Source organism: Salvia hispanica, chromosome 1, assembly GCF_029641045.1.
Source record: "Salvia hispanica isolate PSC_SH4W2 chromosome 1, Shi_PSC_v1, whole genome shotgun sequence".
In the NCBI taxonomy this organism is placed as follows: domain Eukaryota; kingdom Viridiplantae; phylum Streptophyta; class Magnoliopsida; order Lamiales; family Lamiaceae; genus Salvia; species Salvia hispanica.
The window spans coordinates 67,207,600-67,279,389 of NC_142692.1; the positions used below are offsets into that span (position 1 = coordinate 67,207,600).

General features: G+C 35.2%; 6 protein-coding genes and 1 pseudogene across 9 annotated transcripts in view; 3 read left to right on the plus strand and 4 right to left on the minus strand.

Moving 5' to 3' along the window:
- Positions 1 to 1,915: 1,915 nt before the first annotated feature.
- LOC125218890 (elongation factor 2) lies at positions 1,916 to 5,651 on the minus strand. The gene is made up of 4 exons (XM_048120684.2): positions 5,550 to 5,651; positions 4,853 to 4,896; positions 4,677 to 4,764; positions 1,916 to 4,556 (listed from the first exon to the last, which is right to left on the minus strand). The coding sequence occupies exons 2-4, from the start codon at positions 4,853 to 4,855 to the stop codon at positions 2,116 to 2,118; spliced, it is 2,532 nt and encodes an 843-aa protein (XP_047976641.1). The 5' UTR covers positions 4,856 to 4,896; positions 5,550 to 5,651; the 3' UTR covers positions 1,916 to 2,115.
- A 9,220-nt stretch (positions 5,652 to 14,871) lies between these two features.
- LOC125218888 (elongation factor 2-like) lies at positions 14,872 to 18,378 on the plus strand. Its single transcript, XM_048120680.2, has 4 exons — positions 14,872 to 14,893; positions 15,452 to 15,495; positions 15,584 to 15,671; positions 15,793 to 18,378. Exons 2-4 carry the CDS (start codon positions 15,493 to 15,495, stop codon positions 18,231 to 18,233), a joined length of 2,532 nt encoding a protein of 843 aa, XP_047976637.1. The 5' UTR covers positions 14,872 to 14,893; positions 15,452 to 15,492; the 3' UTR covers positions 18,234 to 18,378.
- Positions 18,379 to 29,177: 10,799 nt separating this feature from the next.
- Positions 29,178 to 33,412, plus strand: LOC125217596 (RNA-binding KH domain-containing protein). Its single transcript, XM_048119116.2, has 12 exons — positions 29,178 to 29,436; positions 29,744 to 29,820; positions 30,009 to 30,119; positions 30,798 to 30,866; positions 31,126 to 31,182; positions 31,416 to 31,454; positions 31,549 to 31,653; positions 31,764 to 31,846; positions 31,952 to 32,033; positions 32,437 to 32,580; positions 32,658 to 32,729; positions 33,122 to 33,412. The coding sequence occupies exons 1-12, from the start codon at positions 29,226 to 29,228 to the stop codon at positions 33,230 to 33,232; spliced, it is 1,161 nt and encodes a 386-aa protein (XP_047975073.2). The 5' UTR covers positions 29,178 to 29,225; the 3' UTR covers positions 33,233 to 33,412.
- A 2,455-nt stretch (positions 33,413 to 35,867) lies between these two features.
- On the minus strand, positions 35,868 to 39,646 carry LOC125224109 (elongation factor 2-like). The gene is made up of 4 exons (XM_048127454.2): positions 39,539 to 39,646; positions 38,797 to 38,833; positions 38,621 to 38,708; positions 35,868 to 38,498 (listed from the first exon to the last, which is right to left on the minus strand). The coding sequence occupies exons 2-4, from the start codon at positions 38,797 to 38,799 to the stop codon at positions 36,058 to 36,060; spliced, it is 2,532 nt and encodes an 843-aa protein (XP_047983411.1). The 5' UTR covers positions 38,800 to 38,833; positions 39,539 to 39,646; the 3' UTR covers positions 35,868 to 36,057.
- Positions 39,647 to 41,629: 1,983 nt separating this feature from the next.
- LOC125217580 (uncharacterized) lies at positions 41,630 to 43,691 on the plus strand (annotated as a pseudogene).
- A 9,653-nt stretch (positions 43,692 to 53,344) lies between these two features.
- On the minus strand, positions 53,345 to 55,168 carry LOC125223844 (transcription factor JUNGBRUNNEN 1-like). The gene is made up of 3 exons (XM_048127140.2): positions 54,841 to 55,168; positions 54,470 to 54,750; positions 53,345 to 53,969 (listed from the first exon to the last, which is right to left on the minus strand). The coding sequence occupies exons 1-3, from the start codon at positions 55,040 to 55,042 to the stop codon at positions 53,583 to 53,585; spliced, it is 870 nt and encodes a 289-aa protein (XP_047983097.1). The 5' UTR covers positions 55,043 to 55,168; the 3' UTR covers positions 53,345 to 53,582.
- Positions 55,169 to 67,686: 12,518 nt separating this feature from the next.
- The window catches only part of ABA3 (molybdenum cofactor sulfurase (LOS5) (ABA3)), a 6,881-nt gene continuing 2,777 nt past the window's right edge, over positions 67,687 to 71,790 (minus strand). For 3 of the 4 annotated variants that reach the window (XM_048126006.2, XM_048126008.2, XM_048126009.2), the window contains 12 exons: positions 71,519 to 71,621; positions 71,251 to 71,367; positions 70,834 to 70,911; positions 70,651 to 70,752; positions 70,178 to 70,262; positions 70,001 to 70,102; positions 69,706 to 69,770; positions 69,159 to 69,310; positions 68,620 to 68,855; positions 68,384 to 68,520; positions 68,118 to 68,228; positions 67,687 to 68,032 (listed from right to left, as the gene is read on the minus strand). In XM_048126006.2, coding sequence (XP_047981963.1) covers positions 67,934 to 68,032; positions 68,118 to 68,228; positions 68,384 to 68,520; positions 68,620 to 68,855; positions 69,159 to 69,310; positions 69,706 to 69,770; positions 70,001 to 70,102; positions 70,178 to 70,262; positions 70,651 to 70,752; positions 70,834 to 70,911; positions 71,251 to 71,367; positions 71,519 to 71,621 — 1,387 coding nt within the window. In that variant the 3' untranslated portion in view covers positions 67,687 to 67,933. Of the gene's footprint in view, positions 68,033 to 68,117; positions 68,243 to 68,383; positions 68,521 to 68,619; positions 68,856 to 69,158; positions 69,311 to 69,705; positions 69,771 to 70,000; positions 70,103 to 70,177; positions 70,263 to 70,650; positions 70,753 to 70,833; positions 70,912 to 71,250; positions 71,368 to 71,518; positions 71,622 to 71,790 lie in introns of all 4 variants that reach the window. The other variant, XR_007176658.2, reaches the window with a different exon arrangement.

The window sequence follows — 71,790 nt, forward strand, 5'->3', positions numbered from 1 at the left end:
TCCTTCGAAGCCCTACTCCCCAAGATTGCCAGAATTTGATGCAGATGCACGAGGAGCAGCATGGGTTCCCCGGGATGTTAGGCAGCATAGATTGTATGCATTGGGAGTGGAAGAACTGTCCGACTGCCTGAAAGGGGGCCTACACGACCGGCTACAAGTCAAAGAATCCCACGATGATCCTCGAGGCCGTAGCTGATTACCGGCTGTGGATCTTGCATGCGTATTTTGGGGTAGCCGGGTCGAACAACGACCTCAACGTCCTGAACTCGTCGTCCCTCTTCAACGAGAAGTGTCAGGGCATCGGTCCAGCCGTCTTATTTGTGGCCAACGGCAACCGGCATGATATGGGCTACTACTTGGCAGATGAGATATACCCTAGGTGGCCTGTCTTTGTGAAGACGATCAGGCACGCAAGTGATGAAAGGAAGGCCTACTTTGCAGAACGACAGGAGTCGGCGCGCAAGGACGTGGAGCGCGCATTTGGTGTGCTCCAGTCTCGATGGGCGGCAATTAAGGGTCCAACGCGTTTGTGGGATGTCCAATGCGTTTCCCAAATAATGTACGCCTGCATTATCATGCACAACATGATCGTCGAAGACGAAGGCGTACAACTGACTAGTTGGGCCAATGACGATGAAGCCGGTCCAAGTCACGGAACGGCCACCCCTAGCGTACGACGTGGGGTACCTCTCGATGAAGTCGGCCGCCTCAAGGAATATGCCGACATGCGCCAAGTGGATGCTCATATTCAACTCCAAAAGGATATAATTGAAGAGTTGTGGGCACGGAGGACTGCACGACGATAGTTTTTTTTCTTTATTATGTAATTTTTTTTTTATCTATGTACCTTTTTTAATGCAATTAATGAATTTTTCCGTATATATCTCGTAAATTTAATTCTGTAATTTAATCGTAATTTTAATTCCCTAAATGCAGTATTTTTTGAATTATTTTTATTGTGGCTGGCCTATGGCTGGCCTAAATCTGATGTGGCAGGTGAATTTTTAGTGCTGCTGATGTGGCTTGAAGAGAGAGTGGCTGGCCTATGGCTGACCTATTTGCATTGTGGATGCTCTAACATGAAAATGTAGAAAGTATCCACACTTTCCTGTCCTACCCAACCAAGGCAAACAAACGAATCCCAAGAATTGGACTTAGAATGATTTATTGCCCTACCCTTCCACCTCATTTTCTTCTCTCTCCTTTTTGGGAGTGGAGGGGTAAATTTGTCCTTCCATAATTGTATTAGGTCAAAAGTCTTTATTTTAGGTATTTATTTGGGCCAATTCTAGGATACTAAACAATGGGAAAATGAATTATTTATGTGGCTAATTATGACTCAATTCTTTAAAAAATTTAATTCTTCCAAATGTTAGATATGGAAATGTTCTATAGTGAACACGCCCTTAGTGTAAATAGTGAACTATAATAGTCAGAAATATTAAATCTTTTGTATAATTATTTATATATTATAAAAATTATAAAAAATTTAGTGACCAGTAAAGTATAATTAAAATCTAAGGGATAATAATTACTCACTTACATTTTATTATAAAATTAATATATATAAAAATAAGACCCAGCTTCCACTAAACTTTGCAACCAACTTTCTGCCACATTCTTAAAACTCGTTATGGCTCAAAACTCCCCTTGTGTTGGTGGATGGAGGAAGTATAAAGAATACAAAATTAAAACGAACTATTAGTTTATGTATATATATAAAGAAGTTTCATGTTTAATGATGTTTAATCGAATTTGAGAATATGTAGTTTGGTACAAAACGTTCACATTTTCAGCACATCGAGCGCCTATTATTCCAGAACGATGGGCTCGATTGAGTTCACCTCGGCACATATCCGAAATCGATCGAGCTCACCCGACTCCACAGTGAGTAGCACCTTAAGAACACATGCAGTTTTTAATTAAAATGGGCAACTCAAAATTATATTATCACAGACTTTACAGTATTGTAAAGCCGTAATGATAAATAAGTATGTTGAAAGTGATACAATGTACCCTAATAGACAGGAAAAATAGAGAGAATAATCAAAACCGAGTAGCCACAATTAAGGTCCAACAAAAGACGATTAATACAAACTTGATAACAGTCGCCGCTCATAGCCGGTCCTCGAACTCGGACAGAGGAGTCATGTTCTCCTTCAAACCCTTCCTCTTGCGAATATCGGTGACGAGGGTAGACGCCTGGGTACCTGGTTCAAGAGGATCCGAAGCCATCATCTCCCAGTGATCAAACACGCACTGTGGGAACGCCTGCCCAGAGGTTGCAGCTCTCAGAGTACTTGAGAAACCAAAGGACTCAATGACCGGAAGGTACGCCTTGATGTTGTAGAGAGGAGTGCCTGGCCTCTGCATTTCCTCAAACACATGGCCACGCTTCTGATTCAGCACACTGTAGATTCCACCAAGAGCTTGCTCAGGTGCCTGGATCTCAACAAGGTAGACGGGCTCCAAAAGACGAGGCTTGGCTGTAAGCTGGGAGGCATAGATGACCCTCCTTGCAGTGGGAATAACCTGCCCACCACCTCTGTGAATAGCATCAGCATGAAGAACCACATCACAAACCTCGTAGCAAATGCCACGCATGTTTTCTTCAGCCAGTGCACCTTCCTTAGACGCCCATTGGAAACCAGCAACAACAGAGTCCTTGATTTCATTCAGGTACTGCACTCCCTTACACATATCCACGACCATGTTGGGTCCAGTTGTTTCAGGACCGAAGCACCAAATTTTCTTAGCAAGCTCCTTGTCCCACCCAAATTCTTCTGCCAGGATCTTTGACCGAATCTTGGGATCATCCCTTGGGCCAATGCGCCCATCATCGATGGCCTCAGCCAAACCCTCTTCCATTGGTCTTGCTTCCATGTACAGCCTGTTGTGCTTGTTAGGTGATTTGCTCATAACTGTACGGCACGACCTCTCCAGGACCGTCTCACGGAAGGAAACAACGGGATCAGATTTTATAATCTCAGCACCGCCCATGAAATCATCCTGCAAGTCCTTCAAACAGATCTCAAGATGCAACTCTCCAGCCCCAGCAACAATATGCTCACCGGATTCCTCCATGGTACAGACAACCATAGGGTCAGATTTGGCCAAACGCTTCAGACCTTCAACAAGCTTTGGTAGGTCAGACGCAACCTTGCACTGCACAGCAACACGAACCACAGGTGAGACAGAGAACTTCATGGCTTTGATTGGATGAGCATCAACTTCTTTCTCGTTTGTCAAGGTAGCATTCTTGGTGATGAACTGATCAAGACCAACCAAAGCCACTGTGTTACCACAAGGCACATCTTCCACTGTTTCCTGCTTCTTACCCATCCAGATAACAGTTCTCTGAACACTCTTGGTGTACAAGTCCTTTTTCTCACCAGGAATGTAGTTCGGGCCCATGATTCTGACCTTCAAACCAGTTGAGACTTTCCCAGCAAACACACGGCCAAAAGCAAAAAACCTGCCTTTGTCAGAGGCTGGAATCATCTTAGATACGTAGAGCATGAGAGGACCATCAGGATCACAGTTCCTGATAGCAGTTGCATACTGATCATCAAGAGGTCCCTCGTACAGGTTCTCGACACGATACTTTTGAGCTGTGGCGGGTGAGGGAAGATGGAATATCATCATCTCCAACAGAGCAGAGCTGGCAGGAAGCCATGTTTGCATAACACGCTTCATCAAAGCTTTCCCCATCAAATCCTTCTCGTCAGACTTCATCGTTATGCCAAGCTTCTGCAACATAGGCCACAACTTGTCTTTCTGGTCATTCATGCACGTATTGATGATCTGCTTGATGGGTTCATAGCAGAACTGAACAAAACCACGTTTGCAGGTGGCAGATCCAGTAGGCTTGGTGGTCCACTTCTTCGTGGCTGGGTCAAAGAAATTCTCTCCCCAGAGCCTTTCCATCATCTTGGACTCATCAACACCAAACTTGGCTGCGTACATCTTAGCAAAGTTTGTCAAAGTAAAAGCCCAGCCGTGCAGACCAGCAGAAAAGGCAACAGTCCCTTTCTCTGGGTAAACCTGAACATCACCAAGTAACGGATCCTCATATGTGGCCATGATTACATTGGCATTTTCAATAACCCTCTGGAATGTCTGGTATGCTTCCTCTCCGTCCACTTGGAGTTCAAGGAAACATCTGTCCATCTTGTTAACAGTCAAGACGGGCCTAATTCTCTCACCAAGTGCCTGGCGAAGGACAGTCTCGGTCTGGACGCACACACCTTCAACACAGTCCACCACCACAAGAGCACCATCAGTGATACGGAGTGCAGCAGTCACTTCAGAAGAGAAATCAACGTGCCCGGGCGAATCAATAAGATTGATGAGGTAATCGTTCTTGTGGCGCTCTCCCTTATAACTCTTCAAGGACTCATCACTCATTTGATAGTACAATGAGATGCCGGTCGACTTGATGGTGATACCACGTTCAGCTTCATCAGCTCTAGTGTCTGTCATTCTAACATCCCCAGCAACCTCTTGGGCAATAATTCCAGCAGCAGCAACAAGAGAATCTGTTAGTGTGGACTTTCCTGCAACAACAGCACAAGTAAATGTTACTTCAACTTTCATTGTAGAAAATCACACCAGGCAATTCATTCATAATGGAGTTGATTGTAAAAAAAATTGTATGAATAATGCAGCCAGCTTACCATGATCAACATGGGCAATAACAGACATATTACGGATGTTATGCTTGAGGTCCATAATGGCACGAAGCTCATCTGCTGTGAACTTCACCTGCAAAATTGAATTGTGTACTCAGCGTTAGATAATATCACATAATCTGATAAATAGGTTTCAACCACAAGTGATTCCTTCCAAGTACCATTTTGACTGATTCTGGTAGTCTTCACAAATATGACAAATTACCTGCAAGCAGCAACATAAAAATAAATGAGAATCTAAAAGCATGTGACTATGAGATCCTGCTAGCAATGCTCAAACTATCACAAATCACATAAGAATTCTTATATATATGAAACAGTACACAGTCAAAACATAAAAACGAAAAACATTATAAATTTTCAGTCATACACAACTTAGCTGCAGAACACATATGATCATCCTATGAATCAAACGAAGAAACATAATATCAGCCAACAAGCTGCCTAACTGTTAGCCGGTCAAGCATACTAGATCTTGTAACAAAAGAGTAAGTGTGTTTATTTAAGTAAACAGATATACAAAAGTGATTAGTTCATAAGAGAAAGCTAGATGCAGAATCGAAAAAAAATTCTCGATCAACACAAAAATTAAATTCCGGAAGCAGCCGACACTTGATCAAATCAATAGATATCTAGAATATACCGATGAACAGATAAAAAACACATGAGAATTTTTTTCAAAAATCAGAAAAGAACTTGCATCAAATTAAAATATCTGATCTAATAAACTTTAAGCAATAATCCGTTTGCTCAGATTCAAATTAAACCGTAGCCGATAAAATCGAAGCATGAATCAGAACACACACATAAATTTTCTTGTTAATTTAATGAAGAAAAGTAATGATTGAGAAAGCTCACTTGAAATCGGAGGCTGAGGCTGCTGCGAAAAGAGTGTGGGAAGAAGCTGACCAGTGGAGATATAAAGTGCGTGGCCTTGGAGATCCTCAAACCCTAATAAAATGATAAATTGCAGCTAAGGCCCCCGATTATATTTTACTTCCAAACTGAACCCTACACGACTAACTTTCTTGGCTGGCAAGGCAACGGCGATGGACCCAAGTGGGCGATGGACCCGAGTGGCCAATGGCGGATCCAGGAACTAAATATCGTGAATCGAAATCGAATTCGAATCAAACAATAAAAATAATCTTAAAATCGAAACATAATTTAATTAGTGTCAATGAGTACTTTTTTTATGTGAGAACTAACATATAGTTTTTTTTTACCAAAAATTAGAAAATACAAAAATAATGTTTGAAATGTTAAATTATAGAACTAAAATATTTCAAAAAAATTAAAAAATGTTAATTATATTATCATCATTAAATTCAAGTAATGTGCTTAGTTTAAATAAGATAGTTTATTGAAATATAATAGTATACAAATTATTCACCTTCTTATTTGGCTAAAATAGATATCAAAATAATAACTACTACTACTTAGCTTATTTGAAATAAACAAATTAAAAAATAAATTCTCAAGTGATTCAACTAAGCTATTTAAATTTTTAACTAGGTAAATACATGGGAAAAAATGGAATGACTTCTGATTATTGCATCTCAGTCTCTCTCCTTGCCCGCGATAAGCATAAATTAAAAAAAGCTTCTCCTCCCCTCTCTGCATTCACGCTGGCTACCTCCATTGTTCCACCTATGTATTGTCGTTGCATCACCGCTCATCTTTTGGTCAGTCTCGTTGTCATCTCTCTCTGCATGAAATAGGGGCGGATTCATGAATGTCGTAGGGTTGGAGGTAGCTTTCCAGCGGCACTCTGGGGACGGTGGTGGGGGTGGCCGACCCCATCCAACCCCACCTAGATCCACCGCTGCATGTGGGATCGGATGGGGTCGACCAATCCAGTATTGGACAAAAGGGTACAATTGTATCCCAAATAAATAAGTCTTTACATTACTCCCTTCGTTCGTGAAATATTGTCTACTTTTGCATTTCGTTACGTCCACAAAATGTTGTCCACTTTGCTTTCTATCCATTTTTAGTAAATGGAACTCACATTCCGCTAACTCATCACACTCACATTCTATTATAAAATTAATATATAAATGCGAAATTCACATTCCACTAACTGTTTCCATTCACTTTTCTTAAAATCTATGATGAGTCAAATGTGGACAACATTTCACGAGGGAGTAGAATTGAAATCCATTTTACAAGTTGTGTTAGTGGTCTAGCGGTAGTTGAGTGTTTTCCTCAGCATTATAGCATCCCCAGCGCGTCAGGCCGGACCGCACCTAGGGTCCGGCACTGACCTGGATGCATTGCGGAGGGCTGTGGCCTGGTCTGACGTTGCGAGCTCCTAGGCCGCGCCCTGTTGCAGCCCGGCCTTCGGGTCGGACACAGACCCCTTTTTTAGTTAAAAAATATTTTTTTATGATTACCTATTTAAACTCCACAACATTTTCATTCCTTCTACATTATTTCTATGAATTTTTTGAAATATAATTATTTAAAGTTTTCAATTTTTAGGAATTGTAATTTTTGCATGTTTAAGACTTGTACTTTTTAATTTATAAGGTTTGTAATTTATAATTTCCGAATAAACAATAAATTTTCTGAAATATAATTGTTCAAACATTATAATTGTTCAAACATTTCAATTTTAAGAGTAAAATAGTTTGAAGTTCTGAACACTGCAAATTAATGTTTGTGGCTGGAATGAGCCTGAATGGGACATATAAGGTTGTAGGAGTTGTGGCATGGCATGGAAAATGAGGGAAATAATGACATGGATAGGACTTGAGGCCTGGATCTAGGTCAGGGTTAGAGATGCTCTTAGACCTGAGTTCAAAACCCACACACTTAAGTTCTCTTATCAGAAATTTGTTATTCTAGTTTTCATTAATTTTTTAAAGTTTTTCTTTAAATATTTAGTTAGCATAAACACAAATTAGTCAAATTCACTAATTCAACGTACTTCTGTCCACAAAAAAATAGTCATAATTTGCCATTTTTTGGTGTTCTCATTTCTGAAAATAGAAAGCTTATATAGAAAGCTTATATCTCTTACTTCACCTGCGTTTATCCTCTCTCCCATACTCTTTCTTCTTACTTTAACTATTTTTTCACCTTTTCTATTTTACTAATTTTCTCATTAAAACCCGTACTGTATACAAATAAGAGTATCTTTTATGATCGAAGTAAGTAATATATATGTATATCTAGACATAAATAAAAGGTGAGTTTTGGTCTTATTTTGAAATATTTAAAAGTGTTGTCCTCATTTTGGAGTATTTATAAGTTATGAGATCAATTTAAATATGTATGGAATAACTTATTCCTTCCAATGGCCATTACATGCATAAACTTATAGTTATCACCATATTATATTTATGTTACATTGTCACCACACCAAAGAGCAAAGAGAAAAATTTGGATGTTACTTTCCAAAAGCATCTAAAATTCATCGCATTTAAAGAGCTTCATTGAAAGTTCTGGAGCTAAGAATGATGATTCGTTGTAAATATAATTTTAAAACCATATATTGCAGTTCCATCTTAAATGTAGCATTTTTTATAATTAAAAATGATTAATTGTTCCTTATTAGGAGTAATTTGTAACTGATACATTTATGACTTTATAGTACTTTATATTTATTAATATGTATCATTTGCAAGTTTCTATTTCACTTCTTCATTGTCTCCCCTCTTCATCACAAATTTTCGGTAAAAATAAAAATTTGTTCACATGAGAGAATTCACATTCCTTAACGATCTACAATCTTATAATACTTCATCAGTAGTGATTCGAGTGCGGTGCTTGCATGTTTATGAATTCATTAAATATGGACAAACCAATGTAATCTCCTTGAAATATGTGTTCCGCAATCAGATGGTATGCATGTCATTGCTTAGATTATTAGTACTATTTTTTCGAAATTTATCTAAAACTAAAATCACTCATTGTTTATTTTTCTATGCAGGGAACAATGATTCAAGGCATGGTTCCAAGAAATTTTTAGAATACTTTCATCTTTCCTCACTGTCTTGTCCCATTGTATCACGAATTATCTGCAAAAAGAAGAATTTTTCAAGGTATGGTTATTGCTCTTTATCTATAGTAGTACATATGTATGAGATTATTTTGTTTCAGTGATGTTAGTTCATATTTATGTTTTTTCTTAATGTTAGTTTGTTTTATTTTTTGTTAGTTTTGTTTTAAGTTTTTCGTCCAGGCTTTAATAATCCTTTTTTTTTTACAAATATAGAAATCACATAAGCTTTTGACTATCTATAATATTTTGAAGATACAACTTTAAACATTTGTCGTCAATTTCGTCACTCCATAGTTTTCATGCAAAGAAAACACCTAAGCAACAAAAGAAGCAAAAAAGACGAATATCATAAACTATCACATTTGTTTTCGCGCATACGCATAAATCATTTATTTGGGAATTAAGGGGCAAAATAAGGCTAAGAAGAGTTAACGGGATATTGGAGTTTGTGTTTTATTATTTATTTATTTTTATTTTGCTATTCTTATTATTGTACAATGAAGGTTGTTCACATATAAGTTTATTCATGTTTTACAAACTATTGTTTTATTGTTCTAATGTTTATATGTGTGTGTTTTTTTATTTATTTTGTACATTATTTTATCTTTTTATGATGATATCATTGTCTTTTTAGTTGTATATTAAATATTTTATATCAATTTAATATTGATAGTATTTTAGTACTGAAGTATGTATTTGTAACGATGATAATTTTTCTTTGCTGTAGTGACCTAAAGGTGTCATAATTAACAAATATTTTCATGTTGGTTTAATTTAAAATTTATTTAATTTTATATTTATAATTATTTAACATATTGTCACCGTATAGTCCTCCTACTATATTTTTTTAAATTTTTAATCATGTAATGATTGATTTTTTATTTTATTTAGTTTATTTAAAATATCTAATTAATAGAACAAAAATATTATGTGTCGCGCATAGCGCGTGGGCTAACACTAGTACATAAAAGAAAACAAGACTAATAGAATATTTATAAAAAAACTTTAATAAATGATGAAAACTAGAATAACATATTTCTGATTAGAGAACTAAAGTGTGTGTGTTTTGAAATCGTGTCTAAGAGCATATCCAACCCCGTCTCAGATCCAGGCCCCAAGTCCCATCCACGTGATGTCACTATTTCCCTCATTTTCCATGCCAGACCACAACTCTCACAATCTTATGGGTCCCATTCAACCCATTCGGGCCACAAACATTAATTTGCACCATTCAGAACTTCAAAGTATTTTACATTTAAAATTGACTCGTTGAACGATTATATTTCAAAAAATTTAGTGTTCATTCGGAAATTATAAATTACAAACCCTAGAAATAAAAAAATTACAAACCCTATATATTAAAAATAACAAGTCTTAAAAATTCAAAATTTACAATTCCTAAAATTTGAAAACTTTGAACAATTATATTTCAAAAAATTCATAGAAACAACGTAGAATGAATGAAAATGTTGTGGAGTTTAAATATGTAATCATAAAAAAATTGTGTTTTTAACTGAAAAAAGGGGTCTGGGTCTGGCCCGTGCGCCCGCAACGCCGGCCGGGCCACAACGGGGCGCGACCTAGGAGCTCGCAATGCAAGGCCGGGCCACAAACCCTCGCAATGCATCCAGGCTTGAGCCGGACCCCAGGTGCGGCCCGGCCCGACGCTTTGGGGATGCTCTAATGCTGAGGAAAACACTCAGCCACCGCTAGGCCACTAACACAACTTGTAAAATGGATTTCAATTCTACTCCATCCGTTCGCAAAATGCTGTCCATATTTGACTCGTCACGAGTTTCAAGAGATGTGAAGAAAAGTTAGTAGAAAAAGTAATGGAATGTGAATTCCACATTTATATATTATTTTATAATAGAATGTGAGTGTAATGAGTTAGTGGAAAGTGAGCTCCATTTACCAAAAATGGAAAGAAAGCAAAGTGTACAACATTTTGCGGAGGTATCGAAATGACAAAAGTAGACAATATTTCACGGATAAAGGGAGTAATGTAAAGGCTTATTTATTTGGGATACAGTTGTACCCTTTTGTCCAATGCTGGGTCGGGTTGGGTGGGGTCGTCCGCCCCCCCACCATCCCCAGAGTGCCGCTGGAAAGCTGCCTCTAACCCTACAACATCCATGAATCTGCCCCTATTTTACGCAGAGAGAGATGACGACGAGACTGAGCAAAAGATGAGAGGTGATGCAGCGACTACATCTGGAATACGGAGGTGGAACAATGGAGGTAGCCACCGTGAATGCAAAGAGGGGAGAAGAAGCTCTTTTCAATTTATGCTTATCGTGGGCGAGGAGAGAGACTGAGATGCAATTATCAGAAGTCATCCCATTTTTTTCACATGTATTTACCTAGTTAAAAATTTAAATAGCTTAGCTGAATAAAATTTATTAATATTCTTTATTTGTTTGTTTCAATAAGCCAAGTAGTAGTACTTATTTTGATATCTATTTTAGCCAAATAAGATGGCGAATAATTTGTATATTATTATATTTCAATAAATTATCTTATTTAATTTAATGATGATAATACAAGTCAAATTTTTAAATTTTTTTTGAAATATTTAGTTTTTTAATTTAATATTTCAAACATTATTTTTGTATTTTCTAATTTTTGGTAGAAAAAACTACATGTTTTTCTCACATAAAAAAGTACTCATTAACACTAATTAAATTATGTTTTTATTAAAAATTTATCTTAAGATTATTTTTATTGTTTGGTTCGAATTCGAGTTCGATCCACGATATTTAGTTTCTGGATCCGCCATTGCCCACATGGGTCCGTTGCCGTTGCCTTGCCAGCCAAGAATGTCTACTCATGAAATCCAAATATTCCGTAGAATATTAACCATTCATCTACTTTTAATTTTATACTTTGCTATGTTTGAATATGAAAGTAACACCAAAATTTATAAGAGTCAACTACAAAAATGGTCCTTGGACTATAAGTTTATCTCGCCTATAGTCCATGGACTTTAAAAATATCACCAGACATCTCTGGACTAAAGGTTTATTTCGAAATTGGTCATTTTGGCTATTTTCCACCCTAAAATGCCCTTTTGGGCTGTTGGGCGATTTTGTCTTTTCACATTTTTAACTTTTTCAATTTGATATTATTTCAATGATGTTCTAAATTTGATATATTTGAAAATTATCTTTTTCTTCTATTTTTTCATCCTTCACTTTGTTTATTTATTTCAATATTTGATTTAATTAAATTAAATTTAAAATTTAAAATTTTAAATACTAATAAATTATTTTTAATTAAAATTAATAATTTATGTATTCTATTATAAAAGAATTTTGTGTGAGCTGGCTGCATAGTTTTATTTCTATAGTCTTATAAGAATTTTTAAAATAAAACATAAAATTATAGAGTTTTAATTTGTCATAAGTGTCTCATATGTGTAAAAAACGTCTTTCGGTGATGTTCAAATCGACGTTGCATAATTATATAATAAGTATCTTGATAAGGCTAATTTCATGCATCGGTAATGTGCGAAAAAATGTTATAATTTGCTGGGTCTAACACTTTTCCTAAGTCAGGTGTGTGAAGAAAATCGCTAGATCAAGGAAGTACTAAAGGAGATGGTCTAGCAAAGGAAATGAGCAAAGTGAGCAGGACTTACAAGGAAATTGGCGTGACAGAGGAGTCAATAGCTGAGGGCATCAAAGTCTTATCTATACCTCGCTGGGCCCCACTCAAACGCCTATATATAGAAGAGCATGCAACGCAAGAGAAAAGAACTTTTTCACTCTTCTTAGCTCACACACTTTACACACACTTGGGAATGGATCTGGGGTAGTCGGGAACGGAAGGTCACTTTCTTAGAAATCTCGTGGTTGGCAACACCGTCCGAGTGAGGGCGAAGATACAATTACCTTTAATTTCAGTTGTTTGCTTGTTTTTACCGTCGAACTTCACTTTTGGGAGTCGACCTTGATGTTGATGATGCTTATTTGTTTTACCGTTTGTTGATCCGCGTTTAGCAGTTAAATTTCAAGTCAATTTGCATAGATCTCTCTGTTGTTAGTTTATTTCTTTAAATGTCAAGTCGATCTCTGTTTATTTTGATGTTGAGGTGTTTGATATGGAATTTGGTGACAGATCTGTGGTTGTTTGAGTATTCGGAGTTCCTGGCTTAAATCTGACGTGATGGAGGGTTTCTGTTGTTTGGAGTTCATGTCAGACGCTTGGATCCGGAGTGGATTTAGCGTCTGAGGTTGGATTCGACGTGTGGAAAGATAGTTGTTCGATAGATTCTGGTTTTTCTTCTTGATTTCTATTTTACTTCGTCTAGAGTATGCAGATCTGTTTAGTTCTTCGTTTGTTATGCATTAATTTGATTTCAAGTCAGTTGCTCTATTTTAATTTTGCTTATGTTGCTTTTCTTGAGAAGTTTTATGCTATTTGGTTGTAGAAGACGATGTCACTGTCAGTTAGTACGAGAGTTAGTTATTCTGCCAATTTTTCATTCGTACCTTGCTTTTTCAGACATGGTCCCCACAGTAGTTTTATTTCCAAGGTCTAGTAGTGTAGAGGTTTTCTTAGATCAAGTGTCGGACAGTTAAATTTCCTTTACTACGCTCTTTCATGATTTTGCCTGGGTCTAGCTGTTAACTTAAGAATTTTTAAAAGTTCCCTAGTCAAGTTAATTTTATTTTTTTCTCAACCCAAGAAAATGCGTGGCAGCAGCCAACACCAAAAACACACCCAAATCCTTGAACATGAGTATTACGCCTCCTTCTCTGTGGGATCGATCCCTACTTCCCTATACTAGGTTTAGTAAAGTGGTTGAGGGTTTTGAAAGCAGTACTTTGTGTGTCTGACGACCGGGATTCCCTCACGTTCAACGAGTTCCTAGACCACGTGATCTAGTGGATTTGCTGGATCTAGGGGACCTGTTATTCTCTATTTTTGAATATATACACACAACAAGGATGTCTGGCCTCTTTCATATCTTTTTCCTTTTGTTTTCCTTTCTTTTATTTTAATAAAAACATCACTAATTAAAGATGTTAGTTTTGTATAGATAATTGAAAATATTTGATATTTTAAAATTTATTATTTTATCTTAAATTTTATGAAACGAATTAAAATTTGATTAAATATTGTGATTTAAGTAGCTGTTAATATTTTTAGCACTAAAGGTAACAATTGACATCAATACCGTAAAATATTTGTTAATTTATGATTTGGTTTTTTTCTAAACATAAACAAATATGATTAGTAGTTAAGAAATACAAATAAGTTAAACAACAATTAACTCTCTTCACTAAGCTGTCTAAAATATTCTAAGGGCTAGAAAAAATATACTCCCTTCATTAAAAATAGGGCAATTGGCATGTGACATGAGTTTTAATGTAAAATTGGTAAAGTAAGAGAAGGAAAGAAAGTAAGAGAGAAGGAGAAAAAGTAAGTGAGAAGTAGTGTTAGTGGATCAGTATATGGTTATTATTTATTGAAAACTTTCGATAAATGAATGAGCTCTATTTTTTGTGGACGGCAAAAAATGGTAAATGTGCCAAATTTTTGTTGGACGGAGGGAGTAGAAAAAATCAAATGGTACTTTTTGCAAGTACTATCAATAATTGAAAGGTTGAAAATCAAAGCTATACATTCAATTGTAAGAAAGGTTGAAATCAAAGTTATAAATTATTAATTTTAATTAAAATAATTTATTAATATTTTAAATTTAATTTTATAAAATTAAATATGATATTTAAAAATGAAACAAAATGAAGGATGAAAAAATGGGAAGAAGAAGATAATTTTAAAATAATATCCTATTTATAACATCATTGAAATAATATTATATTAAAAAAGTTAATAAATGTAAAAAAACAAAATTGTCCAGCAGCCCAAATGAGCATGTTCGGATAGAAAATAGTCAAAAGAACCAATTTTAAAATAAACTCTTAATCTAGGGATGTCTAACAATATTTTTAAAGTTCAGGGATCATGAACGAGATAAATCCATAATTCAAGGACCTTTTATGTAGTTCACTCAATTTTATAAAGTTGTCGTGGGTTCAGTTTGAAAGTAAAATATACTTGGGGGCCTTAGTTGCAATTTATCATTTTATTAGGGTTTGGGGATTTCCAACGCCACGCACTTTATATCTCCACTGGTCAGCTTCTTCCCACACTCTCTTTGCAGCCTCAGCGCCTCCGTTTTCAAGTGAGCTTTCTAAATCATTACTTTTCTTCATTGAATTAACAAGAAATTAATATGTGTGTTCTGATTTATGCTTCGATTTTATCGGCTATGGCTTAATTTGAATTGAGCAAACGGATTATTGCTTAAAGTTTATTAGATCAGATATATTAATTTGATCCAGTTCTTTTCTGATTTAAAAAAAAAATCTTATATTTTTTCTGAATCTGGTCGTCAGTATATTTTAGATATCTACTGATTTGTGTGGATCGAGAATTTTTTCAATTGTGCATCTAGCTTTCTCTTGTAAACGGAGTATATCTGTTTTGCTCAAATAAACACACTGATTCTTTTGTGCTCTGCAGCTATATTGTATCTTGTTCAAATCGTTTATAAATTATTTTTTTTCAGGATATGTATGACTAAAAAATTTATTATGTTTTTCATTTTTATGTTTTGAATGTATAGTGTTTCATATATATGAGAATTCTTCTGTGATTTGTGATAGTTTTGGCATTACTAGCAGGAGCTCATAGTCACATGCTTTTAGATTCTCATTTATTTTTATGTTGCTGCTTGCAGGTAATTATTCATATTTGCGAAGACAACCAGAATCAGTCAAAATGGTACTTGGAAGGAATTACTTATGGTTGAAACCTATTTATCAAATTATGTGATATGATCTAACGCTGAGTACACAATTCAATTTTGCAGGTGAAGTTCACAGCAGATGAGCTTCGTGCCATTATGGACCTCAAGCATAACATCCGTAATATGTCTGTTATTGCCCATGTTGATCATGGTAAGCTGGCTGCATTATTCATATATTTTTTTTTTACAATCAACTCCATTATGAATGAATTGCCTGGTGTGATTTTCTACAATGAAAGTTGAAGTAACATTTACTTGTACTGTTGTTGCAGGAAAGTCCACCCTAACAGATTCTCTTGTTGCTGCTGCTGGTATTATTGCCCAAGAGGTTGCTGGGGATGTTAGAATGACAGACACTAGAGCTGATGAAGCTGAACGCGGCATCACAATCAAGTCGACTGGTATCTCATTGTACTATCAAATGAGTGATGAGTCCTTGAAGAGCTATAAGGGGGAACGCCACAAGAACGATTACCTCATCAATCTTATTGATTCGCCTGGGCACGTTGATTTCTCTTCAGAAGTGACTGCTGCACTCCGTATCACTGATGGTGCTCTTGTTGTGGTGGACTGTGTTGAAGGTGTGTGCGTCCAGACTGAGACTGTCCTTCGCCAGGCACTTGGTGAGAGAATTAGGCCCGTCTTGACTGTTAACAAGATGGACAGGTGCTTCCTTGAACTGCAAGTGGACGGAGAGGAAGCATATCAGACATTCCAGAGGGTTATTGAAAATGCCAATGTCATCATGGCCACATATGAGGATCCGTTGCTTGGTGATGTTCAGGTCTACCCAGAGAAGGGGACTGTTGCCTTTTCTGCTGGTCTGCACGGTTGGGCTTTTACTTTGACAAACTTTGCTAAGATGTACGCAGCCAAGTTTGGTGTTGATGAGTCCAAGATGATGGAAAGGCTTTGGGGAGAGAATTTCTTTGACCCAGCCACGAAGAAGTGGACCACCAAGCCTACTGGATCTGCCACCTGCAAACGTGGTTTTGTTCAGTTCTGCTACGAACCTATAAAGATGATCATCAACACCTGCATGAATGACCAGAAAGACAAGCTGTGGCCTATGTTGCAGAAGCTTGGCATAACGATGAAGTCTGACGAGAAGGATTTGATGGGGAAAGCTTTGATGAAGCGTGTTATGCAAACGTGGCTTCCTGCCAGCTCTGCTCTATTGGAGATGATGATATTCCATCTTCCCTCACCCGCCACAGCTCAAAAGTACCGTGTTGAGAACCTGTACGAGGGACCTCTTGATGATCAGTATGCAACTGCCATCAGGAACTGTGATCCTGATGGTCCTCTCATGCTATACGTATCTAAGATGATTCCAGCCTCTGACAAAGGCAGGTTCTTTGCTTTTGGCCGTGTGTTTGCTGGGAAAGTCTCAACTGGTTTGAAGGTCAGAATCATGGGCCCGAACTATGTTCCTGGTGAGAAAAAGGACTTGTACACCAAGAGTGTTCAGAGAACTGTTATCTGGATGGGTAAGAAGCAGGAAACAGTGGAAGATGTGCCTTGTGGTAACACAGTGGCTTTGGTTGGTCTTGATCAGTTTATTACCAAGAATGCTACCCTGACAAATGAGAAAGAAGTAGATGCTCATCCAATCAAAGCCATGAAGTTCTCTGTGTCACCTGTGGTTCGTGTTGCTGTGCAGTGCAAGGTTGCATCTGACCTACCAAAGCTTGTTGAAGGTCTGAAGCGTTTGGCCAAATCTGACCCCATGGTTGTCTGTACCATGGAGGAATCCGGTGAGCATATTGTTGCTGGGGCTGGAGAGTTGCATCTTGAGATCTGTTTGAAGGACTTGCAGGATGATTTCATGGGCGGTGCTGAGATTATAAAATCTGATCCCGTTGTTTCCTTCCGTGAGACGGTCCTGGAGAGGTCGTGCCGTACAGTTATGAGCAAATCACCTAACAAGCACAACAGGCTCTACATGGAGGCAAGGCCAATGGAAGAGGGATTAGCTGAGGCCATCGATGATGGGCGCATTGGTCCAAGGGATGATCCCAAGATTCGGTCAAAGATCTTGGCAGAGGAATTTGGGTGGGACAAGGAGCTTGCTAAGAAAATTTGGTGCTTCGGTCCTGAAACGACTGGTCCCAACATGGTCGTGGATATGTGTAAGGGAGTGCAGTACCTGAATGAAATCAAGGACTCTGTTGTCGCTGGTTTCCAATGGGCGTCTAAGGAAGGTGCACTGGCTGAAGAAAACATGCGTGGCATTTGCTACGAGGTTTGTGATGTTGTTCTTCACGCTGATGCTATTCACAGAGGTGGTGGGCAGGTTATTCCCACTGCGAGGAGGGTCATCTATGCCTCCCAGCTTACAGCAAAGCCTCGGCTTTTGGAACCTGTGTACCTCGTCGAGATCCAGGCACCAGAGCAAGCCCTTGGTGGAATTTATAGTGTGCTGAATCAGAAGCGTGGTCATGTGTTCGAGGAAATGCAGAGGCCAGGCACTCCTCTCTACAACATCAAGGCATACCTTCCAGTTATCGAATCCTTTGGTTTCTCAAGTACCCTGAGAGCTGCAACCTCTGGGCAGGCGTTCCCGCAATGTGTGTTTGATCACTGGGAGATGATGGCTTCGGATCCTCTTGAACCAGGTACCCAGGCTTCAACCCTCGTCACTGATATTCGCAAGAGGAAGGGTTTGAAGGAGAATATGACTCCTCTTTCCGAGTTCGAGGACAGGCTGTGAGCAGCTAATGTTATCAAGTTTGTATTGTTTTTATTAGACATCTCTGGTTCTCGAGTATTTTTATTGCTCGTCGGTTTTGTTTTTAGTTTTTCTATTTATTCCGTGACATTTTGGAATCATCTACTAAGGTTAAAACGTTGGGGTATGCTGATTCTTAGTGACTGTTTTATTTCCAATATGCTTATTATCATTACCGACTTAACAATACTTCTATTACTAGTAATTGTGGTGTTTGGTCATTTTTGGATTAGTAATTCTTGTGTTTGCTCGGTTTTTTTTTTGACTAAAATTGATGGTTTCATGCTTATTATCATTAACGTATTTTTTTGATTCTATAATAAGCTTGTGCAAAGTTTGTTAACTGACTGGCTAGGGCCTAGGGGGATGAGAGTTGCTATGTGGTGAGTTAATCCATGTCAAATGTCATCGTTTCACAACAAAAAAGATTAGGATTTCGGACGGTATTTTCTTAGTATGGGTAAAACATTAGGATAAAACATATATTGCTTTAGGTAGCGTTCGGTTGCCATGGCTAATAATCATGAGACTATCCATTTAGGATTAAATTGTGGGATTATTTTAGTTGGAGGGGAGAGGCTATGACTAATTATCATGAGACTATCCATCTAGGATTATGTTATAAGATTCAATCTTATGAATCAAACATGATACATATTTAATTATGAGATTTAATCTTGGCAACCGAACACCCCCTATATTATTGATTCTAGAATTTGTAGTATGGAATCATCAATTTTGGTCAAAAGTTGAGTTTGCTTGCAAAGTAAGACTGTGGAATCTAAAAACATGAACTTTATCCTTTAGGTTACGTGAATTTTTCACGGTACAAGTCTTACCAGCTATGGTTGAAGTTGAGGTGACACATTGACGCCTATTTGACATTAGGGGCATAACATGGACTCAAAGATGGCATATGAATCAATTTCTCAAGTTTCCTCCTAATGAAGGAGTGGCTGTAAAATTTCTACTTTCATAAATCACTCTTTCTAAGTTTTTTCTTCACATTTAGACATATAAGTACTTGAAAGAATGAGGGGTTGGATGTGTGTCATGTGCACGTGTTCCTTTCTTGAACAATATTTATATGTTCTCATTTTTATAAAAAATATGGTACGTTAGGTATTGAACCCACGAGGAACGGTAGTATCCATTATATTATATCACTACACTTAGACTAATAATACGTGAGTTAAGTGAGTTAGTGAAATATATGACCTATTTATCATTTATAGTAAAAATAATGAGATTCGTTGATACACTATTTATTAGCACTAAAAATACTTGCAAGTTTACATGGTAGCACTAAAAATTGTAACAAGAAATAAAGAGTTTGACAATAATACAAATCAAATCAACCAAAGCTTATTAGTGCACTTTCATTACTAGCAAGTTGATCACCTTGAAATACATGCATCACGAGTGCTTATACGTGTGTTTATCACTCACTCTCAAAGTGTACTTTGGAAAAAGTGTATGCTCTCAGATCATGCAACATACAAAGTTCACCATAGGCTTGCTCGAAGTCTAATCTCTCCTCTACTTTATGTGAATAAAATAAAAAATCTGAAAGGTCTTTATTTTATGTTATAATGTAGGCTCTTTGGGAAGGTGAGGAAATATGGCTAAAAAGTGACTAAAACCCAAACATAGCAAAAGTGATCAATTTCTACTACATCAAACTTAGCATCCCACCAACAATTCGAATCTCAGTAAATTCTAGACTTTGTCTAAATTTCTTCTCACTTCCCAAATTCCTTTGATTTTTTCTTTATCGTTTCATTTTTTTTTCTTTTGTACATCCCTTTTTTTTTTCACAACCAAATATCTCATTCAAACCACTGATGTCTATGCACTTTTCACAAGTAAGCACACTACTTTTCTTTCTACCTTACCTCTCAAACTCTTTTCACAAAATATCAACTAAAATTCACCAAGAGTGTATAGATATTCTCCTTTATTTAGCTTCCAAAGAAAAGGCTTTAAAGGCTCAAAGTGACTAGCTAGGGAAAAATATTTTGAATAAGGTCATAAATTTGGATATATAAAGTAGCTAAGAAGGATGACCTAACGTCCTTTTTTTATCATTTAACATTATGTAGACTTAGACAGATTAGGAGCAAGTTCTAGAAACAACTACATGAATGCTGATAAATTACATAAGAAAGAAATTTATGGCTCAAATCTCACAGGATATAAGCACGATTCAAAGCAAACAAGCAATTCATTAATTATGCACATTTTCACAAAACTTTCAAACCAATGTATCAAGTCAACTCTACCAAACGAACTTTTTATCATAGGCAACTCAGTCTGATGTCCCTAAACATGGGTATTTCTAAGTTTTCTATGTTATGCTCATGACAAGATTCACCTCAGATTTATTAAAAAAAAAAAACTAACAAAAACAACTAAACTCACGGTCCACCACTTCATCCCCCAAACTTATTCAAAACTACGTCAAGAATAAGTTTGAAAAGTCGGTAGGGACGTGAGTAAACAAAGAAAACAAATTAAACTAAAACAAAATTAAATATGCAAAAAAAAATGATACCAATGTTGGGTTGCCTCCCAACAAGCGCTTGGTTAACGTCTTTAGCTTGACGTTCTTTGAAGCTCAAGTTATCGCCCATTCTCGAGACTTCCTTTGGGATGCCTTTTGTACCTACAATTTCGCAATGTGAGCATATAATGAAAAAAATTGTAGTAGAGTACAATGCATAATATGTGACAATCTCCCAAACTCTAATCATATCAAGGCATAAAATATGCAAATCAAATTATCTATCTTTAACATGATCAATTTTCCATACCCCATTGTCTTCTCTATCCCCCAATTAATTGCAAGAATTTTCAACAGTAGACCAAGATCAAGCAAAACAATTAAGCTCTAAATATACACAATTTAAATCCTATGAACATGAACTATGTGTATCAATAATCAAATCAAAATGATATTCCATTTTCACCCACAGAGGTCAAATATACTTAATCACACCCAACAATAATTAATTCCAAAAATCCAAAACATAGCGAAAGAATTCAAGTTCAAAGCTCATAAATTAGAAGAAAAACATACCTTGTGTTGGTTGACAGTTAAGCACAACATTAATTAGTAGAATTCAAAGAATTTGATTAAGTAATGTGAATTTGAAGTGTGAGTGTTGAATTATGTGGAAAATAACAAAATAAAAAGAGAGGGGAGAAGGTTCAAGTTTTTTTTTTAATGAAAATTAAAAAAAGTTTCAAAAATACTTTTTTTTAAGAATAAAAAAAAACAAAAATCAGAAGAAAAAAAGAAAAATAAAGGAAAGAGTTTAAACGAAAAAAAAAAAATTAAAAGAATTTTTTTTAAACTTCAACTCTACGGAGGAGAAAACTAAAGATGAAAATTAATAACAACAAGAGAGCAATCAAATGTTTACATCTCACCCGCGCTCTACGGAGCATATCAAGTGTTGTAGTAGTAATCCATTGTTGTGCTTCGTGCTCCTTGCGAAACGGATAAAAAAATAAATAAAATAGAACTATATAAACATTACACTACAAGTTAGTATTATCATCCGTTCTACAATATCAATTTAAAGTAATAATATTCCCCGGAAACGACACTAAAAACTTGATGCACTATTATTAGCACTAAAAATACCTGCAATTTTACAGGGTAGATCTAGTATAACTAAAGGTCAGTTCCGGGATATCGAACACAAGGAATAAGATTGCTACTGACAATCATATACTAAGCGTCATATACTATCTAGAGGACGGAGTATTTTTGGTTTTGGTTTTATAAACTAGACATAAATATAAACAAATAAAAGAAAGTATAAAAACCAATAAATACAAGGCAGGCGGCGAATAAATGTAGAATTTTAGGATCCAACTACTATAGCCTAGAGATGAGTAATCTCACAGAACCTATGTGTTGTACTCGTTTCTTTTACCACATAAAACTAGCTATCTCTCAATTAATCTAGTTAAACAGACATAGTTCTAAACAAAAGAACAATAAAAGCGCAAGAACAAGCAAAACAATCACAAGAGTTAGGAAAAAGTTCAATTCAATATATCCTAACATGTTCATAATTGTCTTCACCAAAAAATCTACAAAGTATGTTTGACTATTCATAGACAAGTACTAAAAACAATAATAAAAGCACGAGACATGAAAGAAATTGATAAAACCCAAGGTTGGATCTTCAATCTTCAGTCGTCTCTTGCCTGGATCTGCAGAGCTCCGCTCCACTGGAAGATGGATGAATTATGTGAATTATGGAATGGAAGAAGGGAATGATTGGAGGCTCTGAGATCGAGAAAGATGAATTAGGTTAAGAGATATTTATAGGTGGGAAAAAAGTTTATTTTTTATAATTTTCATGCTCTAAAATAAATTGGAGAGATTTGGGCAACAATTTATTTTCTTCCTTGAATTTCCTCCTAAATTTTCGTTAGCTTTGACTGCACTGCGCAATGTTCGTAGAATGGTCATCACTTTTTCTACAGAACTCCGATTGAGATGTTCAACGTATACACGTGAAACTCTTTCAAAGACGAAGAGAATGGTATGTAGTAAGCACTGATTGGACTTCAAACTTGCTGACAGAATGAGCTCGAACAGAGGTTGTTGCACCTTGGCCTTTTTGCACCTTTTTTCTATCTTTTATCAACAAATATATCAAAAATACCAAATGTATAACATATGCAATTTAAGAACATAATTTGCATGAATGACATTTAAAATGAGTCAAATCTAGCCCTTAAAAATATGCAAAATCCGTGTTTGTCACTTGTAATGTGAGATGGATTGAAATGACAAAATATGATTCTTATAATGGACAGAGGTAGTATGAGTTTGAGTATAATATAATGGTTGGAGATGTTCTAAAGTTACTATTTGATGTCAGTGGCAGCTCCAAAATTTCCGATCTAGAGTGCTATAAATAGTTTTAACTATCTAGAGCAACTGAACCAATAATTTGCATAAACACAAATTAGTAATTCACTAATACAATGTACTTCTTCGTTAAAAAAAATAGTCATAATTTGCTATTTTGGGGTGTTCTCATTTTTTTAAAAATAGAAAACTTATATCTCTTACCTTACCTACTTTTATCATCTCTCCCATGCTCTTTCATCTTACTTTAAGTATTTTTTTTTTCTCCTTTTCTACTTTACTAATTTTCTCATTAAAACTCGTACCGTTTACAAATAAAACCATTTTTTATGAACAAAGTAAGTAATATATATGTATATAAAAGAAAACAAGAAATTATTGGTTCACTTGCTCTAGATAGTTATAACTATTTATCGCAAGATCGGAAATTTTGGAGCTGCCACTGACATCAAACAGTAACTTTAGAACATCTCCAACCATTATACTATACTCAAACTCATACTACCTCTGTTCCACAATAAGAATCATATTTTGCCATTTCAATCTATCCCACAATAAGAGTCTGACAAGGAAGAGGTTTTTATGGGGCGACGACTCTGTGTGTGCGTGTCAACTGGCCAGGAGGGTACCTAGACCTAGCTGTGTCGTTGGGTCTGTGCCTAAAACCTCTTGTCAACAAAAATACCTCAACCCACTTCTACTGGCTAGTATAGTGGAGTAAGGGTCGATCCCACAGAGATGGATGTAGGCAAAGTGCAATTGCAAAGACATTTTGGAAGGGTTGGTTTGCTACCACGCTTTATGGGGTTGGGATTAAAACTAGGTGTGAAATGAAATGAAACCTCTATCTAAAGTTGGAAACTTGAACTTGCAAATGAAAACAGAACTCATGCCTAAACTGACCAGTAGGTGAAAATGAGACCTATACCCCTCCTAACCAGTAGGTCAGGGTGGGCTCTAAATGTAACATCCCGAATTTCCGAACCCTAATTTTAGAGCCCTTTTAAATTATTAGTGATGACGTGGAGTCGTGAATGCATTTATTGCATGTGATGCTATGGCCGAGTTGAGTCTAGGGTTTGCGTTGAAAGTTTGAAAAGTCAAACTTATTGATTTTATGATGTGGCATGTGATTTATTAAATTATGAGATTTATGTGATTAATTAATTTATAAGGTGAATTATTTGTTTAAGGGTGAGTGAGAATATTAGAGGAAATTCCGATAAATACTTGTCACCTAAATTTTTGGTTTTTGTAATTTTCGAACCCTAGCCTTTTGGAGGAGGAATTCTATTTTTCCGGATTTAATTTAATTTTTGGGATTTTTATCCAAATTAAATCCAAAACTAAATTATTCCTTATTCATTTTGGGAGAAAAATCGAGCCCTTTGTTTTTCTAGTGATTTTCGAAAATCACTTGTTATAGGAAGGAAAGAATTATTTTATTTTTAGTTAATCCCTTGTTTGATTTCTTTCCATACCTAGAATTTAAATATTCTACCAAATCTTTCCATACTTCAAGAGATCCTTGCCATACCTTATTTTAGTCAACATTCAAAAAATCCATGCCTTATTTAGGCACCAAATCACACGCCTATTTCTAGGCCAATGGGGGAGAATTTTTATTTCATTTTTTGCTCTGTGATATTTTATTCTACTCCGTAAAATATACCAAAACGAAACCATGGCTAATTAGAAGGCCTAATTTTCGAAAATTCCATGTTTATGCCTTAGAACTTATTTTTGGTATTTCTTCTTCCCTACTTCACAATATTATTTTATTCATTGTGTAGAATAAAATCTTACCAAATATTCTATTCTTTTTACCTAAAGATCTTATTGAGCACTATAAATAAGAGGACTCCTAAACCCTAGCCCCCATATTTTCGTCCCCTCTCCCTCTCAACTCTCTCCTTCAATTTTCTTCTACTTTACTCCATTAATCCTTCATCCTTTGAGAAGAAATTGAAGTTTGATCCAAGAATTTTCGAAGAACCAAGTCCTTACTTACTTTCTACCGATCGTTTTTCTCAAAAAGGTATTCTTATATTAATCTTCTTCCTTCTACTTGATTCCTCTTCTTTCTAACCGATTACTCGGTCTTCTTGAACCCTCATGCATCTTGGTTGAGTGAAAGTGGGATAAAAGGGATATGAGAATAATATTACAAGTGTGTGGCGTGTGTATGTGTGGCGTGCGCGTGTGTGTGCGTGTTGTGTGTGTGTTGTGTTGGTGTAGTGTGTGTTTGATGGCTAAATATCCTTGTGTGACATATGTTGATCTAGAGTTGAGATGCGAATGGAACCTGTTTGATAAACATGATCTTGATTGATTAGTGATGTTAAGATAAATCGATGGGAAAAGGGAAAGGTATTGAGACATGCATGAGTAAGAGTTGTGTTGGACCTAATTTGTGATATGTGCCTATGTGATTAAAAAGGTGAAACCTCGGTTGCGAAACCGGATAACGGAAAGGCGAAACTACTTGAAATCTAAGCAGTCGAGGTGGGCTTTATTCTTAAACTCTTTTACTTCTTGCAAAAATATTTATTGGTGTTATAAGGGTGGTTTAACTGTTATGCCATGCCTATGTTTGTTTTGTCGTGATATTGTGCGCCTGATGCCTAGTTCGTGAGTTCGCTCCATTGGGCTAGGGCTGTGGATATGCTATACGAATTCGGGTCTGAGTACGGGCCGCAAACCCTACCAGGCTGTGTACACGAGGGGATCGGGAGCCGTCCTTGCTAGTCGGCCGGTCTCGTGGTTGAAAAGTGTGGCCACACTTTCGTCGCACTATGGAAAGATTGTGATTTATGAATTGATGAGGAAATGGGGAGTTGTTTGATTGGCCAATCTATCTTAAATATTTTTGTGATACTCGTGAAATTCTCTTTAAACTGCTTAAAACTCGAGTTCACTTGGTAAGGGTGGCATAACTTATAAAATGTTTTGGCAACTAGCTCACTGAGTATTTCAAAATACTCAGCCCTGCATGTGTTTTCCTTATGTGCAGGTTGAATGGCGACGAGCGGTGGCGGGTGTTGACCTCATTAATTAATTAAGACGGTTGTTCTGAACACTGAGTGTAGTCGTGTCTCCATACATGGCTCCACTACTCTTGGTCTTTTCCACTGAATTCTTGACACACTCTAGTACTCTTTGATTACTTTGAGTTTGCCCCTTTTGAGTTAGAAGTTTGAGATTTGTTGTGGTTCTGTTGACTCATGTTGAACTCCTTCTGATTTCGATCACGTTTTATGATATTTATCCTTCGTTTATTCCTCTTGACTAAATCGTTGACTTAGGGCTTGTTAGTTCGTTTAATGCCTTAGTCGAACCTCTTTTATTGAAACCCTAGGCTTTATTCTCAGTGCTTTGGAGTCCGTTTTGGTAGCAGCCCCCGTATTTATTGTACCCTAGAATTCTGGGCTGTTACACTAAAAGCTGCATGCTAAAAGAAATTAAAATGCGTGCGTAAACTAGGGTGCGAGTGTGCATGTTAGAAGCTACTAGATGAAACTTACTAAAAATGGCTAGACAAAAGGTAAAGGGAATCAAAGGACATGCTGGCTGACTGGCTACTGGGTTTGCAGAAAAGCTGTAAAAGTGCAAATACAAAAGCAAAAAGCAACAAAAGCAACACAAGTGGTCCCATTCTTTGATTGTGACATTTTCTTCTTCACCAATCTAAACTAACAAGATTCAACAAACTCCATTGATGAATGCTCAAGCTCAAAAATTCGTAAATGCAATATTTAACTTGAAATCGAGAATGAAAGCAAGAAAAGCTGAGATTTACGCATACTGGTCAACAGGACATGGTGACAGAAACAAGCAGAAACGAATTCCATGCATTTTTTAGAAACTTAACCATATTAAAACTTGTAAAAACTTAAGAAAATACAAGATCTAACAAAGCTAGACAAATTCAAGCACTTAAATAACATAAATCAACATAAAACTATCAGATCTATCTAACTAGAGAGATTTAAAGCAATAACAAAGCTGAAACTCAAATAAAACCATAAAAACTTAACTTCATTCAAACATTCAAACCAAAAGATGCTTCAAACAGATTAACTACTGAAATCCGAGACAAATGCAAGTAAAACAAATTCTTAAACTAAGAAAGCATTAAAAGAAAGCATGTAAATGGCTGATGGCTTCTTCTGAAACTAGAACTGGACTATGGCGGCTGGAACGAATCAGGCATGATGACTCCCCGCCGGCTGGTGGCCGGAATCTTTATGGCAGGCTGCTGGATTTAGAGTGTGGAACTTAGTGCTAATGGAACTATTCTCCCCAAAAAAATATGAGTTGTAAGTGATGTAAAAAATATGATAAGTCCCTTTATGTTCAGCTCCTATTTATAGGGTGGCTTGCCCTAATTTCTAGGGCTGCATCTTCATGCGAAATGACAATTTTTCCCCTATTTAGTAGTTGATTGTTCCAAGCCAGTCCTTCCTTCCCGTGTCCAGTTCTGTAGCATCCATCCTGGCCAGTTTGCACCTTTTCTGCCCATAATTGCCAGTTTGCACTTTTTCTGCTCATACTGGCCAGTTGCTCACTTTTTGTTGCTTTTTCACGCCAATTCTTTCTGATCCTTTCCTCCTGATTTAGTACCTCAACCTGCACAGTTTAGCAACTATTTGCAGATTTTATCCAATAAAGCACGTTATACTGACCAATAACCAAGACTTAGAACGAGACTCATCAGAGTCCTATTATTTTTACTATAAATGATAAATAAGTCACACATTTCACTAACTCACTTAACTCACATGTTATTATAAAATCAATATAAAAAAAAAGTGGACATCAAATTCCACTAATTTTTTCAATCCATTATTCTTTACATTTTTAAAAACATGTGTCTACACTGAATACTCCTATTGTTGGATAAACATAATAATAAATAATCTCTTTGTCCACTCTAAGTGAAATATTTTTCTTTTTAGGATGTCTCACCCTAGATGACACATTTCTACACATACAAACATCACTCCCTCTACTTTTTCACTCTCTCTTACTCTATTTTTATCTACTTCACTCACAAAACAACACTATATAAAATTTCGTACCAAAGTATAAATGCTCCACTCATAGTGGGACAGAGGGAGTAGTGATATAAAATTCAGTAAGAAAAATATAAAATTGAACAAATAAATGAAAAAGATCGAACCTTGCTGTTAGATCAAATCAATAAGAATTACTAGAAGATACTACCAAATAAAAGTATATTAGATTAATTATTAATAAGATCTGAAAATATAAAATGATACTAAAACATACGATGGAGTTACTTATAATAGAAATAATTTTTTTACCTTATATCTAAATATATTTTTTTTATAAGTTCAACTCATTTGTTATAAAGTGTTCCACTTTAGCAACTATTCAGCTGTGGTAAGTGCATTTTTCTCTTGTTTTTGACAGAATGTTGATTATGTAGTAATTAACTAGTTAATACAAAATTCAAAATTTTAATAATTTTCAGAAATTATTATTGTTCAAAGGGATATTGGCATCTAATATCATGAAACTTTCAAAAAGTTGGGTTTTTCCCATGAACTTTAAAATTGACAAATAATATCACGAACTTTACCCCGAGTTTTTTTTTCCACGAATAAAAAAATTCATGTTATTTTAACAGATTGAAAAACAATTTTGGAGGATGTGCTTCAAGAAAACTTATCTTCAAAGATTGAAAATCTTGAAGCTCTCAAAATTTTCGTCGGAAATTACGAAAACAAATCCGTATCATAATATTATTTGTGCGAATTTTTTCATTCGTGGGAAAAAACAAATCGGAGTAAAGTTCGTGATATTATTTGTCAATTTTAAAGTTCGTGGGAAAAACTCAACTTTTTAAAAATTTCGTAATATTAGATGCCAATATCCCTCGTTCAAAAGACCGTAGTAATTGGATTCACCACCATTTGTTAACGGGCCGGGCCTCGCCTCCAACCAGCAGATCCTGGGCTTCTAAAAGCCCACAGTCTCATAAATTTAAATTATCTTATTCAAATTTCTTAAACCCTACAATCTCTCTCTCCTCTCTCTCTCTGAAGAAAATAGCAATGGCGGATTTTGAAGAAGAAAACAACAGAAATGACGGCAGTGACGCCGCGGAGAAGCCGCGGACAAGGCATAAGGGGAAGCACGACAAGGATAAGCCCTGGGATGACCCCAGCATCGATCACTGGAAAATCGATAAATTTGATCCATCGTGGAACGAGGGCGGCATGTTAGAAGTTAGCTCATTTTCTACTCTCTTTCCTCAATACAGAGGTAGCAAATTATTCCGTCTGCTACTTCATATTTTAATTTTTGCTGTATTGTCGACTGCTTCTCAAGCTACACATGATTTCGAATTCTAAATTTCTGCTTGCTGTTGTGTATGCTAGCTTATTGTGGTGTGTTTTAGGGTAATTATCTGTAAAATTCCGTAGCTTATGAGAATTTTACATTAGAGGGAAGCGACGGCGTATGCATATCGCGGAATTGGTTCCTAGGGTTTTAAAATTGTAAAGCTAAGCTTGTGAATTGGTACCTGTGGTTGTATTGATATCGTTTCTCTCCGTGTATGCTCTTATAGAAAAATATTTGCAAGAGTGCTGGCCGATAGTGAAAGGTGCATTGAAAGAGCATGGTGTTGCTTGTGAACTAAATTTGGTAGGTTACTTGTTTCTTCTTTTCTTTTACCCCTCTTTCAATTGTTCTGGCTTCGTGATCATAATCGCTTCCAAAAGGCTGGTGCTGTTGCTCACATTAAAAAGTGAGTGCAATGGGCCAGTATGGAAGCAGATTGATGATTCACATTTGTTCATTTATTCAACTTTTTGGACGGCATATATTGTCAGGTTGAGGGCTGCATGACAGTTTCAACAACCAGGAAGACGAGGGACCCGTATATAATAATTAAGGCTCGAGATCTCATTAAGCTTTTATCACGAAGTGTTCCTGCTCCTCAGGTCAGGCTTATTCTTATTCTGATATGTACACATTAATTTGAAACACTCTCATAAGAGTTTTGCCTTGAAAATACAGGTTAATCTGTGTAGTTGCAAGATTATTCTCACCGATAAAGTATATATAACTAAAATTTTAGTAATGTTGCAATTCACCATTCTATATCTTTGGATTGTGCATAGTTTTGTCTGTTGATTTAATAGGAATACTACTCTATTCATTCTTTATGGATAAAATGGTTAATGGTTATGTTCCTATTATTTGCACATAGCATGATTAAAGATAAGTAGTATTCGCCAATTTTCATTATTTACTCAGCCTACTATGCTGTTTTTAGGGTGAAAAAAACTCAAGTTCACAGCTCAGAGGTGAAGAACAAACTAACCTTATAGTTTATGAATAATATTGAGGGGAGTACTTAACTATAATTTGTCCTAACGCGAATATAATCTTATATGCAATTAAAAAATATGAATGCATTGGAAATTGTTAAAAGATCTAAAGCTAGATAAGATTTTATTGGGCTGTGGCACCTTTACAAACTCAGTGGAAGTTGGGCTTGCTGCTAAATAAAGGAGGAGAATTGAACCATGTCTTTGAAATTTAGATGGTAAAAGCTTTGATTTGCCGTAGTCATTTGAATTCCTGAAATTTAAGTGTGCATGCTTGTTATCTTACAGGCAGTAAAGATTCTTAATGATGAGATGCAGTGCGACATAATCAAGATTGGGAACTTGGTCCGCAAAAAGGTTTGTTTTTAAGTCTAAGCTCAAATACTACTTATCAGTTCAGCTATCTCCCATGAGTATGAACACATACTCATATAATATTGCCCCACCTTCCTTACTTTTGGGACTTGTGGGATTAATAAAAATAAATTTACCCTGAAAAAGATGCAATGGCTATTGAACACTCAGCAGTGAACGACTAAAATTTGTGAAAGACATATTTTGAGTATCTTCAGTTCAGTCTTGTCACAGTCCAAATTGACCCATTGCTCATGTGCAGGAACAATTTGTTAAAAGAAGGCAACACTTATTGGGACCCAATTCTTCTACCCTAAAGGTATCTCATTTTGATATTTGTTTTTCTTGGTCTACACGAAATAAATTATGATTGACTAAATAAGTGAACGCAATGTTGTTATAATAAATTGGGTCAAAGACTACCATTGTCTTTGTAGCTTATTTAACCTACTACCTACCTCTCATTTTGATGCTTGCATTATGGGTACTTGCTTGTTTTTGTTTCATGTACTATACCATTACTGATATCTGAGTGTGGTTGATGAAATGCAGGCACTTGAAATTTTAACTGGGTGCTATATTCTAGTTCAGGTCACCATTTACGATCTCTTCATATTATATTGCTATTTTAATTAACCAAACTATCAACTGAGCTAGTCAATACCATTCTCCATTGAATGAGCAGGGGTCCACAGTTGCAGCAATGGGTTCATATAAAGGTCTAAAACAAGTTAGGAAGGTTGTTGAAGAATGTATTCTGAATAAAATGCATCCAGTATACAACATCAAGGTAAATGGCCAAATATACTGGTGAATTCAATATAATCAGTTACATTTCACTTGATGAGGAGGATCTGATGATCATTTATTGTATTTGTACCTCTTGTTTTGTGACTGAAGATCCTAATGATGAGGAGAGAGCTTGCTAAAGATCCTGCTCTTGCAAATGAGAATTGGGACAGATTTCTTCCGAAGTTTAAGAAGTATGCATCTGTCCATCTTTGCCTAATAGTTGTATGTATGATATGGCTTGAACCTTTTACTTCAGTACAGGACTCAACCAATTCCTTTTGTTTCATCTCTCCTAGGAAAAATGTCAAACAGAAGAAAGTTAAGGCCAAAGATAAGAAACCTTACACACCTTTCCCTCCACCACAGCAACCTAGTAAGGTGAGTTGATGTGTCAATTACTATTGCTCTACTGTACTTATTATCGTTAATTTTCTCTCAGAACTCCTATTGCATTAGCAATTTAGCATAGGGTAAAGTGTGCTATCATTTGTGATTAACTACAGTGATCTGTCCATTGTTTATTTAAACATAATGACACCTTACTGCTGTTGTCAGCCTGATATCTTTAGTGTGACACTGTGACCTGCGCTTTACTAACATGGCCGTTGAATAACTTTTAGGGCTAGAAAAGCAACTATGTTTTTTCAAATTATCGTTGTGTTGTTGCTTGATCTTGCAGGTCTTCTTGTGTATGTACATATGTGCAGTCCTTTTTTTGTTGCACGTGGTGGGTTTTCAAGATTTATTTCATTGATTAATTTTGCCATATGAGTTATGTCAGGTTGATTTGCTACTGGAAAGTGGAGAGTATTTCTTGAGTGATCAGAAGAAGCAAGCTAAGAAGTGGCAGGAGAAGCAAGAGAAACAAGAAGCTAAAGTGGCTGAAACCAAAAGGAAAAGAGAAGAGGCATTTGTTCCTCCTGAGGTTTGTATAGGAACACCCTTTTGTGTGCATCTCTGTTATGATGTATTTTTGTGTTTAATACCTGATTCTTTGTACAGGAACCTAGCAAAGAAGTTCCAAAGAATACCGATGACAGTAATGATGTTGCTGCTCTTGCATCCGCTTTGAAGGTACATGAGCTCTATTGTCCTCTTCCATTTGATTGGTATTGCGAGTTTAAGTTGAGATGACATCATAATTTATGCCTCTATTTATTGACTCACCTCTGTTCTTCTGGAAACCTAGTGGGCCTTTCAAACAAGAATTCAGATTACATTTCATATGATATTTCGAACTTGCAATTAGTTAACTAATGCGCTCCTCCTTATTTATTAATAAAAAGTTGTGAACCTATATACAAAATGATACATTTACACACCCCAACCCCCAAAGGAAATAAAAGAAGATGCCAGATCTTTTGGTCTTCATATGAGGCTGTCAAGACTATGGTGTTGATTTCGAACTCGGTCAGTCAGTTTGCATTGAAGGATGGTAATGAACTTGTTTCCTTTTTGTTTTGCAGAAAAAAGCAAAGGATTTTAGCAAACAAAAATCGGCTGAGAAGATTGATGCAGTGTCATATATTGCAGCTCCTAGTGGCACATCTACTAAAAAGAAATCGAAGCGTTCCTGAAGATCTAGGATTTGCTTCTAAGTTATGTCTGTTGTAGCTGAGCTAATACTTATTTTGCGAATGCCTGTGTCCGTCCAGTGTAATTGTAGTGCTCAATATCGCAATGTTTTGGACCATGGCAGATTTTGAATGTATACTGACATCATACTTTCATATTGGAGCCTATTTCGACTCTTAAAATGCACTCTCTGCCCGTGAAAATCTTACACATTTGTCATTTTGGGACGCTACTTTTTCTGTTTTTAATAAGTGGGCCTTTACACTCCACTATATTCACATTGTTGATTTGTTGTTAGTTGCATCTAGTGTTCCTAGCTTGTTTGTAGTTTCTTTAGGCTTTATCACTCTTCATTCCAAGCTTCGATTTAGTTGAAAGAAAATACTCTCTTCGTCCCACTTTAGTAGTGTTGGACTACTACCTTTGAATGTCCCACTTTAGGAGTCCCGGTTAGAATATTTCATAGTTGGTAATAGGCCCCACATTCCACTCACCTTTTTCCTCTCACATTGTATTATAAAACTAATATATAAAAGTAGGATCCAAATTCCACTATCATTTTTCACCAATTTTTCTACATATTTCTTAAAACTCTGCCGAACTCAACCGAGACTCCTAAAGTGGGACGGAGGGAGTATTGTTCTTAGCTTGTTTGTAGTTTCTTTAAGCTTTATCACGTTGTTCTTTCATCATGTTTAAGTGTTCGTAAGCCTGATTTATCTTCTTGATGAACTAATTAGTTTCAGCCTTTACTTTGGAGTTTTCGTTGCATGTTTAGAATTGGTGTTTCTCTTGTATTGTTACTTGTGTTGCAACCATTTAGTCTTTTCTCTCCATAATTTTTGTGGTCCATCACTTATGTTTGTGAGTGTGTATTAGGAGATGGATCGGAATTTACCGTAGGTGATCCTCTCCGCCATCCCACGCCATTTTCAAGTCACATTAGCCTCCATTTCAAATTTAGCTAAGTAAATCGGGCTTTTAGACCACCTTTCTGAATGTCACTTTTCAAGTTACTAGATTGCTTTAGGAGCAACACTTAATTTATTTTGGGTAGCTTTTTAACATAATTCCGTTTTGCATAATTTAGGTGAGAATATTCGTGCATAGTATGCACTCTCCTCTTACTCTTTCTATTTCTAAAATATTCTTATTTTCATTAAGCGTAAAAAATTCTTGTCACTATGTGTGAGTTGCTCGGTATGTCAATTTATCCAGTCGGTGTTCCAATTTAAGTGCTTCCCTTTAATTTCACTTTATTTGCACTTTTAGTTCTTATATTAGTTCACAGTGATACAGTTCTTATATTAGTTAACAGTGATATTTATATTTCGTATTTCAATTCCAATCCTCCAACTCCTAATTTAGAGTGTGGCGGCAGTGTAGTGATATAATATAATGGATACTACCGTTCCTCATGGGTTCGACATCCTATCATACCATATACTCCCTTCGTCCCAACTAAGTTGAGTCGTATTATTATTTGGAATGTCCCAACTAAGTTGGATCATTTCTTTTTTTACAAAAAATAAAACATCCAATTACTCTTACTTTATTCCACAATCTACTTTACTCTCTTTATTCCACTATCTACTTTACTCTCTTTATTTTTCCCACGGTATTCTCCTCTCTTACTTTTTAATACAATTTCTTAATCTCTGGCCCAAAAGTTATGTCTCAACTTATTTAATACTCCCTCCGTCCACAAACAATAGATCTATTGTTGTTCGGCACGGGTTTTAATGTAGAATTGGTAAAGTAAGAGAGATGAGGAGAAAAAGTAGGTAAAGTAAGAGAGATAGGGAGAAAAAGTGAGTAAAATATGAGAGAGAAGAAAAAGTGGGAAAAGTATGAGAGATAAACTTTCCATTTTCAGAAAGTGATTTATTTTTTATAGACGTCCCAAAATGGCAAAAGTGATCTATTATTTGTGGACGGAGGAAGTAGTAGTTTTTTTGAAAAGTGAGAACTTATAAATATTGTTCAAGAAAGGGATACATGCACACGACACACACGTGCAAAACCTCATTCTTTCAATTCAAGTACTTGTGTCTAAAGTGAAGAAAAAACTTATAAGTAGAAATTTTACAGCCACTCGTGCATCAGTAGGAAACTTGAGACAGTGATTTATATGCCATCTTTGAGTCCATGTTATGCCATTAATGTCACACAGGCTTCAATGTGTCATCTCAACTTCAACCATAGCAGGTAAGACTTCTGCTGTGAAAAATTTACATAATCTAAAGTTCATGAAGTTTAAATACCACAGTTATACATTGCACGCAAAATCAAATTTTGGCTATATACCACAGTTATACTTTGCAGGCAAAATCAAATTTTGGCCAAAATTGATGGTTTCATACTACAAATTCTATGCTACTCGAATCAATATAAAGGAATACTATATGTTACATTGCCCTAATATTTCACTCACTACATACGCAATTGAAACTCTCATTCCCCCTGCCTGTCAATTTTACTAAATTTATATAAGCTTTTTAAACAATCAAAAATTAGGTTATTGTGTCAAAGTAAATATAAACCAAAAAAGTAACAGAATAAACACCAGAATTACAAATCCAAAAATGACCAAACACACACAGTTACTAGTCATAGAAGTATTGAAAAGCCAGTCGATGAATAATAAGCATATTGGAAATGAAACAGTAACTAAGAATCAGCATTCGCCAAAGTTTTAACCCTAGTAAACATATGTAGAATGTCACGGAAAAATAGAAAAACTAAAATAAAAACTGAGTAGCAAGAAAAATACTCAAGAACAAGAGATGTCCAGTAAAAACGATACAAACTTGATAACAATAGCCCCTCACAGCCTGTCCTCGAACTCGGAAAGAGGAGTCATATTCTCCTTCAAACCCTTCCTCTTGCGAATATCAGTGACAAGGGTTGAAGCCTGGGTACCTGGTTCAAGAGGATCCGAAGCCATCATCTCCCAGTGATCAAACACACATTGCGGGAACGCCTGCCCAGAGGTTGCAGCTCTAAGGGTACTTGAGAAACCGAAGGACTCGATAACTGGAAGGTACGCCTTGATGTTGTAGAGAGGAGTGCCTGGCCTCTGCATTTCCTCGAACACATGACCACGCTTCTGATTCAGCACACTGTAGATTCCACCAAGAGCTTGCTCTGGAGCCTGGATCTCGACGAGGTACACGGGCTCCAAAAGCCGAGGCTTTGCTGTAAGCTGGGAGGCATAGATGACCCTCCTCGCAGTGGGAATAACCTGCCCACCACCTCTGTGAATAGCATCAGCGTGAAGAACAACATCACAAACCTCGTAGCAAATGCCACGCATGTTTTCTTCAGCCAGTGCACCTTCCTTAGACGCCCATTGGAAACCAGCAACAACAGAGTCCTTGATTTCATTCAGGTACTGCACTCCCTTACACATATCCACAACCATGTTGGGACCAGTAGTTTCAGGACCAAAGCACCAAATTTTCTTAGCAAGCTCCTTGTCCCACCCAAATTCCTCTGCCAAGATCTTTGACCGAATCTTGGGATCATCCCTTGGACCAATGCGCCCATCATCGATGGCCTCAGCCAAACCCTCTTCCATTGGTCTTGCTTCCATGTACAGCCTGTTGTGCTTGTTAGGTGATTTGCTCATAACTGTACGGCATGACCTCTCCAGGACCGTCTCACGGAAGGAAACAACAGGATCAGATTTTATAATCTCAGCACCGCCCATAAAATCATCCTGCAAGTCCTTCAAACAGATCTCAAGATGCAGCTCTCCAGCCCCAGCAACAATATGCTCACCGGATTCCTCCATGGTACAGACAACCATAGGGTCAGATTTGGCCAAACGCTTCAAACCTTCAACAAGCTTTGGTAGGTCAGAGGCAACCTTGCACTGCACAGCAACACGAACCACAGGTGACACAGAGAACTTCATGGCTTTGATTGGATGAGCATCAACTTCTTTCTCGTTTGTCAAGGTAGCATTCTTGGTGATGAACTGATCAAGACCAACCAAAGCCACTGTGTTACCACAGGGCACATCTTCCACTGTTTCCTGCTTCTTACCCATCCAGATAACAGTTCTCTGAACACTCTTGGTGTACAAGTCCTTTTTCTCACCAGGAACATAGTTCGGGCCCATGATTCTGACCTTCAAACCAGTTGAGACTTTCCCAGCAAACACACGGCCAAAAGCAAAGAACCTGCCTTTGTCAGAGGCTGGAATCATCTTAGATACGTATAGCATGAGAGGACCATCAGGATCACAGTTCCTGATGGCAGTTGCATACTGATCATCAAGAGGTCCCTCGTACAGGTTCTCAACACGATACTTTTGAGCTGTGGCGGGTGAGGGAAGATGGAATATCATCATCTCCAACAGAGCAGAGCTGGCAGGAAGCCATGTTTGCATAACACGCTTCATCAAAGCTTTCCCCATCAAATCCTTCTCGTCAGACTTCATCGTTATGCCAAGCTTCTGCAACATAGGCCACAGCTTGTCTTTCTGGTCATTCATGCAGGTGTTGATGATCATCTTTATAGGTTCATAGCAGAACTGAACAAAACCACGTTTGCAGGTGGCGGATCCAGTAGGCTTGGTGGTCCACTTCTTAGTGGCTGGGTCAAAGAAATTCTCTCCCCAAAGCCTTTCCATCATCTTGGACTCATCAACACCAAACTTGGCTGCGTACATCTTAGCAAAGTTTGTCAAAGTAAAAGCCCAACCGTGCAGACCAGCAGAAAAGGCAACAGTCCCCTTCTCTGGGTAGACCTGAACATCACCAAGCAACGGATCCTCATATGTGGCCATGATGACATTGGCATTTTCAATAACCCTCTGGAATGTCTGATATGCTTCCTCTCCGTCCACTTGCAGTTCAAGGAAGCACCTGTCCATCTTGTTAACAGTCAAGACGGGCCTAATTCTCTCACCAAGTGCCTGGCGAAGGACAGTCTCAGTCTGGACGCACACACCTTCAACACAGTCCACCACAACAAGAGCACCATCAGTGATACGGAGTGCAGCAGTCACTTCTGAAGAGAAATCAACGTGCCCAGGCGAATCAATAAGATTGATGAGGTAATCGTTCTTGTGGCGTTCCCCCTTATAGCTCTTCAAGGACTCATCACTCATTTGATAGTACAATGAGATACCAGTCGACTTGATTGTGATGCCGCGTTCAGCTTCATCAGCTCTAGTGTCTGTCATTCTAACATCCCCAGCAACCTCTTGGGCAATAATACCAGCAGCCGCAACAAGAGAATCCGTAAGAGTAGACTTTCCTGCAACACCAATACAAGTAAATGTTACTTCATCTTTCATGCAAGAGGATCAAACCGGAAAATTCATTCAGAATGGAGGTGATTCTAAAATAAAATTACTATCAATAATGCCTCTTGTTTACCGTGATCAACATGGGCAATAACAGACATATTACGAATGTTATGCTTGAGGTCCATAATAGCACGGAGTTCATCAGCTGTAAACTTCACCTGCACATATCAATTTGTACTTATTGTTAGGTCATATCAGATAATTTGATAAATAGGTCACAACCAAAAGTGAATTTGGTCTACATACCATTTTGACCGATTCTAATGCAAGTCAGCCAAATAACCTGCAAGCAGTAACATAAAAATAGTTGAGAATATATAAAAGAATATGATTATGAGCTCCTGCTAGCATGATAGATAAGTAGTTATTGGAAATATATACCACCAATTAGAATAAAAAATAAGAAAATTCATTAAATCTTCATTCAAACGATTTGAACAAAACATAACTTTGCTGTAGAGCACATATGCTTATTCTATGAATCTAACGAACAAACATCGATCACCCAACATGCTGCCTAAATGAAAGTTGGTACATGAATTGCTCAATAATTCCAATAATATAGTTGATGCCAAGCATACTAGATCTAGCAACAAACGAGAGATTGTGTTCATTTAAGCAAAGCATTCATCAAGTTTACGAGACAAAACTAAAAACAAAATTTCAAAATCGACACAAAATGAAATTCCGGAAGCAGCCCACACTTCTCCTCCTCATCAAATAAAAAAATCATCTAAGAAATACTTATCATCACCAGTTAACAAAACACCCAGGAATCATCCAACATCTTGCATAAAAAAAAAAAAATCTGATCTAATAAACTAGAGGTAGATTCAAACAGATGAAGATAAAACCATAGGCGATAAAATTGAAGCATGAATCACATAAGACACGTATAGAATTCACAACAACTCAAGATCAATAAAGCAACGAACTGAAAAAAATTAGAGAGACAGAGACAGAGACAGAGACAGAGACAGAAACTCACTTGAAATGAGAGAGGTTGCAAAGAGAGTGAGGGGAGAAGCTGGAGATATAAGGTGTGTGGCGGTGTAATTCCCCAAACCCTAATAAAAGGTATAAATTGCAGTTAAGTCCCCAAATAAGTTCAATTTTGCGAAATGTGGGAAATTTTGTTGTCACTCTATACAAAAGTAGGTGATTGATTTTATTCTTTGGGATATTCGGATTTTAGTCGTGGGCTTTCTTTGGGCCGCTGAGGCAATGTGGGTGGGGCCACAGGCCTAATATGTTTTGTTCTTACTAAATCATTAAAATTGTGGTTTTTATATGATTTATAAAGAGTTAATTGCCTTAAAAATCATAAACTTTCGCCATTTTCTGATTTTTCCCATAATTTTTCATTGTAGCATACAAAATCATAAACTTTGTCGGAGTGCTTCGTTTTCCCATTTCGGATTTTCCGACTGAAAAACTAGATGACGTGTCGTTTTAATCCTACATGGCAGCTGACTAAACATAAAACTTTTTCTTAATTTAAATGCAATTTTAATAAAACTTCTCCCAAATTTTACCCCCAAAATTTACCCTAATCTTATTCACCAAAATCACTTCCGCAGTCTTCTCTCAATCTCACTCTCAATCTCACTCCACTTCACTCCCAATCACTCCAATCGCAAATACTCAGTGGTGGCGACGATGACTTCAGCAGCGACGGCGTGACCGGTGACGGCGTGAACGAAGTTAGAAACGAGAACATGGATTGTAAGGCTTCTCCAACAACTGAATGGCGACGAACCTGTGAGTGTCCAGCTCCTTGTTTATTGCAAATATTCTAAGCTATTGGAACTCTAATCTCGTTTTTTTCGCAAAGTTTTTTTATTAAATGGTCCCCATGGGTTTAGGGTTTTAATATTGGTTGGAATTTTGGGTCCCTGCTTACATTTTTTAATAATGGTCACATGGTCCTCACTTGCATTGTTTTTGCTCGTTTTTGCCCTCGGATTCTGTTTGATATTGTTTAATTTCATTTTTCAGGAAGCCTTTTGGCCTTCGAATATACCATGGGGGACATTTCGTACCAGATGGAGTGAAGTTCGAGAAATACATAGGTGGGAAAATGTCAGATATAAATGGTTTGGATCCAGACAGGTTTGGCTATTTCGATTTAGTGGATGAATTGAATAAATTAGGGTTTGATAGCTGGAGTAGGCTTAGCTATAAGAAAACATTGGGAGTAGACCAAATTGATATAAAAGGTGATGCTGAGGTGATGAATATGTTAGCACTTCTAAATACGGTGAGAGCTCAGATTTGTCATGTATATGTTGTTGATGGGAAAAAAGAGAGTGAGGGTCTGGATAAAATTGTTCAACACAAATCTATTTGTGGGGGAGAGGGTGATAAAATGGTTGGTGTAACTGTGATAGAGACTGAGTTTGAATCTGTGAAAAAGAGTAGAGTTGAGTCAGTGAGGAAGAGTAATTTTCAGTCAGTCAAAAAGAGTAAGAAGGAAACAACTTTGAAGGGTAACTTACAATCTGTTGAACAAAATGTTGAGAAGAGTGTTGAGAAGAGTGTTGAGAAGAATGTTGAGAAGAGTTTTGAGAAGAGTGTGGTTCATTCTGCGCAAAAGAGTGTGGGTGCCTCTGCAGAGAACAATGAAAGTGAAACTGTTTGCAGGGATAAGAGTGTGAATGAGAGTGATTGTGAAAAAGGGAGAGGTGGCTCAGGTGTGCAGGGATGTGATGAGGATTTGGGAGAGAGATTTGATGACAGTGATGAAGATGGAAGTTACATACCATCTTGTGAGGAAGAGGAAACTGATGATGACATGGATGCTGAGGAGCTTGTGTCTGAGGATGAAGAATATACTCAAGCCAGGTTGAAGAAGAATAAAGAAAATGAGGTGTTTGTCATAACTGATGATATATTTTATGGGATAGTGAATGGAGGACAACAAAGTGAATATGTATCTGAGTATGAGAATTCCGAGGAGGGGGATATATACTCTGACTCAACTGCTTTTGAAGATGAAGGGAGAAGAACCCGAGACAGACATGCTAGAGTTATGTACAATCCAAGGTGTGACCATAAGGCGTTGATAATCACAATAGGCATGTGCTTCATTGATGGTATTCAGGCTAGAGATGCAATCGCAAATAATGCCGTAGAGAATGGTTGGCAAATCCATTTTAAGAGAGCAAGCAAGAAGCATGTTGAAGCAGGGTGTAAAGAACCTTGCAAATGGAAATGTTATGGTAGTGTAGTCAATAAGTCAGGTGATTTCATCATGAGGAATGTGAAAGGAGTCCACACTTGTCTCAGGGCAATGAGGAATAAAATTGTTACCTCTAACTGGATTGCTAGAAAGTACATGGAGATATTCAGAGTTAGACCTCAACTAACTTGTAAAGAGTTGGGTTTGGACCTGATGCAGAGGTATGCCTTTGAGGCCACAAGGTGGAGGTTGTATCATGCTAAGAGGAAATCCATTGACTTGTTGAGGGGATCAGTGGAAGAACATTATTCTAAGCTGAGGAGATACATACTTGAGTTATCTAGAGCTGACAAAGAAGGGAGGTTCAAACTACATGTGGATGTTGGTGCTGTTTTCAAAGCAATGTATATTGGTTTTTCTGGACTTAGAAAGGGTTTCAAGGAGGGGTGCAGGAGGGTAATAGGCCTGGATGGGGCTTTTTTGAAGACATATTTAGGTGGGATTTTGTTATCAGCAGTAGGAACTGATGGTAACAACCAAATGTACCCTATAGCTTGGGCTGTTGTTGAGATTGAGAATGAGGTTTGCTGGAGTTGGTTCATCAACATTCTAAGGCAAGAGCTAAACTTGGGAGAAGGAGTTGGAATTACAATCATTAGTGATCAACAGAAGGTATGATCATTCACACTTATCCTTTTCTATGACACAAAACTAATATTTTCAATTTGAATATATGAAACTTGAGAATGCAATCACACTTTTCCATTTATCAGACACAAAACTGATATTTTTAATTTGAATTTAGGGACTTGAGAATGCAGTCAAAGACCTAATCCCACTGGCCGAACATAGGAATTGTGCAAGACACATCTATGCAAATTGGAAAAAAACTCACAAAGGCCCAACATTGAAGCAACTTTTTCGGAAGCTTGTTAGAAGCACATACATGGAGGAATATAATTTGGCATGCAAAGAGTTGGAGAAGGAAGATGGTCAAGCATTTGCAGACTTGATGGACAAGAACCCTAGCAAATTCCGTAAGGCTTTCATCACTCCAGTATAGTGTTCTGATTCTATTCTGAACAATGTATGTGAATGTTTGAATGCCTATATACTAGAGGCTAGGAGTAAACATATAATAGACATGCTTGAAGAAATGAGAACTACATTAATGGAGAGGCTGTACAAGAAGTATGTAGATATAGAGTCCTATGAGAGTACTTCACAGTCACACTTATGTCCAAAAGTGAAGAAGAAAATTGAAGCCATGATTTATGAGAGTAGAAATTGTACTACCATTCCTGCAATAGGGGATAGATTTGAAGTCAGTCACTTTGAGGATAGATTTGTAGTGACTCCATCTTTAAAGCAGTGTGGATGTAGGAAATGGGAAATAACAGGAATACCTTGCATACATGCATGTGCTGTTATTAATTATCTGAAGCAGGATGTGGATGAGTATGTACATGAATACTTTTCATTGAGCAAGTATAAGGTGGCCTATGGGTACGGGCTGCCAGCTTTGAATGGGGAGAAATTATGGCCTATAGGTGAAGGTTATCCAGTCATCCCACCACCTGTGCGGAGTATGCCAGGCAGGCCTAAGAAAGTGAGGAGAAGGGACCCATTCGAGAAGGATCCAGCTAGACCCGAGAGGCTGAGGAAAATCTGTGTGATGACTTGTCAGAACTGCTTCCAAGAAGGCCACAACACCCGGACTTGCAAGAATGAAACTGTTCACTTGCAACCTAAACCAAAGGTATTAACTTTGAACACACATGTTTTTATGCAAATAATGAATTAATGAATTTTATTTCAGCTAAAAAGGGGGAGGCCTCGAAAGGAACCAATAGATTCTACATCGCACAGTGGTAGAGGTAGAGGAATGGGAAGAGGAAGAGGGGGGACTCAACCTGTGGAAGGGTCTGGCTCAATTCCTACTCAGCAAAGTGGCACATGATTGAGGACTCATTCTAGGCTTTTGTTTTGTCATTGTGTAATGTTTTGGTTACAATGGGTATTTGGAACAATCCAAAGGATTTTATGTAATTCGAATTATGTTAAGTATTTGGCTAAGTGGTTGGATGATGGAGTTTAAACAATCTTTTGGCTTGTGTAATATTTTGTAAACAATCTTTTGGCTTGTGTAATGTTTTGTAAACAATCTTTAGTAGTTAAGATTGATTTTGCTGTTCATGGACTTAATGTTTTTTTCTTGTGTTTTTTCTTACAGATTACTTTGTATGCTTTTATATCTATCGATTTTGCCATTTATCTTGCAACTGGAATGGATACACAAAATCTGATTTAGTTTTTCATTGACATTTGTGCAGTGATTTTTTTGAAGATTTTAATGCATTTTTGTTGTAGAATCTAAGAAAAATGTGATTCCTTTTTTGGATATAATTCCTAAATTTCTGGATGATCATATTTGTGTGGTGAAAAGAGAAAAAAAGAAGGAATTATCTGATCTATAATGCATGTAATGCATGTAATGCTGTAGTTTCATAATGAATGGTCAAAATTAACTGCAACTTTTGAATTTCAATAAGCATAGGAAAAACAAAGTAAGAAAAAGAGGAAAGGAAAAAATCTAGTTGGATTGGATTCTTGAATTGAGTGAGAATGGCTGAGTAGTATCCAAATGTTCTGCAAATATTTAATTTAGTCTCTAAACTTGCAAAATCACCTCACCAACACTGATACTACCATTTTATGTTGCCCTTTTGTAGAGTTAAAAGGCAGAAACTGGAGGCACATCAAAGAGGACGAAACATATTTTATTAACCAAAGAGATTCTCTGCTGCCAGGAACTTATCTTCTTAAGACATTGAAACACATATCACAAATCACAACAAAATCCATGGTCTAAAACATTACACGTTCGAGTCACATATTCTACTAAAACATTACAAGTTCGAGTCGCACATTCCATAGTTTAGTACAAACAAGGGGTAGTCTACATAATCTAGATAAGTAGCCATAGCACGATACATAAAAACATAATGACAAACTTCGAAATCTGGTTTTGGCGTCGCAAATTTTCAACAACAGTTTGGAGCTCTTCAACTTCATCAGTTTTTGAACGGATTTTCTCATCGAGCATATCTTGCATAGCAACTCTTGCTCTCAAAGCCTCTTGCATGTTGTCCCTCTCCATCTTCATTTTTTGAAAATAGCTCTCTTGATTCGGTGACAACGAGGGATCAATCCAACGAAAGAATTTGCAATCGTCATTCTTTCAAATTTGGCAACGATAGAAGCGTCGCCCGGAATTTGCTTGTGTCTTCGATGTCACAACCTCAGCTTCAAGACCATGGTCACAAACCACGGGTTCAAACCTTGGCCAAGTCTACTGACTCGCATTCTTCGACGATGTGGACATTCTAAGCAAAAAATCAAAAATTGAAAATTTTCAAATAGCCCAAATGCATATCAACATTGCAGTCTCCAGATCAACAACATTGCAATCAAAATTTTTTTTTACAAAAATTAACCCTACATTTATCCAAAAAAACAAATTTGAGATCCAACAAATTGAAAAATGAATCGGTAAACAATGGCATCTCAAATTCAAAGCAGAAACCTAATCGAAAATGAATTAAAAATCGCACATTGAGAAACGGAACCCAGAAACTCACGTTCCAAAATTGAACCCGGAATCTCACATTCAAAACCATAAACGAGAATGAGAATTGAATCGATAACTGAATCAATTATTACCTCGATATGGATTCCAATCTGAAGGAGTTGATATTGCCTACCAAGCTGAAGCTCGATTTCGCGATGGGAGAGGCTGAAATTGAAATTGAAGGTTTTGATCCCCAATTTGGGTTTAATTTGGGGATTTGATGAAATTGAAGGTTTTCAGTTGCAAAACGACGTCGTTTTGCATGTATAAAACAACGTAGTTTTGTAAATTTCTGGCGTATTCCACGTAAGAACTCAGGCATGCCACGTCCGCGTTATTTCTGCCGGAAAATTCATGGGTCGGGTCGAAAGGGAAATTTTCACACTGAAGTAGTGCTGGATCTAGACTGTGTGCATAGTAAGGAATATCAAGCTTCCTGGGTCCAGCGAATCCACTAAAGCACGGGGTCTAGGAACTCACGGAACGTTGGAAGATCTCGGTCGTCGGACACACATAATACCTCTTCAAAACCCTCAACCACGTATACTAAAATTAGCACAGGGAAGTAGAGATCGATCCCACAGAGATGAATGTGCAGATAAACACGTTCAAAGACTCGGGAACTATTTTTGGGTTGGCTGCTGCCACACAATTTTGGTTGAGGAAATTAACTAGACTTGGTAATTGAGATGTGCTATTCTAACAACTGGATCTAAGAACTACTTCCTAATTTACCTAGACCTGGGGAAACACATGACGGTGGGGACCATTTACTGAAAAGGTAAAATACGGATGAAAAGCTGGAAAACAACTAACTAAAGTACTAACTAACAACGACATCATCTTCTCCAACAATTGGCATGAAACATCCAGTAAATCAGAATGAGAACGTAATTCGAAACGAAGCAACAGAAATTTAAGCAACAAAATCGAAGAACAATTAAAACTAAGACAGATCTACGGCTACTAGACGAAGTAAAGTAAAAAGAAAGCAGAAAGTTCAAAATCCATGCAAACTCGGTTTCCCCTGTTCAGATCCACACTTCGGATGCTAAATCCACTCCGGATCCAAGCATTCGAAACAAACTCCGTCCAAAATTATACCCATAGCTACAGATTCGCCGATTAACCACAAATCAACAACAACAGCACAGATTCACAACCTATTTCCCAGATCAAGCACAGAAACATCCAAAATAGAGAATAACATTTAACTTCTGAAATAAAACCTCAAAACACAGAATCAACGTAAATCAACACAAAATGAACACCATCGTGACGTAAACTAAATGCATAGATAAACGGTAAGTAGCAAACAACCAATCGACTTCAGAAACGTTGAAGTTCGACGGAATAACATCACAAAAACTGAATGTAAATGATTGTATCTTCGCCCTGCGTGAGGACGGTGTTACCACTGACTTTCTCCTGAAGATAAACCTCTAACTACCCCAGAATCCCCATTTTCCCAAGTGTGTGTGAGTGTGTGAGCTGAGAGCTAAAATCATGTATATCTCGTGTGTTGCATGCTCCTCTATATATAGGCGTGGAAGTGGGTCCAGCAGGGCTCTCTTGTGTGAATAGTCTTCCTTGCCCTCAGCTTTTGACTCCCTTCGTCCAACCATTTTTCTCTTTAATTCTGCTCACTTTCCTTCGCTGGTCCACTACCTTCAGCTCTTCCTGGACCTAGCGATTTCATTCACACATCTGGCTTAAAAATTGTGTTAGACCCAGTAAAAAGGTGACTTTTCATCACATAACCGATGCATGAAATTAGTCTTATCACACACTCCGACAAAGTTTATGATTTTGTATGCTACAATGAAAGGTTATGGGAAAAACCGAAAAATGGCGAAAGTTTATGATTTTTAAGGCAGTTATCCCTACGTGTAATCTATCTATAAATATATAAAAGGAGAGTTTTGGGAATAATTACATGAATGCCATTAATAGTATTAAATTTAAATATTGTGTTATGTAACTTAAATGAAATATTAATACTATGACTCTTATTTTTTCCATGATTAGCTACCCACTAATGACATTCGTTGCCACTTACCCACTAACTTTCATAATAATAATGCTTTAATAATTCTATTTCTCCTTAATTCGTTTGCATATACAATAAAGAATTCCTCCAGATTTTATCGACAAATTTGGTGAGAATATTCCGACAAGATGCAGGACAATGCGAGGGGAAAGAGAGATGAGTTGGGAAGTTGATGTGAAAAAAGTGAATGATTGTTGGTTTTTGGAAATGGGTTGGCCTAATTTTGTACAAGAAAATTCCCTACAAGATGGTGATTTTTGTGATGTTCCTCCCCCTTTTTATCTCTTCAGTTATTCCATTTCAATCGTTTTTCTATGTGCTCTCATTATATTCCTTTTGTTTAATTGATTTTTGAGCTTTTGTATTTATACACACATTTGTGTTATGACTTTGCAATGGCGGGATGATTTCGAAGATGGAATTTTTAATTCTTATTTTTACAACTTTAATAATTGCATGTGTGAACTGTGAACTGCATATGCTTTTATGCTCCGTTTACCTTATTTTTTTTAATACTGCTACTCTTAATGGTTGATCATGGTTAATCATCAATCGTGTTGTTTATGTTGTTCTCCTTGCAGGTCTTTATGGTGGAAGTGATGTATGTTTTGAAGTGTCGAGCTTAATTATGTGATTGTTTTTTCCTTTTCTTCATGTACTATTATAAAGTGTCGAATGTATAAATTTTTCATATAGTACTCTATATGAATATTAGGTTGGTGGCAGCTCTTATTCATTTGTTTTTCCTGCACATGATATGGGTGGTAGATGCGGGGTATGTTATTAGGGTATGCAACCAATATTTTTTGTTTTTCGGCTGGATAGATGCATATTGATATCGGTTGTATATTCCATGTTATTTTGCTGTATTTTTGTTGATGATTTTGATCGATTTGACTATCTTCTAATATATATTTATATATTGTTTTTATTGACATGTGTTTGTGATTGATCTTTTGTAGTATGGATCTAAAAGTGATTTAAATGACACGTGATTTGTGTGCAATTTTTGGTTTATAAACTTATTTGGTTATATGAGTTTTATTGGTACAATAAATTGCTATTGTATAAATTTGTGATTTTAGAACATAAAATAATAATATTGTTTCTCATTCGGTATATGTGTTTTTTTTTCTTTGTTTAATTTTATATTTTTTAACAATTATTTTTTATTTTATATATTTATGATTTTAGATTTCATGATATTTTTATGAATTTATAAAATCATTTTACAGCACAAAATAAGTTTAAATAAAAGAAAATGGATCGTGCATCGCACGTGGGTGATACTAGTAGTAGTTAATATCATGAACTTAGAGAAGTTTTATTTTTTCCGTAAATGTTAAAATCGATCGCTAAAATTATAAAATTTGATGGATTGTGCCAAATTTCCAACCTGATCCAACTTAATTTTTTTGATGAAATTTATGTGATGTAACATGTTGATATACTAATGTGCCAAAATGACGCCATTTTGGTCTAACTATTTAATTTTACATTAATATATTTTTTATATATTTTTTTTATAAAAACCATGTTAAAGAAGTTATCCATCATTGTAAACGACCGTTACACTTAATACATTGGATTGGACTTGAGTCCATTTTGTATGAAAAATATACTAATGTTCTCTTCCACTCAAAATGACAAGTCTGATTAGCATAATTTCTAAAAGGAAAATATTATTTCTCTACTTTAATTCTTTTCTCTATTTTATTCTTTCTGCACTTTCTTTTCCCTATTTATTCTTTCTACACTTAACTTATAAAATAAAATAACATAAAATTTCGTATGGAATAAAAAATGTCCTAGGAATAGAATGAAGGGAATATAATTTTAGACATATTTTGGGCCATATATCATCGCCCATACTTGTTCGCTCTTAGGATTGGCCCTATATCGATAGTAAACTTAATATGGTTTATACCAACAAAGAATGTTTTGGATATTTTGTTCCCATGGAGAACTTAATATTGGCCCCATATATATATTTAATTTGCTGTCACATTTGAAAAAAAAATCGAATAATTTTAAAATAAGTTAACTGCCCACGAACTAAATTTTTACGAGGCCTAGTGACAAAAAGCCCATAACTAGATGGGGAACTTATGCCTCTCATGTTAATTTTATTTAGATTATTCAGGTTGCTTTTAGTTTAAGAAATTATGCATAATCAACAGGATCATCATTTTATCTAGGTCTTGTCAAAATGGATATCGGATATTGGATACCCGTTATCCAAACCAGATAAAGTCGGATAATTGAATATTCGAAATCCGATTTTCGGGTATCGGATCGGGATCGAGTAATGAGAATTTTGGATTATCGGATATCGGGTAACCCGATACCCGATCGGGTATACCCGAATTATCCGATTTGTTTTCTAAAATTAATAAATTATGTTTTTATTATAATTAAATGTAATTTAATTTTTTAACTACATTTTAATTAATACTTAATAGTTAGCTTGTAAGATAGTATAATTTAAATTTTTTTATTATATTTTAATTTCATTGACTTGTAAAATTTTGAATTTTGATTGTTCGACGATGTTATTGTTAGATCTTGATTCTTATGAATTATTAAATTGTGATGTTTATAAGGGATGAATGTTTGAACTTATGAATTTTGATGGTTATTGACTTATTGTAGATGGATGAAAGATGTTAATATCTAGTACTCCGTATAACTTATGAATTTTGTATTTTTAAAAGTGTGTAGCTATTTTCTTTTAAATTAGAACTACTATAAGAATTTTGTATTTCTAAAAGTTTTTAGTTATTTTCTCTTAAATTCGAACTACTAAAAGAATTTTGTATTTCTAAAAGTTTGTTGTTATTTTCTCTTGTATACTACTTCAACTTTGTATTAAATTTGAATTAGATAAATATTAATGAAATTCTAAAGTTTGTAAAATTTCCAAAAAAAAATAAAAATAAAAAAATAAAAATCACAATCGGGACTGGATACCCGAGAGTCGGGTATCCTGGTATCCGAAATCAAATTCGGGTCGGATAACGGGTATTGGATTTTGAGAATTTCGGGGTTGGGTATCCGAAAATTTCGGATCGGATATCCGCGGGTACCCAATTTGACAGGCCTAATTTTATCTATTTGTTTTAAATTCGGTTATATTATTTAATTTAATCGTTTTGAAGTTGTACTCCTAATTCACTGATATTTTTTTGAGCTCCACATGAAAATTTAATTTGAACTTGAAATTTAGAGTTGCAACTCACGCACGTGCACTTCTATATTCACACTTGATATTGTCAATTTAGATGCCCTTTCCGATTTTAAAAAACAACAAAAAAAAGGATAAGTTCGTGTTCACATTTAAAAAACCTCTTATCACCTATTTATTTTACAAGTATAAGGTGATATATTTTAGAATAACTTGAAAAACAGAAAGAAAAAAAAAATTGTTCCATATTTAGTGTCTGGTTTTGAATGATTCCATATTCAGTATGATTATGAGTACAATAAAATTTTATCCGCCAAGTTTGAATAGAATGGATATTCACCTATCAGAATTGACCCATTTATTTTATTTGAAAAGTCCATTCAAATTTCAAACTGTATTTTCCTACACATAATATCAAATGATAAGGTTGGAAAGGTTGTATAAAGAATTTAGGATTCACAAATTGGTGACTCATCATTACCCCATTGACTATAGGGAGTAGTATTTTTCATGACAATTTATTATTATTTCCTTGTCACGCTTCTATAAATAATTTTATTGTATGGAAGTTGAAAATTGAGCGATTTCCATCTAGAAAATCACGTGAATACTTTGGCGACACCTTGCATGAAGGATACAACGACAAGATTTACTAATTGTAGTACATAATATCTTCCAATCATATATAGTTGAAATTGAATATTTTTTTATAAAGAAATGTTGATATTTGAATTAATCAGGCCTATAAAACTTTTGATTGTGCTAACTAAATCAATATTATAATTAATGTACGATTTATAAAGAGTTACATACTGCTTTTCTATAAAATCATGAATATGAAGTTTCGCCAAGGTTTAGGTTGTCCAGCATCTTTATATTAGATTAAGACTTGAAAGACAAATCATGTACTTAAATTAGTTTTGCTATTTGATCAAATTTGTTTCATTTAATTCTCTATATTTTTAGTTTAGTAGGTAGGATGATGTCCAAATTTTCCTATTCGCCCGAGCAAGTATGCAAAGACCTACCTAAAACTAGAAGATGGTTGGGACACAAATGAAGTATAACTAGTGAGTTGTGGCTTTTCATCTTTAGTGTGGATGTTTGGTACTTTGCTAGTAGTTTTTGGTTTGTCGTGTGTTCCTTTTGGGCTGGTTTTATTTGCGGTGGTTGTAGGTTGTGCTTGGTATGATGTTTTGTGGCGTTTCTTTGCTTTTGGGGAGTTTTAGATTTTGTTCAAGTTTTGTACTCCTTTGCTCACCTTGCATGTTGAATGCTTTGAGTCTTTCTTTTTATAAAAAAAAAAGTTTAGTAGGTTCAGAATGATGCCTTTTAGCCGTCCTCATCGCTACATTAATACACATTTACATCACCAAAATTTTACATGCGTTCCAATTTAATTAGCATTTTAACCGAAAAATAATTATGGAACAATTGAAAATAAACAGTTAAAGTACAAGGAAAATAAAGTAAGCAAAAGAATAATGTAGATGAGACTCTACTCTACATTATTCTCTCTCTTGCTTTACTTCTCTCTACTTTAACTATCTATTAGTATCATTTTTTCAAAACACGTAGCAAAAAGAAATGTGTCACTTAGATTGAGACGGATGAATTACGTATTAGTAACTATGAATAAGTTATACTAGTATTGTGTCTATAAGGAAGCACTAATAGAAAGCTAAGCATGATCAAGGTTATTCGATATTCAATACAAACTAATCATAATATTTATGTAGTTTATATGTAACTAAGAAAAAAAAGATTGGCCCAGTACAGTCAGGATACTAAACATTTTCAAACTATCACTATAGAAAATAAGTGATGTATTGTTTGAAAATGTAGTTTAATTAACTGTCAATAAATTTTGTGTATCAGTCAACACTATTTTGTTATTGTATTAATTTTTAGTTCTCGTGATGCATGCATGCTATAACCACATATATGCATTTGTTATTTTTTATGTATTCTAACTTGACGACTATGAAACTCTAACTGGCTTCATGGATTTTGAATCGAGGGTATCAAATTCACACTATAAACGAGTTAATTAATTAATTATTTAATTTATTTATTGCGTATGTCCTTATTTAATTTGGACTATTTGTAACGTTTTTGGCATTTTATCTATACTATTTTCCACTAAATTTGGGATTTTCCGCCGACATGCATTTAATCAACCATTTTATTAATTATTAATTATTAATTAAAAGTTCTTTTATGAAGATTATTTAATTGATATATTGTTTTTTTATCACGTAAATACGAAAATTGGGGTGAGGAATCACAATCATACAACATAAAGACCACAAATTAGGGTTTGTTTGGGAAACGTAAACAAGGAAAAATTTGACTTACATTGCCAATTTTTGCAAGTTTTTACGTCTAGAATTGTCACCCTTTAGTTACGGAACCAAAAATATATATTATAAAAGTGTATCGTTGACAAAATTCTAATACTCCAACTAATTTGACATCAGAGGAAATTTTGGACCTTCTTTTTTAAAACTGAAGAATCTGTCGCAAGTAAGAAACACCTAATCTATTATGTAGTAGCCAAACATTCATACCCAGTGGAAGGCCATCTAGAATATGAAGTCCTGTATGAAAGCTATACGTATAATGGGAGAGAAAATCTGCAGCAAAATTACCTTGAACTTTGCACAAAAACGAACACTTATCCGTGTGGAATGTGGGCTGCAAAGGACTTTTCGAATGTTGTACGAGCGAGAAACGGGACCGGAGATCTTGAACCCAAACACGATATGAGCAAATCTAATTAGACAAGATTTATTAGTACTACAAAATAGCTATCTCAATCTATATGTATATGTATAGAGTGTGAGATGATACATAGAACAAAAGCATAGCCCCATAAATTAAACATAAGAGATGGGCTTTTGACAAAACTATACATGTCTATCTCAACTCCCATGGCTTCTTAATTATTCCAATCTATTCTAATTAAACATGATAATTAATAAACTCAAAAATATCTATCAGCATATACTGGATTAGCACAATCAACAACAGATCGAAGATCCCCCCAATCTGCGTGCCTCAGAAACTCATTGATGTCACTATACATACTGTAACTTGCAGAAGAGGAATGATGATGATGATGTTGCACATTCATCAAGCTCTCAACACTTGTGCTTGTCTCAGGTGTTACTACTAATTGCTTCTTTGTAAGCGGAGCGTTGAAGCTTATATAGCTTCCGCCGCTTCGCCCGTCGCACGACTCCACGCTGCACGTCTCCGAGCTCGCGGAGGCGTTGCTCGGCCTCTTCGCCGCCGCCATTTCCTTCCAGTCCGGCACGCACTTCCTGTAGGAGGTGCCGCGCTTTAGTATGCGGCACAACGTCCACACTTCCTGCGTGATTAAATTGAGTTAGTGAAATGCGAATCCTGCTTTTTATATTAGTTTTATAATTTTATAATAAAATATAGTAATATGGTGTCTATTTGTTAAAAAAATAATAAAAGTTAAATCAGGCATTACATAGGGATGATGAAGCGAAGTTCAATTAGTAAGACGCTTCTCCTCTGTTCAATAGGTCAGGAAACAAAAAATCTCAAAACAGAAAAACGGGGGAGTATATATAATGTGGTATAAGAATGGTTGACGGCTATTGGACTAAAAAAATGAATGATTCAAAAGTATATACGGGTTAAAAAAATCCGACTCCCCAGGGCAATTTTCGAATGATTTGGAGAAGAGTGATATTTTATGTGTGTGAAGAGAGAACTGAAATGATTATATAAATATATTTATTAAATGATTTGAAGAACGATGTTGCAAAAAGAAAAAAAAATATTTATATCGGTGCAAAGAGAGAACTGATATAGTTATAAAAGTATGAGGGCTCTTACCGCTTCCTGTTTGGCCCCGGAGTCGTGGGGGCCGGGGAGGCGGAACTCATGCATCATCCAATCAGTCTTGGTGCCCTTACCGGCCGAGCCGCGGTAGTAGACGAGAGACTTCTTAAGGCCAATGCATTCGCGGCCCGACGAGTAAATAGGGCGGTCGATCCCGGTCGCCTTCCAAAAACCCGACCGCGTCACCCTATTCGGCCTCATGCTGTTCTTGTACTTCCTCCCTCTTCTACAGAAGAAGTACCACTCCTTCTCCCCCGCGCCGCCGCCTCCCGATTCTGCAAAAACCCCCCAAATCCATCATCTATCAATCCCACAAACTCATAAATTTGATCATCACCTCTAATCAATTAAAAAAAACAACATACTTGGAAGATCCCACGGGTCGAATTTGTAGATATCGACGTGCTTGATTAGGTCGAGCCGGATGGGGCGCTTTTCGACCTTGCGCCTGAGATAGAAGCCGACGAGCTCTTCATCGGTCGGGTGGAACCGGAAGCCGGGAAGCTGCAAGTCTTCTTCCTCTTCCTTGGAGGAGAAAGTGATGCTCATGTTCTCTACTTCTTCCATGATTGAATCAATAACTAATTTATTTTCAACAAAGGTATAGTGTATATATGTATAATATGTAGAGACAATTAATCACCTTTTTTCCTTTTGGTTGAATTTTCAGTGTGAATGGAACTTAATATCTACTTGAGGTTCACCTTTGATATCTTGTGCATACATATATATACAAGATTAATGCATGTATTATGTCACAATCAATGGTGTGTGGGCGAATATATAATATTTTATTTGGTCAAGTCAAGAGTATTGACTTGCGCCATCCATGGTCCTGATGTTTTTGATTTTGGAAGATGGAAGAAGTCTTTAATTGCACTTAATTGTGACATCACCAGCAATACTATTTTGGTTTTCAATTTCCACATTAAAGACCAAAATTGAATGGCATTATTTATTTTTCTGTGGTAATTATAACATCAATATCGATCTAATTTGGTGCTACTACTAATTCAACCAACTGCCGACGCCACTGTGGAACTGGGATCGACTTCTATTTTTTAATTGGAAATATTTTAGTACGGGATATTGACATTTAATATCATGAAATTTTCAAAAAGTTGGATTTTTCCCACGAACTTTAAAATTGGCAAATAATATCATGAATTTTACCCCGAGTTTGTATTTTCCCATGACATGTTATTTTAATAGATTGATGAACAATTTTGGAGGGTTTGCTTCAAGAGAAACTATCTTCTAAGATTGAAAAACTTGAAGTTCTCAAAATTGTTGTCGAGAAATTACAAAAAAAAAAAATCTGTATCATAATATTATTTGTGGGAATTTTTTCATTCGTGAGAAAAAACAAACCCGGGATAAAGTTCGTGATATTATTTGTCAGTTTTAAAGTTTGTGGGAAAAACCCAACTTTTGAAAGTTTCATGATATTTAGATATATCCCTTTTAGTACTAAAAGTGAGCCAATTAACTAAGAAGGAAATGAAAATAATTATACAATAATCAATCCTAACTAAGTTATCCGAAAATATCAGTCTCACTAATTAAGCTGGAATACTTAATCTGATGTGCTAGAGTTTGATATAATACTTGAAAGTGGAGTAAATTTTTGTTAATTCTTGTTAGATTTTGATCATTGAAGTGGTCATCATGATCACGAAGCTATGTCTTTTCTTTCTTTTTTCTAAAAATGTATACTTAAATCATGCTCAATTAAAAAGACTTCGTTGAGAGTTTTTTAACGGTGCGGCGGTGCCTTTGAATTGTTCAACTTCACAAATGCCAAGTTCATATTTTTTGATAGAAAAATAAAATTCTATTCAAAATCAATACTAGTATATAAAATTTTTTTTATACAATGAAAAGCTTAAGCCAAAAGAAAATTTGAAACCAAATTTAAATTAACAGTATGCTAATTCCACGAGCAAAAGAAAGACAACTCAAAAGGTCTATTTTCAAAGAAAGACCAACTCCAAAGCAGCAAGGGGTAAAGAATCTTTACATAGACCCAATCCAAACAACAGAGATGAAAAAGATAAAATCAAAGAAATAAAAAGAGAGCAGTAAGAATCTATACTTATATAGTCCACATCTATAGCACTCAAATCAGTGAGGTAATTAGAGAAATTTGGGACACTAGTTTCTAATTAATCCATTTGATTCGAATCCTTGGACAGTCAATATACATATATAGGTGACGTTCGGTTGTCATAACTAAGTATCATGAGACTATTCATTTAGGATTAAGTTATGGGATTATTTTAGTTGAAGGAGAGAGACTATGACTAATTATCATGAGACTATCCGTCTAGGATTAAGTTATAGGGTTTTATCTTATGAACCAAACATGATACATCTTTAATCATGAGATTTAATCTTGGTAACCGAATACCCCCATAATCTATACATATAGGTAGTGTTTGGTTGCCTAGATAAATAGTGCCAAGATATATAATTTAGGATTAAGTTGTGAGTTTAATTTAGTTGGAGGGGGTTGGCTATGACTAATTATCACATGATTATTCATCTAGGATTAAGTTGTAAGATTAATCTAATGAACCAAACACACTACATATTTAATCTCGAGATACAATTTTGCAAACCGAACAACCCCTGATAAAATGCAAATTCTATTACAAACTTCAAACTCCACAACACAGTGTCAACACATTGTAAAATTTTAAGATTTTGATGTCAACACAACGTCAACCGTTGATATTGTGTTGATATTTTTTATTAATGTTATTTTATTATATGTTGACATTTTCTAATGGACCAGATTATAACTTAAAAATTTATACGATATTTAAAATTGCATTTGATTACATCATTTTATAGAGTTTACATTTGATTATATACTTTGAATCATATTAATTTTAGTAACGCATATATTTTCTTTTTTACTTTTCTCCTTGATAGTGACGAGGGATATACATCATAACTTTTGGTACTTATTACTGAATTATAATTATATTACTAGTATTTAAAATATGGTGGGATCCGCACATTGAAAATATAGAGCTAACTTGCAAATTAATTGCTAATTTTCAAATTCCGAAAAGATGTCAACACAAGGCTTTCCCAAATCAAAGATTTCGAATATGCAAAAAAGAAATCTGCAACCCTGATTCAAATATTAATACTTCCTTCCCCTTAATGTCTTGAATTGTAACATGCAACATTTTCGTGTTATTTATTTAAATTAATATTTATTTTCCACAATATATTGTTTTTGTACCACCTTTTTCAAGGCCTTCGAGAAGGCGCACACCATTGAGAGGGATAGGGAAAAAGACTAGTGATTTAGTGTTTGAAGATAAAAGGGTTGCTTGTGCCATAAAATTCTCGTTGATCATGATGGTTTAATTTTCTCCATTTATTTAATTGCTTATTATTGTGGTTTATTGCTATAATTCTTAAAACTAGTTTTTGATATTGTGTGAATTGTGATCAAAATTAAAATGGTGAAAAGTCAAAGTCTAGAACAAAATTTTGACTCTGAAGTTCCCCTCTGACCCGGATGATCGATCGGCCTTGGTCTTCTAATTGCCAACATCTGAATAGTATTTATATTTTTTTTGTTATTTTTCAAAATTTATTTCATATGATAATCGACTGAATGGGACAGTCAAATTAATTGCTACATTTTCCTACTTAAATTACGAAAACTAAACTAAATTATAGTAACTTCCAAAATTATTATTATTATTGTCGAAATTTATAAGCTAATTAAGACCCAGACTCGGACATAAAATACAAGAATTAATATTCATTAAGCGGTGTGTAATAAAAAAATTAATTAAGAATATAAACAGAAAAGTTCATCAGGTTTGAGTCGATTATGCAATTTAATGGTAAAATTGAGACATTACAAGATTCACTTTAACGAGAGGTCTTGGTTTCGATTTATACTTGCATGAGTGTAGTGTAACACATTATTTTTTCTCATTTACTTTACGCTCTCTTACTTTATTATCTCTTCATATCTCTGCTTTTTTTATTTTTTACTTTATTCTTTATTTAGTACATAAATACTTAACATAATTTTTCTTATATCACATGCTGAAAACTTCTCTACTACTGCGGAACGGAGGGAGTATAATTTACCACACTTATGTGATTATGTGATGATGTATTGGTCCCACTTTATAATAGTAATATTTTAATTAAAATAAGTAAGTAGTATATACTTTGTGTATTTCTAAAAATGAAAATGTACGAATCGTACATTTTGTTGTATCAATTTAGTATGTTGCATGCATATATACATACATACATTTTGTATATCTTCATCACATTTAAAGATAAGATATTCACTTCAAAAATCAACACCACAATTTGTTAGCTGCAAATATTAAGGTCCTATTTTTTCATAAATTATGCCGAGAAATTAACAGTGTGTAAACAGTGACATAATATAACAAGCCACTACCTGCGTGGTAGTTTAATATATTTGGAGGTCATAGTTAAAATATACTCCCTCTTCCATTCTTGGCAGCACGAGTTTTAAGAAATGTTAAGAAAATTTGGTGGAAAAAAGTTAGTGGAATAAGGATCTCACTTGTATATATTAGTTTTAAATGAAATGTGAGTAGAATTAGTTGGTGGAAGATGAGACCCTATTACCATTTAGGGTAAAAGTGAACCGGGACTCCTATTCATAGACGGACTAAAATAGAAAAATTAGACTCCTATTCACGGACAGAGGGAGTAATAAACTATCATTGTGAGATGATGTCTAATGGGATGATGACAATACCGAAAAAGTCTAGCATATGTTACAATGTCTAATGGGATGATCCTTATATAGTTATATTTGAATTTTTAAAATTATAGTGTAAGAGGGACTCTCCAGTGCGCGTGATGAGATAGACAACAAGTAGGTTACAATCTCGAACGGGATATAGTCTTTTTTTTATTAAAAATAATTATAGTGTAAGAGAGACTCTTTCGTATACATACGCACCGTAGCCTGTGGGTGCGTGGATTTTGCAAAAGAACATGAGTAGGAGGCGGCGGTGCAAGAGGGGGGAGGCGAAGACGATATAGAACGGGGAGAAGGTGGCAGTATTGGAGGCAGGGACGGATGTACATGCAACATACAAGGGGCAAATGCCCCACCTCAAAAAAATTCATTAGTGCTATATTGATCATTATTTTTAATTTTTTTTTAAAATACCATTATAAATGTCCCTTCTAAAATCCTTAAAATGTCTTTGTATGGAATTTTGCCCCACCTATACAGAATTTCTGGATCTGTTCCTGGTTGGAGGCGAAGATAAAGGAAGGAGGGAGGAGGAGCCAAGGGATGTGAAGGACGGACATGGGGTTCGAGCAGGAGTGGATGGGGATGCGCCCACCATGGGGGTCGAGTGAGAGTTTTTTCATATTGTAATTGACAATTAACCTAAAATTTCCACACTAATTTAGTCATTAACCCAAACTTGGTTCGTCAAATATCATTTAATGCTATAACACTTTCGTGCATATATGTCAATATGTGTGTGAGGAATATGATGTACAAATTCGAATGCAATTTTCTACTCTACTCTAAATCTAATGCACTAACCCATCAATTTATGATGTAAGAGCATTTCATTTTATTACAATGACGTGAATTCATATTGATCGCTATTAGATGAGGCTCGACAAAGTTCACGTGCTCGATTTTAAATTAATACTACATCAAAAGAATTGATAGTGTGTCTAATCATGTCGACATAATTTCATCTTATATATCACATCCTTGGTAAAATAGAATGATCATGATTGTTTTGTTTTGTTTTAATCAAGATATATGTTTAAATAAAATATTTTCTAACTTATATTTAAAAAAACTCTCAATTATACATAATCTACCTAAAAAACTCTCAATTATATTTAAAAAAAACTCTCCATTATTGGATTATATCCAATAAAATGTAAAAATCAAACTTTTCACAAAGGTAAATTCTTTTGAAAAGAAAATACAATTTAGAGATATTTTCTGAAAATTATAAAATTCGTTAAGCAAAACTTCATTGTCCTTCACCTTTTTTATTTAATTTTATTTTATGTTAACAAAGACCAAGACTTTATGTTCGTTTAGTTAAATGGTAATGAACCTACATGTAACAAGATAGATTTGATCTATAGATGATAAATAGAATTCTATTTAATAATTAGATCACCTCATGTGACTTGATTTATGAGGCGTTTGGGTTTTTTTAAAAAATAAAATTAAATTAAGGTGTTAGATTTACAAAATAAGTTTTTGGAACTTTGGATGATTATTGTGCATTTAGAATATGAGTAAAGATTAATATTTAATTGTAATAACTCATTTAAATGACTTCTTTCCAATATAAAATTGCATTTCTCATAAAAGTTGAAAGAAAAGAGCTTAGAGATCGATCATTTCTATTTTTGCGACCTAAAATATGAATTTCAATATTCCTTAGTTACCTTTAAAATGGATGATTTTCGAGGAGCATTTTGAACCTAAGAGTTCTAATTAATATCAAAATAAAGCAAGCTTGATTTATACAGTATATTAATAAGCTCATGAACTTAAGATGTGTTTTAGCTAAGTATAATTAGGCGTTGTTTTAGAAGTATTATTGTTATTTTTTTACATATGAATGTCATTTTAGAACTTCGACCCCAACCCAAAACTTTTGCTAATTTTTCTTCCTAGTTTACTAAACTGATGGAGTAGTAATTAATTAGTAATTAATTTTGTTTATTAATGTTGACTATTTCCTCACTAATAATTAATTAAGTTTATAATATATTAATTCTTTTAAACTTATTTCGTAATATATAGTTCTTTGAGTACTTAATATATAAAGCATACTTTCGAAAATAACTCAAACTTATTATATTACAATTTAGAAAATCTATTACTAAAACCCACTAACTAATTAAATGCAAGAAAAAGACATTATATGTACGTCGTTGTTCGCCACAGCCACTGCGTCAACTCTCTTGTACTTGTTGGATGGAGTCCTAGTACTACTATTCTATCAAAATTGAATTTATACTCATTAATTTTGTGTTCTTATAAAATTATAATTTGAATTTTGACTCTGTAGCGATTTTTAATTTCAAATATAATATAATTACATATAAATATGATTAATTTATCTATATTTTCACTTTATAGCCCATATAAAATTTGTGAAAAGATTTTTCATCAAACTTTCACGATTTCGTATTGAGGATATCCCTAAACTAACCTTTTTCATATTTTTAAATTAATAGTATTAATTAGACATGGCATAAAAATCAGCCATTAGATGGAAAAAAATCAATGGCTTGGGATTTGTTTTCTGTTTTACGATTCATATCCAATCATTTGTACACGTGGACGAATAATAAGCTGCCACGTGGCAAAAAAAACCCCCAAAAAAGACGGTCAGCAATATGTTGTACACTATACATCAATTTTCTTGGACAACAATATCCAACACACTAGACAGCTGTCTAGTGCATTGAATATTGCTGTATAGCGTTTATAATATTGTTGTATAAGTAGTGTCACGGTGTCACTTTAAGAGGGATTGTCATTTTAACACAAACCTACGTCCCTATATATATATATTCATAAATTTTGATGAAATATATGAATAGCTCTACAAAATTTATAAACTATAAATTATTGATAATGTGATTTACACAAGTAAATAACTTTGTGTATATTCCATAACTAATTACACTCTAGTCCAAAATGTCATATATATCTCTAATGATGTTTACTCGTATGCTATTTTATTGACATGTGTTAACAATGTTGTTTCATTCGATGGATGTATGTGTTTACGTGATTGAGATATAAAAGTACAATTGGAATTCATATCCCTATATAATTATTTTATTACACACACTACTATAATTGTTTGACAAAATATATGTAATATTAATTGATATTATGCAAATGTACGTATTTAACTAGAAGTCTAGAATTTAATTATATGATTATGAACTATGAACTTATACTTCTTCTCAGTTTGCATTATGATTACAAAATTGAAAATTTATTGCAAATGGAGTACGTTTTTTAGGAAATTAAAATTATTCTTAGAAGCTTTAACATGATAATCTGCATAAAATTTGGATCAATTTCTAGGATTAGCCTTTTGTGGACCATATATAATCACATAAATTACCCCAAAAAGTTGTGTGAAGGCAAGATTCGAATTCAAATTCATATATAACGGCATATAATTAATGGTCTCATAACATACCAAATATAATATTTTTTTGATTATGTAGTACTTATATCAATCCGAAACAAAATCTTAGCATATCATTTTAATATCGCTACATGTATCATAATTATAGTAAAATAGTGAAATTAATTCATTGCAGTCAGAAATGCAATGAATCTTCCCAGTCGTGTAGTAGTTGTATTATTTTTCAACAGCAGCCCCCTTTTATCATTTACCAAACCAAATATGCTTGACTGAAATTAATTCCAATAATGCACAGAAACATCTTCAGAAGAAAAAAGATAATGTATATATTTTTTTGATGCATTTAGAAGGGCTAAAAACCAGAAATGGCGAGCAGAGGTACGACGTATAAAAGAGATTCAACGTGCTACCAAAAACAACAAAGTAATAACTGACAAAAAGACCTATAAAAACCACTAGAAAAATGAAAAATATTACAAGTCTTTAATTTGAAAATGAAAAATGTTACATGCCCTTTCCCCTCACATTTCACCCCGAACTCATATTTTTATTCTATAATAATTATTTTACATTGAAGTTGTAATAAGATTTGTTTTTTAATTATGAAGAAATAAATTTAATTTATCCAGTAATTAATTATTTAACAATTGTTGATATTGTTTAACAGAACTATTATATTTACTTGTATCACAAATTGATCGAACATAGTTTGATTTTTTGTATTAAATGTATATATCTCAAATCAAATGAAATATAGCCATATTAGTATTTGGTCTTAAAAGTAGCTCCAAAATAAAAAAGAGTATTTACTTAATTTGAAAGAATATCATTCAAATTTTAAATAAGTATAATACGTAAATAATTTCCAAAAATATGGAGTAAATAATTATTATAGAATAAAACTAAATTTATTTCTTCATAATTGGAAACGAAATTTTATTACAATCTCCAACCTAAAATAACTAGAGAATTAAAAGATACTACTAAATATATGAAAAAAAAGATGCATGGTGTTATTTTTTTATTTTTCAAAGACCTAACAGTAATTTTTTTTTTCCCAATGACTTAAAATATTACAAGACTCCACTTTTGAAAAACTAAATTTGAAGCTTACTCTAGTATACTACTATTTGTATTTACGTAGCCAACGACTGATGTACTAAGTACTCCTACTATTTATTTTATGATTATGAAAAATAGTTATATATATCGATGTGAAGAATTAAGTAATTGAATAAAGTGTAAATTTGGAACTATGAAATACTAAGAGCATCCACGATGATGGCTAGCGCACCGGCTAGCTGATTCGCGTCGCTAGCCGGTCGGCTAGCCGAACCATTGTAATCGGCCAGCGGCTTTTCGGCGAAAAAACCGGCGAGCTCTAGCCGATTTGTGGGCGCTAGCCGATCCGCTAGCCTTCATTGCGGACTCAATTTCAGCTAGCCGATTGCAATTTTTTTAATGTATTTTTTATGCATTTTTTTATTTATTGCATTTTTAATGCATTTTTTATTGCATTTTCCCGTATCTGTGTCGTAAATTTAATTCCGTATTTTGCGTGATTGTAATTTATGTAATTTTTTAATCAATGTACCTTTTTTTTTATTTAAATGAAATTAATGAATTTTCCCGCATATGTCTCGTAAATTTATTTCCATAATTTGTCATAAATTTAATTCCGTAAATTGAATTATTTTTATTGCGGTTAGCCTGTGGCTAGCTTTAGGCTAGCCTATTTGCTTAAAATGATAATGTGACAGGTGGACTTTTAGTGCTGATGACGTGGCAGGAAGAGAGAGTGGCTAGCCTATGGCTGATCTAAAGCAATTGTGGATGCTTTAATGGAACAATTTATATCATTAAATAATATTTCTAAAGCAACCAGTCTTGATGCCCGTGCCAAGACTTTTTCCCAAGTCGAAAATGTCACATTGAATAGTTATGTACTTTAATTAGTGTGTATAATTGAATCAGACATTATATTAAATGAAAAGACAATGAAAAGGTCAAAGTCTATAGAGTCAATGCACTAGGATACGTACATATCGATGTTACCTTACATTAATTTCTATGTGATATTATGAGATTGGTTTGGAATTTTTGGCATAAAAATCATTTTCTTGGATCCCTGCATTTCTTCGGGAAACGTCAAAGGTGCCAATTTTATTTTATTTTAAGGTACTAAACTTATAATAAGAACCGCACTTCTACACGTAACGACATACTCTACGTTAGATTTTGTTTGATTACTAGTAATTGTAAAGAGAAAACTAAATTTTTAGTCTTTGAACATTATATTTCATTATTCTTTAAATATTAGTAGACGTTCCTAGCCATAGATATAATATTATTGGAGGGATATTTTTCACTTTTGGGACCAAAATACCCTCCAAACCATAAGAATTACTCCCTCCGTTCTGGATAATTTGGGTCACTTTGACAGGGCACAGATTTTAAGAATTGTAATGAAAAGTGGGTTGAAAAAATTAATGTAATATGAGTCCTACCTTTATATATTAGTTTTATAATAAAATGTGAGTACGAATGAGTTAGTGGAATATATGGTCCACTACCAAAAATGGTAAAAGTGAAGTGTGACAAATTATGTGGGACAGACCGAAATGAAAAACTGGGACGAATTATTCGGGACGGAGGGAGTATCTTTTAAACTTTTTCGTGAGATTGAGAACCATAACTTTAGTTTATTCATTTCTTTTAAGTATGTGCAATTATTTGCCACATACTTTAACGACTTTCCTTGGAGAATACATCAGAAATTAATGAACCAATTGCAGCGAAAATGACAATTTACTTTCATAAAAAAGATACTCCCTCTGTTCCATTGAATATGACTCACTTTCCTTTTTAGTTTGTCCCAATTAAGATGACCAATTACTTAAAATGGAAACACTTTTATCTCTACTTTATTCTCCATCTCTTACTTTACTCTCTCCTCTCAACACACAAAATAAATTTGCATAAAATCCCGTGCCGCCCAAGAAATAGGTCATCTTCCTTGGGACGGAGGGAGTAATAGATACTCCATTCATCCTTTAAAAGTATAAATTATTTTTTTAGTATATCCTTTAAAATTTTAACTTTTTAATATAATTTTTTTTTTCTCCCTAATGAAATGACTTATTTTTCACTAATAATATTTTAATATTTTTTTCTTTTATCTCTTTGCTACTTTACGAATTATGCATTAAAATTTGAATTATTTCAAAATTCATAATTTTAAGAGGTGGAATAGTATCAACTACTACTCCCTCCGTCCCACAAAGATTGTCCCACTTTGATCGGGCACGGGTTTTAAGAAATGTAATGGAAAGTGAGTTGAAAAAGGTAGTGGAATGTGGATCCTACTTTTATATATTAGTTTTATAATAAAATGTGAGTAGGAATGAGTTAGTGGAATATGGGGTCCACTACCAAAAATGGTAAAAAGTGAAATGGGACAAACTTTGTGGGACGGACCAAAATGAAAAAATGGGACAATCTTTGTGGGACGGAGGGAGTATTATAGTAGTATAAGGGTATTTTGATCTTTAAAAGGTACAAAAATCCTTCCAATAATATTATATCAATGTCAAGACATGTCTAGTGATATTTTTAAAGAATAGATACTACAAACAGTATTAGCGCAATGTCCATGGACTGAAAATATATTTCACTCTATTCTAAAATCTATAAGGCAATTCGATAGTATGAAAGTGTTAGGGTGCCACCACCTCTTAAAATAACACTATACCACCATTCCTAGCCAATCATTTGTACACGTGGAGGAATAGTAAACTGCCACGTGGAAAAAACTTAAAAAGACAGCCAACAATATGTTGTACACTATACAACAATTTTTCTCGGCAAACAATATCCAACACGATATACAACAATCTATAGATTGCTGTGTAGCGTTTATAATATTGCTGTGTCGTGTTTATAATATTGCTGTATAAGTGATATCACGGTGTCACTTTAAGATGTGTTGTCATTTTAACACAAACCTTGGATAGTATACTTAAATAGAGTATTTTTCAAATCATGCAATTCCACTCAAGGATATGCACAAAATATTTTGGCATGAGCTATACATTCGAACTTTCAAAATTTAAATTTCGAGACTAATTTATTTTGTGGATCAAATGTCCATCATCGTGTCAATACTTATATGAACACTTGCATTAAATCAAATATAAATAATCTTACTTGAAGCATTAGGACTGCACTTTTATTTGTCTGAATCTTGCTCCTTATAAAAAATTATTACCAACAACAATTTGGCATTTTTGTATGATGATTCAAGACCTCTTCCTAATTCAAATTTTCAACATCGACAAAACAAAATAGATGCACACAAGAATGTTGAACAGACCAAATCATACTCAACCAACATTCCATAAAACAAATTCACTAATATAATTAAACATCTGTCGCAACTCATACAAATTCTAGTCATTCTAAAAACAAAAAAGTTTTTAATTAGTTTATGCAAACACCATAGTCAAAGAATAGTTTAAAATTTGCCACGGCCTGCAAAAGATTCCCCCAAATCTTGTACTCCATCTGTTCCATAGTAATAGAGTCATTTTGTCATTTTAGTACGTTCCATAGTAATAGAGTCATTTCCCTTTTTAGTAAAAGTCAACACATTTTTCCACACCTGCTTTACTCTCTCTTACTTTTTTCTCTCTTCATCTCTCTACCTTTTTCATTTTCCACTTTATTCTCTCTTTACTTTAACTCACCTAACACAATTTTTTTAATCTCCGTGCCGAAAAGAAATGCCTCCATTACTATGGAACAGAGGGAGTACATTAATTAGTATCAACACTGTCTCCTACATAATCCACATATAACAAGTCCGGTCTCCGTGAAGAAAGACCGGGTCCAGACTACATACCCGTTCCACGAGCAGCTAATGTATGCGGTCATAAACCAAAAGAAGCACAACTTATTGCATCCGGACTCTACGAAGACCATGTTTCGAATACTAGAACAGTATTTGTACCACATAGCCTCTAAAATGACTAATTCCGAGACGTTCTCATTTATTATGGTGGACATAATCTACAACATGATGTTTGATGATGGACTATGGATAATACAGATAGAGTACTACTATAATGCAATGTTTAAAATGAATAGAACTAACCATCGTTCATCGAGTCAAGCTCTCGTGAACTCCGTTTGCAGATATATCTACAGTTATTCGCATGTAAACCCCAAATTGCCGAGGATAAAGTGTGCATCCTTATAACTTGCAAATTTAATCTGTGTTTGGCATCACTTCTTGTCCCACGGAAATCCAAGCATCTTGGTCGATAAAATCGCATAATCTTAACAATATTCCAAAATATATCTTCCCCTGTGACATTGGAACGACAATCTAGAATGTAGTCGTGTACTAACCGAGAACAATAATATTGCTATATAGAATTGATCATGCTGACCTTTAGTCGTCTGTAAGATGCTAAAGTGGCTAACGGTTCGTTGGACCTCTGCACTGTCCCGGCTGTAGAGGTCATATTGATCATATGGCAACGGTTGCAACCACCCAAGGACTGCACGTGTCAATCTTGTCGAATATGAGCACTAGAACTTTTACAATATGATAATATAATCAAAGAAACAAGATTCATTCGACACTAACGGAGTTGTGATGTTAAAGGAAAAGTGGACTATGCAATAAAAACATAAAAAGTACACCAAAAATTACCTTGAAGTTACTCTCTCCAATCTTCAAACTCTTCCAACCATCTTCGGCATAGGGTTTACCACCAGAGACGACAATATTTGGACGGAACCTCATTGGATTAATTTCAGCTGGCTGGTTAAGTGAGTCGTTACGCAACTCTGTTGACAAAAAAAATGAAGCGACTTAACCACAGAAAGCATGATTTGGAAATATGGAAAAGAAAAATTTAAGATGGGGAGAAAAGCACAGCGACGTACTTGATCTTATTCTGCTGTTGAGATCTGATACACTTTCTTCCAATAATAGCAAAAACTGAGCTTCGTTGACAAAATTCAATCTAGTCTCGAAATCTCTGCACATCCCTACTATACACTGCTCCCTGTTTGGCAGCGTCTGATTTTGGACAGCATAGCTTCTGACAAGGGTGCAAGGGCGACCGACAGCATTGCTAAACCAAATGTCGATTTCATTCCAGTAGCCTCCAACTTCATATCTAGACAGGAAAATTGATTTCAATTTTAGTGACCCTTTTAGTTATTAACATCCTTAGGAATATACGATTTATACGATGAATTGTAGTTTAGCATGGAGACAGATATTCGTGTCAGGATCAGCAATAGTAAGCGATAAGTGTGGGCAATACACTCAGTCACGTTATCCATTAAACGAAAACAAATCATCCTTTAGATGATGTGCCTATCATCCTTCGAGTAACCATTTAAAACACGTGGAGAGAGATGTCAGATGAGCATGTGATTATATGCAAAATGTTTTACCTGAAACAGAAATTTCATACCTTTGAGAATGTATTTCCATCACTTCTCGTTTACCTATACATTGAGCTGAAGAAAGCTCTATCTGCATTTTTTCTTTGCAATGGGGAGATTCAACAATAAGCAGTCCTAATTTTAGATCGACCAACGTGCTGATTAAACCCATTTCAGGAACCTGAAATCCAAAAAGTTGAATTAATAATGGTAGCAGAATATAAGTCATCCACGAAAAGAGAAAAGAAATGAGAAAAGCTATACAGGTCTAAGTTCATAATGTTTCGTTCAAGAAAGACAAAACAAAAAAGAGCACATCGTATTTAAATAACTGCCACCACTCGAGTTGTGAGCAAATAACTACTGAGAGAAAGAAAAGTACACGTAAAACTAAGCAGGGATAGATCTCACACAACACTAAAACATTGTTAGGCACTCTTATCAGTTCATGCATAATACATGCTAACTGGCCTTCCATCTCCCTTAAGTCAAATGCTACTAAGAACTAAAAGCGAGAAATATGTGATCAAGAAGTCTATCGTTAAATGCAAGAGCTCCAAAAATATTAAAACTCACCTTCTTCTGGGTCAAAATTTCTCCATTGAAGCTCTTGAGAAGCCATTCCCTATCATGCAACAATCCTGAATTTTTTTTGTGGACGCACAGAATTCAGAAACATACACTAAAACATAAAATTAACGTAACATTCTCTGTCTAAGGGTTAAAAAATATCATTCCGAAGCAATTTCAAAGCCAATTAAACCATTATGTCATTCTTAGAAATAATTTCCATCTCTATTACCAAATACATATAGAAGAGTGAGACCAGAATACATCTTGCTTCAAGCTAAAAGCAATTTAGATATAATACCAGTATTACTTAAAGGCCAGCTCCCCACACTGAAGCCAGCACAAGATTTGATGGGATAAACAGTGATTGATTTGAGGAAGTATCTTGAAGTCCTTTCAACCCCTGCATAACAACACAACAGCTTGTCAACAGAAGATGCGATGCAGTTGTGCTATAGCTAGTCAAATTATAAACCACCTTCAGTTGCAGAATAAGGTCTTTCCCCAGTTATATTATGTGTCATTTGGGGCACAAATGAACTCTTGATGAACTTCAAAAGCTTCTGCGCATTAGTATAAGAGGTATTGTCATATGGGGGGCAAAAACGAAGAGACGCAGTTCGAATCTATATGAATTTATCACCACTATCTCATAAAGAGTAGTGTTAAGTAGTGTCAGTTTTAAGATGTTACATTTAGATCATGGTATCAATTTAACCAGGAAGCAACACCATTACCCATAAAACCATAATATCTACAATGTGAACTTGTAGCGAACTATTAGTGAACAATAGTGACATAATTTTGTAGTTTCTTCCGTTAAAACAAATAAACTGAGATCGGCCACATGCAAACCACATAAACCTCGTTGAAAGCAAAATCTAAGAACAAATTAATTTACAGCTTGGCATCGAATGGACAACATAATTCCACAGATCCAGAAAAGTATACCATGGCATCTTCAAATGTTGACATGTAACCAAATGACACCCTAACTGCTCCAGTTGGTTTGCCATTCAATATGTCATGATCATCCCAGCAAACATGTCCTGCCTGAATTTAAAAAATATACAGTCTCCAACTAGATTTTGTTTATATAACAAGTTAATAGATGGTGAAGTAACCAGTGTATACCTCAATGTTAGAAACAAGATCCGAATGAGACAACCCAAGATGTTTTGCACATGCACCAGGATTACAAAAGCACCCTGTCTAAAAAACACATCAGAGATCTTCAAAACGCTTGTACTCAGAGAAACATATCCTATTTTCCTTAACAAAAACCAATGAAAACTTTATATTTTAAAATTACACATCTCCTGTATAGATCTTTACCACCCACAAAAATGGAAACAATTAGGAAAAAACTCAACAATTCCATAACATTTTAGAACTGTTCAAGCCACAAAATGCAAGATTATTGATTGTTTGATATGAACATAAGGATCTTTAAATGTCATGGCATCAAACTACAATCTTTTAACTAATGCAAAATTGAAGGTAAAAATATTAAGCGTATCCTGATACAGAGGTTGAGCTCAACAGTCTTACCCTCAACTGGATATTGGACAAGGATGCCAACTTTTCCACCTCTCGATAGCCAAACCAAGATCCGTCAGGTCTTTTCAGGTTAAATGAAATTACAGGACCCATTGAATCGAACAATGACTGAAGGAAGATAATTTATAACCAGAGTAAGCAAAAGTAATAGAGACAATATCATAATGCTCAACCACTTTGCAGCAAGTCAAAGGAGAAGGTAAGGTTTGAGTTAATGGTATAGAGTTACATTCTAATTTCATATAAAATGATGACTAACCTCATTATCATTAATGCCATACAATATGCAAACACAATTTCCGTTCTCATGCCTCAGCTTCAGCAATGCATTCCTAACGTATGAGGCAAGTGAGCTTGTGTGCCTTAAGAGATGAAAGCCCAATTATTATAATGATCTGAAAGGTATACAAGTAACATGAAAAAAAAAGCAATTTAAAGGTGAAATGAGTAAATCCCATATTATCCAATACAGCTAAATTCAAACTCAGTTACTCGGAAGCAATATCTCGAATGTCACAAATCAAATTAGAT

What these genes read in the sequence shown, in the direction of transcription:
- LOC125218890 (XM_048120684.2), bottom strand. An exon ending in TATTGCCCATGTTGATCATG is followed by an intron (nt 4,557 to 4,676) that starts GTAAGCTGGCTG and finishes CTGTTGTTGCAG; the next exon opens with GAAAGTCCACACTAACAGAT.
- LOC125218888 (XM_048120680.2), top strand. An exon ending in TATTGCCCATGTTGATCATG is followed by an intron (nt 15,672 to 15,792) that starts GTAAGCTGGCTG and finishes CTGTTGTTGCAG; the next exon opens with GAAAGTCCACCCTAACAGAT.
- LOC125217596 (XM_048119116.2), top strand. Translation starts at nt 29,226, where the DNA reads ATGGCGGATTTTGAAGAAGAAAACAACAGAAATGACGGCAGTGACGCC. An exon ending in TCTCTTTCCTCAATACAGAG is followed by an intron (nt 29,437 to 29,743) that starts GTAGCAAATTAT and finishes ATGCTCTTATAG; the next exon opens with AAAAATATTTGCAAGAGTGC. An exon ending in CACCACAGCAACCTAGTAAG is followed by an intron (nt 32,034 to 32,436) that starts GTGAGTTGATGT and finishes GAGTTATGTCAG; the next exon opens with GTTGATTTGCTACTGGAAAG.
- LOC125224109 (XM_048127454.2), bottom strand. An exon ending in TATTGCCCATGTTGATCACG is followed by an intron (nt 38,499 to 38,620) that starts GTAAACAAGAGG and finishes TTGGTGTTGCAG; the next exon opens with GAAAGTCTACTCTTACGGAT.
- LOC125223844 (XM_048127140.2), bottom strand. Translation starts at nt 55,042, where the DNA reads ATGGAAGAAGTAGAGAACATGAGCATCACTTTCTCCTCCAAGGAAGAG. An exon ending in CGACCCGTGGGATCTTCCAA is followed by an intron (nt 54,751 to 54,840) that starts GTATGTTGTTTT and finishes GGGTTTTTGCAG; the next exon opens with AATCGGGAGGCGGCGGCGCG. An exon ending in CCGGGGCCAAACAGGAAGCG is followed by an intron (nt 53,970 to 54,469) that starts GTAAGAGCCCTC and finishes TTAATCACGCAG; the next exon opens with GAAGTGTGGACGTTGTGCCG.